The 72,089-nt window shown below is 37.0% G+C and overlaps 1 protein-coding gene across 1 annotated transcript; it reads right to left on the reverse strand.

Moving 5' to 3' along the window:
- Positions 1–22,774: 22,774 nt before the first annotated feature.
- On the reverse strand, positions 22,775–52,724 carry LOC129870885 (nudix hydrolase 16, mitochondrial-like). Its single transcript, XM_055945765.1, has 4 exons — positions 52,371–52,724; positions 45,192–45,306; positions 36,252–36,335; positions 22,775–23,311 (listed from the first exon to the last, which is right to left on the reverse strand). Exons 1-4 carry the CDS (start codon positions 52,439–52,441, stop codon positions 23,045–23,047), a joined length of 537 nt encoding a protein of 178 aa, XP_055801740.1. The 5' UTR covers positions 52,442–52,724; the 3' UTR covers positions 22,775–23,044.
- Positions 52,725–72,089: the final 19,365 nt, after the last annotated feature.

Consider the following 72,089-nt stretch of genomic DNA (forward strand, 5'->3'; position numbering starts at 1 on the left):
AGTATTTTCAATTATACTTCCTAATGATATTATCTTCATGAATTATGTATGGGCTGATAGAAAGTATATGATCATGCATGTTTTCAAGTCAATTACATGATTTTTAAGTCAATTGGTTATGCAATTGAGTTCTACTCTAAGTTCAAGGTATGCATTTAATGCAAGTTATGAAGTAAGGTGACTTAGGGCCCTAGGTGGTGACCTAGGGCCTAACTATATGAATTATGCAAATATGATTGTAATAATGAAAGGACAATTCTCACATTACAAGTATGTTATGAAAATGAGCTACTCTATGATTTCAACCGAATGATCATGGCTATGATATATGTCATTTGTGATTTCTATGCTATGTATATATTCCGTGGGATTTGACTTAGCACTGAGTGGACTTGAGGTGGGGGAAGCCTTATTAGCAGCCTCCTGTCCCATAAACAACGTGCCACCGTAGGTTGCCTTCATGGCCTAGCTATTGCCACATATAGCGTATGTATGACCCTTCTAGCGGGGTAGAGTCTACCTTGGCAAGTAGATTCCCCTTTTCTTCATTGTATGAGGAGACAACGGGATTCCATGTTATAGTTCGCATGATCTTGTTTTTACGACCCAACTCCATAGGCCATGACTGGTGTCCGAGCTGGACACTCGCGTATACCCATATTAACTATAAGTAAACATGCATAATTTATAACTTAAGGAAATAGTGTTCTCTCAAACTGTCACATGTTCACATATTAACACCACCCGTCTCCTGAGAAGTCACAACTTATCAATAGGTAACACAATACATAAGCAAATGAGGTCGTCATAGAATGTGGGGTCGTCCCATTATATATATATACGCAAGCCAACAAGGATGCCACTACGAAAAGGAATATCCCAAAACATAAGTCATATGGACATAACTGAACACCTATACACACAACCCACACGTATGTCTACAGACCTCTAAGAGTGTCAACGGTATCATATGGCAGGACAGGTCCCCCACCGTACCCCTGAATAAATAAGTATATACATCAAAAGATTAGTACCAAAAATCTAGGCTCCTACACAATGGAGCACTTAGGAAATTGTTGAGTAGAAATCCTAAGCTGGCGGATCCCTAAAATACGAGTCTGTACCTGCAGGCATGAAATGCAGCCTCCGGAAGAAAGGGGGTCAGTACGATATATGTACTGATTATATAAAGCATAACATATCATAAATGAGATTACATCAAAAGTAGAGATTCAGGAGACAAGTATGATACTCAAGAAATTACTGTACATGTGCCTTATGAAATAAAATCATGCATGATCATATCATATAACATATCCGGCCCATTATGGACTCGGTGAGTTTGTCATATTCATGTATCATATTCGGCCCATCATGGGGACCAACACCATCATTACATCATCATGTCATCATATATATATATACCGTACCCATCCCTCTAGTGAGGGACTCAGTAAACAATGTAGTAAAGCTGAGCACGATAACGTACCCAGCCCAGAACTCGATAAAAATGTGTTATAATATGCATGAGCAGAGTAGTGCGTAACTATATGCAAATTAAATCATCACCTGAGATTCAATAGAGTAATCAAGTGAACCATCACTTGAAGATCAGGGTAGTAATCGTCTCAGGTACCCTCTAACTATCATTAGGGATCATATCAAATGAAGCCTCAGGAATCATAGAAATGTATCAAGACAATGCTAACTAGCTTATGGAATCAGAGACATTAGAGTCCTTAGGAATAGGAGCTTATACATTCAATTACTACTCAACATATAGAAGGCTCGAGGGTAGTAGCTTAACTACTTTAAGAGTCTTAATCTTCAGAAGTGAATAAGAGTCATTAATCATACTCGAAGCTTATGAATGGAATGAACTTCAAACTCATCTCATATATCACTTAGATCTAAGACATGCCAAAAGGAAAGAGGGATAACTTTACATACCTTTTGTGGATCAACCATACCCATGCTTGCTTCGTTATCCTTTGAATCTATTTAACATGAAAGTAATACTATTATTAATAACCTTCGACTTTCTAGCTTATAAACCTACAATCAATTACCTATAGGAATTACTTACTCATTCACACTTCTCGACTAGTATATTGGTTAATTAAGAAGTTAACAGAAATCGGGCAGCGTTTCTCCTATAACTCGCCTTATCCGAACTTCCAATTAACCTCCGATTAACACAGCCATATAAAAAACAACAACCACCATCCATATACACTAAAACTACCACAACACTATTCAATACAAGGTCTAAACAACCCACTCAAAACCACAACCTTAAAATATGGTTTTCGATCTTTATTTCATAAAATCACAACCACACAGAAAGGAGAACAACATGGCTGCACATGGAAGAAATTATACCCATATTCAACCACATTCCCAGCCTTGCACCATATACAAACCACCTCAAAATACAACACCATAATAACGACAACACTAACCAAACTTTAATTCACTAGAATAGCTTCAAATTAACCCCTATATAATTTTCAACACCCTTCATAGTAACGTGCATAATTTTATATTTCCAATCTATATTGACACATCCATAACATGTTTAAACCCTTACTCAAATGTGTGAAAGGGGAATTAAGTCGTACCTTAACAAATGAGCTTTCGAAACTTGCTGAAAGTTGATGGACTTTTCGTTGGACCTCCTTGCTGCCCCAATAATTAATATATGCTGTTAATCACCTTCACTTAGTCGAGGAATACCTTAGATAATTAATTTACAGATCAAAATTCGAGCCCTTACCTTGCTGCAAGCCTTGGCCGTATCTCTCTCCTTCTTCCTCTCTAAAATTCTCTAAAATTTTCAAAGTTTGAAGATAAGAAATGAAACCCTTAGTCATTGTTTAACTTTATATACCCTACCTTTGGGAGTGACACATGTCATCCCCTAAGGGATGACATGTGTCTAGTCCCTACTCATCCACCTCATCCATACACTAACCCCACTGCTTCCACGTGTCATTGGTAGGGTCCACTTTAGCAGTTGCATCACCTATTCACGCCAAGTAGGTGCATCACCTACTTGAAGTAGGTGCATCACCTACTTGCTCCTTTTTTAGGTTCATAATCTAGTCTTGCCTTGAGAGCCTACGTGATCTTTGCTACTTAAGATTGATATGTACTCAAGTAGCTTAATTATGTAAGACATCCAAACCGGTAGCTTACGTAAGTAGGTTGATTACCACGACTCATTATTTGGCCTCCAACTCCTTTCAAATCCTTCCAAACCTATTTCCAACGCTCACTACTCATATAGGACTTCATAGATAACATGGATCGCATAACAAATTTTTAGAGAAACTAAAAAAATGTTCCGATGTACAAAAGTATGGGGTTTAACATTATTTTCGGTTATGGTTCCTATTCCACATATGTATGATCTCTTATGTATGCCATGATCTTTAAATTTTGCTTTTCAAATGTTTTGGTCATTATGGTTTTCTCATAACTTTACTTATCTCATCTTATCATGTGATTTACTTGACTATTTCATCTCATGATTTACGTTGTATGTCATGCCCTCATACTTAGTACATTCCAATGTATTAATGCATACTTTTAGCCTACATTGTCTCATAATGTAGGACTTGAGGTTGAAGATCATATTTATCTACGTGGCTAGTTAAGCTTTCCTATCTGGTGGTGTGTGTGGTGAGTTCTCATTTATCTGGGACTAGTCATCGAGTTGGTTATTATTTCAAAGACTTTTGTTGTTTTTCATATTAAGGGTGAGCTATGGACATGTCTTAGCCCCCACCCATGCTCATGAGTAGAGGCATCTAGTTGGACAAATGTTTTGAGTTTATGTTGTCATATGACATTCTTAAATTTCTATTCATGGTTTAGACTATCTTATGATGTTTCTACTTTTAACCTTATGTATGCTTATAATACATACAAGAGGCTTGATTGGAGCCCTTTGGGGTTTTGATCGCCATGTTACGACTAGGACCTAGGTTGGGTCGTGACACTTTTTTGTTACTCAACCTTTTCACTTGGTGGTGTAAAATCTCAACTGAAACCTCCTCATAAGTCAAATTCTCTTTAACACTCACATTACCCAAAGGCACAATAACATTGGGATCACTAACACATTTCCTCAACATTGATACATGGAATATCAGATGAACCAAGGCTAGTTCTATTGGCAAATCAAGTTCCTATGCCACCTTACCTATACACTTTAGGATCCTATATGGGCCTACATATCGGGTACTAAGTTTCTCTTTCTTTCCAAAATGCATTACTCCTTTAATAGGAGAAATCTTCAAGTAAACCCAATCTTTTACATCAAATTCAAGATCTCTTCTTTTAACATCTGAATAAGACTTTTGATGACTTTGGGATGCCCTTAGCCTTTCTCAAATAATGTTGATCGAATAATCTTGACCTTCTCCATGGCCTCAAGTAATTACTCCGGTCCTAACAAGGCACCTTCTCCCACTTTAAACCATCCAATGGGTGATCGACATCTTCTTCCATACAAGACTTCAAATGGTGCCCTTCCGATACTTTAGTAGTAACTATTATTGTATGCAAACTCTACTAACAGTAGGTGATCATCCCAGCTTCCTTTGAAATTAGACACATATTCCCTTAACATATCTTCTAAAGTTTGGATTGTCCTTTTGGCTTGTCCGCCGGTTTGAGGGTGAAATGCGATGCTTAGCTTAACTTGGGTACCAAGACCCCATTGAAAGGACTTCCAAAAGTGAGAAGTAAATTGAGGACCACGATCTGAAATAATGGACAAAGGAACAGTATGCAACTTTAGCAATTCCCGAATATAGATTTTGGCATAATCTTTGGCACTATAAGAAGTCTTAATTGGTAGGAAATGAGCTGATTTGGTCATTCTATCCACTACCACCCAAATCGAATCGTGTTGCTTTTGGATATGAGGCAAACCCATTATGAAGTCCATGTTCACATCTTCCCACTTCCAAGTAGGAATTTCAATATCTTGGGCTAGACCACCTGGTCTTTGATGTTCAACCTTCACTTGTTGGCAATTTGGACATTCCACTACAAACTTTACTATGTCCCTTTTCATACCATCCCATCAATAAACTTCCCTCAAATCTCTAGACATTTTGGTGGATCCTCGATGTATCAAATAACTAGAGCTATGGGATTCATTCAATATCGTTTCTCTTAGGCCATCAACATTTGGAACACATAATCGACTTTGATTATCGACCACCAATTTCTTCAGATCAATAAAAGTTGGATCCATGTATTGCTTTGCCTTTACATCAGCTACCAATAATGTTTCTGAACCATTTTGAACAAGAATATTACCCTCATTAGAGTCAGTCAATCTTACGCCCAAACAAGCCAATCGGTGCACATCTTTAACTAACTCATTCTTTTCATCTTCCATATGAGCAAAACTATTCATGGATAACTGACTAAAAGCATTGACAACAATATTTGCTTTACCTAGATGGTACAACATACTCATACCATAGTCCTATAAGAGTTCAAGACACCTTCTTTGCCTAAGGTTCAAATCCCTTTGGCTAAACACATATTGCAGGGTTTTTTGGTTAGTAAATATATCAACATTCACTCCATAAAGATAGTGACGCCAAATTTTTAGGGCAAAGAGAACTGCCGCCAATTCAAGATCATGAGTTGTATTGTTTCGTTCATGCACCTTTAATTGTTTAGAGGCATATGATATAACCTTTCCATATTGTATCAAAACACACCCATTCCAACCCGTGAAGTATCACAATATACAAAACACCCATCTGGACCTTCCGACAATGTCAAAATAGGACCCGATGTAAAACGATCCTTTGATGTTTGGAAACTTCTCTCACACTCATTTGACCATTGAAACTTCACCTTCTTTTGGGTCAATCTAGTTAAAGGAAATGAAATAGATGAAAATACTTCTACAAATCTTCTATAATATTCGGCTAAACCCAAAAAGCTATGAATATCCGAAGGAGATAATGGTCTAGGCCAATTCTTTACTGCCTCCGTCTTCTTTGGATCAACCATGATACCATCACCGGAAATAATGTGACCAAGAAATGCCACAGATTTCAACCAAAATACACATTTACTAAATTTGAAAAATAATTACTTATCCCTCAAGGTTGGTAACACAATTCTCAAGTGACCCATATGCTCTTCTTCATTTTAGGAATAAATCAATATATCATCAATAAAAACCACTACAAACATATCTAGGTACGGTTTGAAAATCCGATTCATTAAGTTCATAAAAATAGCAGGAGCATTAGTCAACCCAAATGACATAACAAAAACTCAAAAAGGCCATATCTAGTTTGAAATGCCATCTTAGGAATTTCACACTCCCTAACCCTCAATTGGTGATAACCAGAATGGAGATCAATTTTAGAGAAGTGACTTGCACCTTGGAGTTGATCAAATAAATTATTTATTCTTGGAATGGGATATTTGTTATGTATGATGACCTTATTCAATTGCCAGTCTTCTATACACATGCGAAGTGACCCATCCTTTTTTCTAACAAACAACATGGGAGCACCCCATGGTGAAATACTTGGCATAATGAAACCTTTATCTAACAAATCCTTCAATTGTTCCTTCAACTCCTTAAATTCTGTCAGGTCATACGATAAGGAGAAATAGAGATGGGTTGAGTGTTAGAAAGGAGATCTATGCCGAAATCGATTTCCCTCTCGGGAGGAATACAGGGCGGGTCATCTGGAAACACATCGGGGAATTTATTCATAATGGGAACCGACTCAATAGAAGAAGCTTCAGAATTTGTATTCCTAACTTGCACTAGATGATAGATACATTCTTTAGAAATTATTTTTCAGGATTTTAGACACGATGTGAATTAACCCCTAAATACCGAATCATTACCCTTCCACTCAAGAACAGGCTCATTATAAAATTGGAATTTTACCATATGGGTTCTACAATGAATTGATGCATAACAAGGATGTAGCCAATTCATACCAAGAATAACATCAAAATCAGTCATGTTAAGTTCAACAAGATCACAAGGTATTATTCTATGTAAGACCAACATGGGGCAATCTCTATAGACTTTCTTAGCTAGAATTAAATCACCAACGAGAGTATAAATCAAAAAAAGGCTCTAGCAAGATCTTAGGACATATATCAAATCTTATGACAAGGTAAGGAGTAACAAAAGATAATATGGCACCCAGATGAAGTAAAGAATAAAAATCAAAGTAAAATACCCACAACACACCCGTAACCACGTTAGGAGAATCCTCAACATCTTGCCAAGCTTGGGTGCATAAAATCTATTTTGGCGTTGTCCACTACTTTGTTGAGCTTGTCCTTCTTGAGTAGCTTTCCCTTGAGAACGCCCTTCTCTTCCCTTGTTAGGGAATTTCGGGTCCTTGTGCCCTATCTTACCACATCCAAAATAAGCACCCGTATAAAACAAACAATTACTCCCATGGTTTCTCCCACATTTGGGACACCTGGGAAAAGTAGACCCACTAACACCACCACCTTAGGCCTTAGGGTTGGGCACTTTGTTTTTATCAAATCTTTGGCCCAAATCTTATGAATAACCTTTTCCTTGATACCTTTGGCCTTGTCAACATTTGGAGCACACAAACGAACTTGGAAACATAGTACCCATCTCCTCCTAGGGAGAAAGCCTCAATGGCTTATTCGACAATTGGCTTCTTCAATTTGACCAAAATTGAATCATTGTCTTATTTGGCCTTAACGTCTACTGCAAGAGATAATTCTAAACCATTATGTATAAGAACGCCAACACCATTGGAATCAATCAAACACACACCTAAACATGCCAATATATGGACCTCTTTAACCAATTCCCTCTTATCTTCCTCAACATGTGCAACACTATCCATAGACAACCGACTAAGAGCATCGACTACAATATTTGCCATACCTAGATGGTACAAAATGATCAAGCCACCTCCTTTACCTAATGATCAAGTACCTTTGACTAAACACATATTTCAAGCTTTTGTGGTCGGTAAACACATCAACATGCACCCTATAAAGATAATGGCGCAAATTTTTTAATGCAAACACAACCGCCACAAGTTCAAGATCATAAGTTGGATAGTTCCTTTCATGCACTTTAAGTTGTCTAAAGGAATAGGCTATAACCTTACCATGTTGCATCAATACACAACCCAAACCAACACGCGAAGCATAAAAATAAACAACAAACCCATTCGAACCTTCGGGCAATATCAAAATAGGAGCCAACATTAGACGATCCTTTAATAGTTGGAAACTTTTCTCACATTCTTCTGACCATTGGAATTTTACCTTCTTTTGTGTCAACTTAGTTAGAGGTGAAGCAATAGATGAGAACCCTTAAATAAACCTTCTGTAATATCCGTCTAAGCCCAAAAAGCTTCTAATGTCCGAAGGAGATAATGGTCTAGGCTAATTCTTAACCGCCTCCATTTTCTGTGAATCTACTTCAATCCCATCACCGGACACCACATGGCCAAGAAATAAAACCTCCCTCAGCCAAAACTCGCACTTACTAAATCTAGAGAATAATTTTTTTTCTCTTAATGTTTGCAACACAATCCTCAAGTGACACATATGATCTTCCTCATTTCGAGAATAAATCAAGATATCATCAATGAACACCATTACAAACATGTCCAATTATGAATTGAAAATATAATTCATCAAATCCATGAATATAGCGGAAGCATTAGTCAAACCAAACGACATTACTATAAATTCAAAGTGGCCATACCTTGTTCAAAAAGCCATTTTGGGAATATCACACTCCCTTACCCTCAATTGATGATAATCGGAATGGAGGTTAATCTTAGAAAAGTAGCTTGCTCCTTGTAATTGATGAAACAAGTCATCTATCCTTGGAATTGGATATTTGTTCTTTATGGTGACCTTATTCAATTTCCAGTAGTCTATACACATTCAAAGTGACCCACCTTTCTTCCTAAATAATAAACGGGAGCACCCCATGGTGAAATACTCAGTCTTATAAAACCCTTATCCAAGAAATCCTTCAATTATTCTTTCAACTCCTTAAGTTCCACCAGAGCCATACGGTAAGGAGGAATAGAAATAGGTTGGGTATCGGGAAGGAGATCTATGCCAAAGTTAATTTCCCTTTTGGGAGGAATACCGAGAAAATCATCGAGAAACATATCAAAATACTCATTAGCTATAGGGACCGACTCAAGAATAGAAGTTTTGGAATCGACGTCCCTAACTCGCACAATATGATAAATGCCCCCCTTGGAAATTATTTTCTAGACCTTAATACATGAGATGAATCATTCCTTAACCACTGAATAATTACCCTTCCATTCAAGAATAGGCTCATTTGGAAAGTGGAACTTAACCACACGAGCCCTACAACATATAAATGCGTAAGTGGCATGTAACCAACCCATACCAAGAATGATGTCAAAATCAGTCATGTCAAGTTCAACAAGATCACATTGAATAACTTTGTGCAAGACCCATATAGGATAGTTTCAATAAGCTCTCTTGGCTAATACCGAATCACCAAAGGGAGTACAAACCGAAAAAGGTTTTATTAACACTTTGGGTCACACATCAAATCTCATAGCAATGTAAGGAGTAAAAAAAGACAAGTTGGCACCCAGATCAAGCAATGCATAAACATCAAGGTTAAAGACTCATAACATACCTGTGACCACATCAGGGGTCACACCAACATCATGCCTAGCGTGAAGAGCATAGAAGCGCTTGTTGCGTTGGCCACCCTTAGATTGAGCTTGGGTGCCTTGTTGCACTTGGCCTCCTAGAGGATTACCTTTTCTACCCTGGTCGGCAACAAGAGGGAACTTGGATTGCTTATGTCCAATCTTGCCACATCCATAATAAGCACCCATTCCCATCAAGCACTTTCCTCCATGATTCTTTCCATACTTTGCACACTTAGGGAAAGAAGAGCTAATAGAATTCGCACCTCCTCCTCCTTGAGATCTAGGGTAAGGCATCCTTTCTTTAGCAAACTTTTTTCCCGAGCTTTGGCCTTGTTGAGAGAGTCCTCTACTACCACCGATCCTAGCATTGGAGAACCCACCTTTATACCGGGCTTTGTTAAAATCCCTCATCCTCATCTCCTTGAGCTTTTATCCTTTAATTTGTTCGGTAAAAGTTATGAGCCGATATATGTCCATCTCCTTAACAAGCATAGCGGTACGACATTCCTTAGCAACCAAGTCGGTTACCCCAGATATGAATTTACTCATTCGGGCACATGGATCGGCAACCAATAAAGGAGCATTCTTGGACAACTTAGTAAACTTGAGGGCATAGTCCCTCATCCCCATATTTCCTTGTCGAAGATTTATGAACTCTAACACTTTAGTCTCACTTAACTAAAGAGGAAAAACGTGATCAAGGAAAGAAAGTTTGAAAGCCTCCTATTCAATAGAACCTTCATCCACCCTCTCCAACCTCCATTGAATGTACCAAACTTAGGCAACACCCTTAAGTTGGTAAGCCGCCAACTCCACTTTTTCATGCGAAGTCACTCCCATAATACTCACTATCTTGTAGACCTCATCAATGAATGCTTGAGGATCCTCATCAACTTTTGAGCTATGAAACTCCAGAGAATTCATTCATGCAAAGTCCCTCACTCTTAAGGTCGAAGTAGGAACATTAGAAGGAGCCGCAATTCTTTGGTTGGTCACTACTTGGGCTAGCATACTAATGGAGGTTCGAAACTCTGCATTGGTTACTTGGTCCGGTAGAGGACCATTGTCTTAAGCAACCAGGGGAGCTTGGGCTTCATTAGCATTATTTCCCCATGGAAATGGTGGTCTTCTTGGAGCCATTTTTTCTGAAAATTGTAAAAAAAGACCGTTAAGGAAAAGAAATCTTATGGTAAACTCTTATATCACGACATGGATCATGAAAGAAGTGAGAATTCCTAAAACATCTCATAACCTCCTATTCATAGATGTGGCGCGCTTCACAACCATGAATAAGACTCTACTCGACGCGGCATGTTGGACTCCCTAGGACATTTAAAAACCTTATGCTCTGATACCAAGTTTGTCACGACCCACCCTAGGGCCTAGTTGTATTATAGCGATCGAAACCCTAAAGGGCTCCAACCAAGCCTTTTGTACATACCATAAGCATACATAAGGTAAAGTAAAAGCGGAAATATCATAAGAGAGTTTAAACCATGAATAGAAATTTGATAATGTCACAAGACAACATAGACTCGAAATATTTGTCCAACTAGATGCCTCTACTCATGAGCATGGGCGGAGGCTAAGACATATCCCTAGCTCACCCTCAATATGAAATACAATAAAAGTCTTTGAAACCAATAATCAACTCAATGACTAGTCCCCAATAAATAAGGACTCACCACACACATCGCCGGATAGGAAAGATTAAATAGCCATGTAGATGAATATGATCTTCAACCTCAAGTCCTATATTATGAGACAATGTAGGCAAAAAGTATGCATTAGTATGTTGGAATTTACTAAGTATAAGGGTATGACATGCAACGTAAATCATGAGATGCAATGGTCAAGTAAAACACATGATAAGATAAGGTAAGTAAAGTCATGAGAAAATCATAATGACCAAAATATTTAAAAAACATAATTTAAAGATCATGGCCTACATAAAAGATCATACATATGTGGGATAGTAACCATAACCGACAATAAGACCATGCGAACTATAACATGGAATTCCATTATCTCCCCATACAATGAAGAAAAGAAAAATCTACTTGTCAAGGTAGACTCTACCCCACCAGGCGGGTCATACATACGCTATATTTGGATCCAATAGCTAGTCCATGGAGGCAACCTATAGTGGCACGTAGTTTATGGAATGTGAGGCTTCTACTAAGGCTTTTGGTAGGGCTCCCACCTCAAGTTCACTCGATGCTAAGTCAAATCTCACAGAATATATACATAGCATAGAAATCATAAATGACATATATGAAAGTCATGATCATAGGTTTGAAATTATAGAGTAGCTCATTTTCATAACATACTTGTAATGTGAGAATTTTCCTTTCATCATTACAATCATATTTGTATAATTCATATAGTTAGGCCCTAGGTCACCACATAGGGCCCTAAGTCACCTTTCTTCATAACTTGCATGCAACTCATACCTTAAACTTATACTAGAATTTAATTGCATAACCAATTGACTTGAAAATCATGTAATTTACTTGACAACACGCATGATCATATATTTTCTATCAGCCCATACATAATTCATAAAGATAATATCAAGGAAGTATAATTGAAAATACTCATATTTTACATTATGAACCCTAGAGATCAAAATAAGAAAATTCATGGGAAGACTCTTCAATTCAATGCAATAATCATTAATTTATATCAAAATAGACTCATAATCAACATTTCAATCATAATTCATGCAATTGGACTAGAGATCATAAAACCCATAAAATATCATACTTTAATTTGATAGAAAACTTAAAAATTGATTGGGCTTCATGGATGAAAGAATCCATGAATCAATACCCACATATATTAAGTGAGGAAACTAAATAATTGGAAGAACTAGAGAGTTTTGATGGAAAGCTTGAATAAATTTACTTGAAGTCTTCAATGGAGTCCTTGAAAGTCTTTTGTAGAGTGAAAAATATTTGAGTAGGTGAATTGTAGAAGAATAAATAAAATTAGAGGTTTAGGTTAATTTATAGAGCTAAATTAGGTCCGAAAAACGTCTAGGTTCATTAGCAAACAATTAGAAAAAAGTCTAAAGTGCCCTTACTAAAAACTAAATTCGGCCTGAAAATCATCGCCAGGTCTGCGACGCAAAGGCAAGCAAGTCCGCGATGCGGCCCCGCGCACTTTACTATTTTGTGCAGTTTATTTAAAAAATCTATCTTTTGATATACGAGTTCTAAAAATTCACCGAGACTATTTTTCGTAGGTTTTGACCCCCTGATCAATATTTCAAACTCGGATTTTCCAAAAATATTATGGATAATGCATTACATGAGGGCCTATTTCCAAGGCATTTTAAAGGCACTTGTGAGCATTTTGAGGGATATTACAGAAAGTTCCATCTGTTAAGGTCTTATGGAGGAATCAAGAAGTTGAAAGCGCTATATGGGAAGTGGAAGAGGACATGAGGGAATGATATCCTTATCTCTTTCCTTCCGATCCATCCTAAGGCACAATGACATCTATATTAAAATCCTATGTTTCGACTTCTCCATGTCATGACATATGCATGCATACCATGAAAATGATTTTAAAATGATGTTGATGTTTAAAAATTACATTATTGCATTCATCATTGGGTTTGTGGTTATACTCTCTCTACTCAAGCTAGTCTTTTCACATTCAAGGACGAATGTTCCCAAGGGGGAGATATTGTAATATTCCTAAAAATGCTCACAAGTGTCTTAGAAATACCTTAAAAATATGCCACTTGCATAACGCATTATTCTTATTGTTTTGGTAAATTTGAGTCTGAAATATCGATTAGGGGGTCAAAACCTATGAAAAAATATTCTCGATGGATTTTTTGGACCCGTATATCGAAAGATAATTTTTTCAAGAAATTGCACAAAGCAGTGAAGTGCGCGGCAAGTCTGCGTCGCCCACTTGCTCCTACTTAGTGTAATATTTCCTCGAGTCAAAATCTAACCAAAATCTCATCCGCTAAAAATTGGCCTATCTGGGAATAGGTCCACATCGCAGACTTTGCTGTGGCTTTTTGTCCGAATTCAGTTTTTAAGTGAGGACACTTTAGACATTTTCCTAATTAGTGGTTAATTTATATGGACATTTTCGAGCCTAATTCAACTCTATAAACTAACCTATACCTCTAATTTCATTTATTCTTCTACATTTTACCTATTTAAATATTTCTCTCTATATAAAAGCTCTCAAGGACTCCATTAATGATCTCCAAGAAATTCACTCAAGCTCTTCATCAAAACTCTCAAGTTCTTTCAAATTCTTTTGTCTTCTCATATAAGGTATGTGGGTAATTAATCCTAGGGTACTTTTACTCAAGGAGTCCAACAAATTCCCTACTTATTCAATCAATTAAAGTATATATTTTATGGGATTTATAATCTTCATTCCAATTGCATGAACTATGATTCTAATTATGATTACATGTCTATTTTAATATAAATTGATGGTTATTGCATTGAATTGAATAGTTTTTCTATCAATTTTCCTATATTGATCTTTAGGGTTCATGATATGAATTATGGGTATGTTCAATTATACTTCCAAATAATATTATCTTGATGAATTATGTATGGGCTGGTAGAAAGCATATGATCATGCATGTTTTTAATCCAATTTCATGATTTTTCAAGTCAATTTATCATGTATTCATGTTTTACCCTAATTTCAAGCATATGCTATGATTATGAATTTGAAGTATGTAAGCAAGCTTAATGAATGAGGGTGACTTACGACTCTAATGATGTTTTATAAAAAAGATCTGTAATGATGGAAGGTCTACACCTACGTTACATGAATCACATGATAATGAGCTATTCCTATGAACATGTTTATAAAGTATGATTATGAAAGGCTTATTATTTATGAAAATTTTGATTTATGATTTATGTCATGATATGTATTCCGTGGAATGTTGACTTAGCACAGAGAGACTTTGAGATGAGGGATCGATCTAAGCCTTAATAGAAACCTCTATTCCCTTAAACTATGTTGCCACCATAGGATTACCAATATGGCCTAGCTAGTGGATTCACATATAGCACATGATTATGATAATGTTGGATGGAGTCTGTCTTGGCAAGTAGCCTCTCCTTTCTCGATGTGAAGATCATCGTATTTCACATAATAGCTCGCATGGTCTTAATTTCGGTTATGGTTATTTCCCACATATATATGGTTCTTATGATGCTTCACAAGATTACTCATATCTTTTACTTTTATATGATACTCTTATAATTCAAGTGCTTGACCTTTCACTGTTTACTTATGATTTTATAAACCCTTTCATCATGTTATGCAAAATTTTCATTGTACAACATGTTTTTAATTATGCATTGCATCACCTACATACTTATTACATTCAAATTTACTAACTCATACTTTATTGTCTACATTATATCACAATATAGGGCGGACACTCCATCATATTCTTGTGGCTAGTCGGTGATCCATTGTGAAGATTCTGTGGTGAGTCCTCATGCTTCCAGGGCAAGTCGAGTCATTCTCTATTTTATTGTCATTCCTAGACTCTTATCATGTGTAAACACTATTCCACTTTATGTCATTACTTTCTTTAGGGTGAGCTAGGAACATGTCCTAGTCCCCGACTTTGTAGTCATGTAGAGGCATGTTGGACATATTGTGTAAGAAGCCTATGTTGTCATGATTCTCTTTAGATATGCTATATTCTTGAAATTTTATGAGTTTCCTCTTATTTTTTATCTTACATATGTTTATGATATGCTAAGAGGCTTGGTTGGGGTTTCTTCGGGAATCCTAATCGTCGTGCCACGGCTCAGCCCTAGTTTAGGTTGCAAAACGTCTAGACTCTATCTCATCTCAATAAAGATGCAGGGAAAGTGGACGAACTTATTCTAATGTTCTGATAAGCCTTACATACCTATAAATTGAAGGAACAATCAAAACTCGAAGGAATTGCTTGAAAACCTTGAACCTTAGCTTTCTTTGTTCTCTCCAATCGCTTATCTCAAAAGTTTTAAGAGTTAATGAGAGGTAAAACCCTATTGGGTAAGTTTATGGTCTAATTCTTTTGGTTTCTAAATGTGTAGGGTTCAATTGGAAAAAGGTGAAAAGGGACCAGAATGCCCTTCACTAAAAATTAAGTCGGGAACTTTCACGAAAGGCCTCCATGTCCCGTGAAGCTCACCATGGGTCATGGTGAGGGTTATGGTGGTGGGTTGATTTTGGTTTGGGAGGGTTTGACTTCATGGAGGTCACTACAGTCCCTGATGGTTACTTTGGACCGTGGATCCCATCATTATCGTCCATCATCTTACAAAGTTTTGGGGGTCAGCTCCATGGAAGGGACTACGGTCTGTGGTGCTCACCACAAGCAGTGTTCCCTCTCGTGAACTCCTCTCCTAACTCCTTCCTTAAATACGATCCCCTCCACAGACTGTAAAGAGGAGTATGTCCCATGGTGGGTCTCGTGATCCCTACCTAAAATAATCTTCAAATCATTTAGGGTTAGTTTCAAGTTAGGGACTTTAGGGGTGTTACACCATGTTTATACATCACTTTATCCCCAATATATGATCCTAGTTAAGCCTCTTCGAGCCCTATCTTATTCTTTGGCATCCCTATTTGATGATTACTCCCCTTATTTATTTTTGATAAACCAAAAAGTTGATCCAAAAAACTCCTAAGTTCATGATATGAAAAAGTAAAGTAATTGGGGGGGGGGTTGAATAAAAGAGAAAATGCTAAAGTGATGCCCCAAGGTAGTAGTTGTTGGTGTGAAAAAGCTTAAGGTGTTACCTGTAGGGAGATAGGAAAACAATTATGCAATAATCAAACACTCATTTTTCCCTTGGGAACATTAGTCACTACTCTTAACCAAAGATAGTTCCTACCCACCCCCTGTCATGACCCAAGCCTAGGTCCTAGACGTGACATGGCGAATGAGGAACCTGAAAGTACCTCAAACAAGCCTCTTAGCATTCGTTTAGTCTTTCATAGGTAATGATGATAAATAAATAAGAGAAAATCATAATAGTAAATCTTCAACTTATATATGTCCAACAATACCTCTAATTTTTAGATTTAACAGGGCTAAGACAAGTCTCTAGCTCACCCTCAATCATAATAGAAGAAATGCCATAGTAAAATATTTTAACATATCATAAGCTAGAAAGATAAAGGAGTATTGTTCCCAGAACATGGGAACTCACCAAAAGTAGTCTTCACTGGAATCTCAACTAGCCACGTGGAGGAGAATGAGGAGGAGCAATGGTCCCTACATGGTGATATCATGTAGGTAAAAAAATATGTGTTAGTACTTTGAATGTACTAAGTATGTAAGGATGCATGACCATTGAGGAAACATTAATGTAATATGGAACATAATGTAATGCACGCATAATAAATTATATTGATATTCTTTAAAATATTCATTTTATGGGAAAATAACCATAATCGACATTTAAGACCATGCAAGCTATTACATAGAATCCAACATAACCCCCTACGTTGGCCAGGGAGACTACTTGTCAGGTAGAACTCCGTCAACTTTATTCATTTCTTTAACTTTAATTTTAAGAAATTTCATGGATCCATTAGCCTAAGCCTACAAGGGCTCCTATGTTGGCACATAGTTAATGAGACAAGGGGTTGCTACTAGGATTCCCTTACCGAATCCCACCTCAATGACCCGTTCGGTGCTAAGTCAACCCCACGGAATAGTTTAATACTTCAAAATAGTCATAGCATATAGCTTGAGAATTCAAACAGCATATTCGGTAGAATAGCTCATTAAAATATTTGGTAATTCAAATATGCAAGAATTGTCCTTATTGCATAAAGAATCCATCATTTATAGCATTTCATCATTCTTTTATTTCATAAGACTCCCTTTTGATCATAGATATTGCTTTCATAAACATTCATTTGGAGTCAAAGCTTTCAAGTCAAACTTTATTGAAAACATAGTAAAACTAGGTGGGTTTAAAATAACTTCAACTTGCAAACATGTATGTAAATAAATATACATAAATACTTTAAAATCCATTAATTAAAAAGCATGATTTAACCAACCCACCATGAATTTCAAGAACCTTTAAAGAGATAAATAGATAAATTACTTGCAATCCATCAATTCATACATATGAAATCATGTTGCATCAAAATAAACCAATAATCATTAGTTTAACCATGATTCATGCTATTAAGAATAAATAAGAATTTTCCATAAGAAAAATATTACTTGAAATCAAGAGATTTAATTGAAAGAATTTTTGGACTACATGGGTGGAAGAACCCATGGATAAACACCCACATAACTTATAGTAAAGCTTAAAGAAAATAAACATAATTTATCATATAATCAAAATACTTTAGGCATGAGAGTGGAAGGAATACTCTCATTGAAGCCTTACATACCTGGAATCCGAAGCGTTACTTAGAATCGAAGGACTTAATGAATACACTTGAATCCTAGCCTTTTCTCCTTGTCGGAGCATTTTGTATACTATCCGGAGTATATCAATCACCAAAATTATATTTCTACACTACTAAGAACTAAAACTATATTTTGAGAATGAGTAAAGAAGTGTATAGAGAGAAGAGTTGTTTGAGAAAGCTTGATGAACAAAATAATAAATTAAGGTGGGTATTTATAGGTGTGAAAGAGGGACCTAACAATAATTAAAATAATTATAAAGAAAAAACTGAAAATTTAATGGAAAATTGTGATGTCATGGGTGATGTCAAATGGAGGACTATTGATTTCATGAATGATGTCAAATGTATCTAGATCTTTCCATGGTTGGTGGGATGAGTTCTCTTTAACAGAATACTCTTTTTCGGCGCTGTATTTGAATAATATAAATTCCTTATTAGGATTTTATGTCTTCATAAGAATTGTAGATATGAAAGTCTAGTTTCATGTCGTTTAAGAATCAACCAATTTGGAGAATCCTACAGTGAGATGTGATTTTTCTTCTATAAACACTCTATTCTATCACAGCATCTTTTATTATAATAATTAATTTATTTGATCTATTTAACCTCCGAAACTTAAAATATAATCTTCAAAAAGTTGTAGGTAATGATATTGTGGTTATTCAGAAATTTGAATCACCTAATTTGGACCATCTTATGAAAAGTTATACCCAAAATACAGAAGTTGTATCATTTTTTTTATTTTGTTTTATTTTATTTTTTTTGGCGAGAATTGAAACATCGTATACAACGTTTTTAGGGGATGTTACACCCCCTAGCCTACATTACAACCCGTAAAAGTTCTATTTGATCTTGAATTTGCATATTCTTATATTATTAAAACGTTATAATAAGGGCAAACCTAGTTCATCTTGTGTGGTATATGAGTAATTTTGGGAGAGTGAGCAAAATTTTATTCTTACACACATCTCATGATATATTGCTTACACATGAGTGATAATGGGTGACTCATTTGTGGTGAGGGTGCATGTTTAAATGAAGGATAGATGATCTATATGATGTCTTGAATGAGTAATATATTTGAATTTGCAAAAAGTTCAGAGTCGTTTCTTGCGGTTATGAGGTCTCAATGTATTCATGTGTGTGTTGATGTGAATATTGTGACATGCTTGTTTTGAAAGTTGCAAGCCATGTAGATTGTTGTAGTCGAAGCATGAATGCATTTGTGTCGAGTTGTGAGTTGAAGTCTTTATTGTGTGAATGTATGATGAACAAAGCTTTAAGTATTGGGTGGTTATCTCACGCATATTAATATGCCTAAATGTCAATTAGACCCATATTAGTCATGTTTGAGAATAAAATCTCTTATATTTGCATGTTTAGGTTGTAATCGTGTTCCTATACTAACCAATGTGATTAGATGTTTTGTAGGGTAAAATCGCTTGTGAATGGAGCTTAACTAAAGATGGAATGCTTGAAAGATGAAATTGAGGAAAAGTGATGATCGGAAAGGTTGAAGAAACTCAATAGAAAACAAAATTATCAAAGTAAAGCACCGCTTCTCGTTGGCTCTGTGCTATGGAGCTAGGGAAAGAAATTTTTCCACGCTTGGTAAATTAGTTCACGACCAGTCCGTGCTGGACCTGGGAGCGATGCTTTTTCACCCATTTTCTTGTATAAATAGGACACTTTTTATGATATTTTAATTATTCTAACCTTTGGCACAATAGCACACGACTTGGGCGAACGAAATACATTAATATTTAGAGTTCTTTTCTATTCTTTTCATCTTTTAATTCTTTAATGTATTTTTGAAGAATCAAACCTAGTGAATCACATTATGAGTAGCTAATTCTATATTTTTAGGGTTGCGACTATAAATGATTGTTAAGAATTGAAACTTTATATGAAGTTTGATTTTCACTATAGGTTATTCTTGTATTCTTATTTTTATTATTTTAATATTTGATCGCCATTAAAATACTCATATTGTCTTTTCTTGAACTCGGGAGAGTAATGGAGAAGATAGAACGGAACATAAGAAGCAAGAACATTCTTTGTCAAAACAACAGTTGATTTGTATCTAGGATGGGGATATAACTAGCTTATCTTGCTTGACTAAGAAACGAGAAGATAACGTAATGCTCCGTAGTTGGTTAAATCTATCACCACTCAAAGATGTAGTTAGATTGTTAGTTTTGGTAGACGATCAAAGGTTAGAAAGACCATAAACATATTATTAACCACGTAAGTCAGTCACTCGATAACCAAGAGGAATCTAAGGTGGAAAAATACTTTGAATGAATTCATATTAAAGTCGTAGCCTTGGAATTTCCTTAATTATTGATCAAAACTCCAAGTTGAATTCAAATTTTTGCTATTTAATTTTCTTAGTTGTGAATTGAAATTGTTGAGTTAAAATCACCATTCAAAATCTCTTTGCACAGTTGCATTTAATTATAGTTAAAAGTGAAATTAGATTTTACTAGTCAGAAAGTCTTTTGAATTCGATAATCCGGCTCGTAAAAGTCACTATATTACTTGTTTGACTATGTCCACTTGCGTGTGCGAATTTGGCGCAATAATTTATCGCACATGTCTACATAATTATGATTTTTAATCCATGTGGCATTTTATATTAATGCACACAGTCTATTTACGAGTTGTACTTTGCGCAACACAAATTTATACTTCTTCAAACATATTTTAGAAAAATACTCAAAACTTTGTTTTAAAATTTTGGATTGATGAATGGTTTGATGAGTTGGAAACTACACTAAATGACATTTGATTAGATAGGCAATTTACCACCTAACACTTTACATCTGAAGAGATATACTTGTTTAAAATTAGACCTTATGTGAGCTCATTTGGAATAATTGTCTGTAGCATAACTTTCAACCGGACTTTGTGCCAGAATTATTTATGTTGTTTATTTTAAAAATACACGAATCTAACTAATACAACTTAAGAAAAATAAAGACATAACGGACTGTATGTCCGAATACGACCCATATGAGGCTTCCACATCCTAATTCAGTAGCTATGTTTTTCATTGATTAAAGGTTGTAACATATGTACGACATGCAGACCATATGTAAAACATGCAATTCGTATGTTGATTTCACATCTTTACAACTGAAGCTTCAACTCCCATCTCCACATGTGGCCCACATTCCTGTCGTATCTCAACCCAAAATTTTCAAATTTGGCAACACCAATCTTTTAGTAACATCAATACACACTTGAATTTTTGCTTTTACACTCAGGCACATCCAAATTCCCGCGTAAGTGAGTTCAATTCTAGTCCGAAGGTACTGGATGTTACAGGTAGCTGATATTGTATACAACATCTGAAATTGAAAGAAATTATAAGATTTTTTCTGAGCAAACATCATCCAAAGAGGCCTTTCTACATGCTATGAAAACAGGACTCTGCATTAAATATAGGAATATTGGCATAGCAATGCCATTCAATTCACTAATTTAGATCCATCACAAATAAATATATAAAAAATTGAGGATTCATACAACCTAACAAACTGCATCACTTCATAAAAATGTTGTAACAAATAGCACATAAGAAAAATAATAAGCATCATCATCTTCATCAATTTCTCTTATAATTCCCTTGATTTGCTCTCTTCAGAATTATCTATAGCCTCCTTAACATCCACCATTTCCTTTAAGATATCTCTTTCAATCTTAAGAGCATCCAATGACGTACTAAAAATGTTGATTTTAACCATAGCCAAATCCAATTGAGACTTTAGATTTTTACTACCACCAATGCTCAATCCGAGAATAATTCATTGTTCCACTGGCAATAACTACAAGAAGTATTCTATCCAACACAATCAACAGAACTCCGGACAATCAAACACTAAAAATCAAAGAGAAAAATTGAAATTTAAAATAAAAATCAAACAAAAACGCCCATTCAATAATAGCACTTACTTCATGTTTATGACACTTGCAAAATCTCCTTCTGGGGTTGAAAGGAATTTTGAAGTAAAGAGGTTGGCACTTTTACAGCAATGACACTTCATCTTTGATGAATAACTATTTTCTGACATTATATACCTCTTTTGGATCAAAAGTAACCTTATTATGAAACTTAAAAGAAATTAGACGAGAGTAACCCTATGATTTAAAGACCCTAACTGGAAGAGAACCCAGAGTTTTAGAGAGAATTTGGATATTAGTATAATGGGGGATTTTAACTGGGGGGAGTTTGAGTGAGATCATGGGTGGATTTTGATTGAAATAGGTAAGCAAAATAAGTTATGTGTATTTTTGTTCTACAACTTCGTCCAAACAGACGTCATTTAAAGTATAACAGTAGGAGATCTATCAGGCGGATAGTAAAAAAGGAGAGTTTATTTAAAGTATTTCCAATAGTATATTTGACCCTTTGTAATGAAAATTGTATGTCCTTGATGGAGCTAAGTGTTTTTCAGGATCGTAACATAAACACTCTTCTTTCATTTTAATTTTTGTCCCATTAAGCAGAAGGAGACCATATTGTTTGACCAGTTACATCAGCTCCTTTGCATTACATTACTAAGACGACAAATGACTGTGTAATTACAATACTACCAAGTAAAGCAACATTGTAACAAGCCAAATGAGACATGGAGATTTCTTGTTTCTTCTTCTCCAATTCACCGTCAACTCTAATCATCAAGGAATCAATGAGAAATCATTAAATGCGGTTCAATATGTAAAACAACTATTTGCAACTTCTCTTACTTCCTACTCCTAAATGAAATTGAAGCTAATACACACCATGACACCATCCAGCTCTAAGGATTGGCGTCTTGCAACTGGGAAGTTCAGAAACATGAACCTCAATGTTGGTCAGAGGAACAAACGGAAAAAAACTAGTCCTCGCAATTCATTGTTCTTGTCATGCCACTGTCATGCCACTTCAAAAATCCTTCCTCGAGAGCCTGTCGCATCCATGGGTGCCGGCAACATTGAATTGCTTCTGGAACTGTCAGCCAACTTCTTCTTCTAAGGCTCTGTTCAGGCCAGAACTCAAGTTCTTCATTCACCAACAAAGCAAACATGGCAGCTCTACACAAACCTTCTGGACTGAACTCGTCCTGAAGTGTCTTGCTTTTAAAGAGGTAGTGTCCCAGAAAGTGCTTCAAAATACAATTGCATAAAATCTTATAAATACAAAAAAAAAATGAAATAAAACAAATAAAAGCATTTGCATGAAAAAGAAAAGAGGAGAAAGAATTTGGTGAAATTGGTGGGTAAACAAAAAAGAAGGCTCCTTATTAGGATAGGAGTTATGAACTCGGTCTAAAGGAAAGTTTCCTAATTCTTGGTACTCCTATTATATGTACAAACAAAGATGCATAATATTCATAATATGAAGAGATAAATATCAAAAACACATTAAAACTATCATATTTTTTTAGAGGTTCATACCTAAACTATTGGAGTGAGTTTTATACACAAAGTAATACTTAAGAGTTTGAAAAACACACATCAGTGGTGTGTGCATTACACTCTCTCTTTTATTTGAAAAAATCTTGCTACATAGCATTGCACATGAATAAATTATTTTACCTTTGACAAAATAAAATAAACTTTTAATATTAGTTAAAAGTTAAAGATCAAAATATTACTAATCAAAAAATTATTTTTTAAAAAATAAAGTTTAAAATATTTTTTTCACCCAACTCTACCACCTCCCTCCTACCCCATCCACCACCACCACACCCGACAATCCCCCTCCTTTTTATTTTTTTTAATTTTTTTATAAAATATTTTTGAAAAATTCTGACTTCACCTTCTCCCCACTTTCTAAAAAAAATTGATCTTAATTTTATTTATAAAAAAAATAAAATTCTACCCACCCCATTTAACCCTCCACTCCTAATTTATTTTTATTTTTTTTATACATTTTTCTCATTTTGTGTTAGATATGTACATATAATTTTAGAAAAAAAAATTCTACTTGCATACCAAATACCATATATATATATATATATATATATATTGGGTGAGTGGGATGAAATTATTTCTTTTAAAAAAATTAAAACAATATCTAAATTATTATATGAAAGAGGAGGGGGATGAAGTAAGAATTTCTTTTAAAAATTTTACAAAAAAAAAAATTAAAAAATAAAGTAAAAATTGGGGGGGGGGGGGGGAGGTATAAGTGAGAGGGAAGTGGAGTGGGGTAAGAAATATTTTATATTTTATTTTATAATATTTTTTTTTGAATAGTAATATTTTAATATTTAACTAATACTAATACTAATAATTTTTTAAATTTTTGTCAAAGTGGAATGTTTTGTCCATGTGGAGTATGATGTGACAATTTTTTTTAAAATAAAAAAGAGTGTAGTACACACACCATGATGAGAGAGTAATAAAACAAGAAAGGTGTGTTTTTCAAACTAATAAATGATAGTTTAGGTATGAAACTCACACTCTCAATAGTTTAGGTATGAAACTCAAAAAAGAGGATAATTCATTGACACTTATCTTTAATCTTAATGAATGTCTTTCTTTCTAAAAACCGATGATGCAGCCCACCTTTTGCACATCTTGACTAATTCTACTTGCTACCTCTCACCAGTGTAGGTACCGGATGAACCTAGAATTAACTTTTATGTTTCCACCAATCCCAGGTTTGCGACTTCAAACTTTCTTCTATATTCAAGTCATGAAGGGAAAAGAAGAAGAAGAAAATGAAAAAGAGAGAACATTGCTCCACCTAACATCATATTTCACATGAGAAAGGAAATGGGATATTTTATTATCACAGCAGGCTCAGCCTCACTTCATGTTATAAAAGATCTCTCATAAAAAATTAACCCAAAATTTTCAACTATCAAAGGAAATAGTAATGAACTTAAAAGCAAAACTTAGGGTAAATTAAGACACTTAACTGCAGTAACTAAGAGAATCGCAATGATAGTGTAACAGGACTAATCATTTAATGGAATAGCCTTCAAATCTAGTAATTTGGAAAGAATTTCGTTTTAACATGCAACTAATATATGGCATTATATTGATGCCGTCCATCTAGTTCTACTCTTTTGTTACAGGTTATTTCATGTAGTTACTTTGGCAGAGAGAAACAATAGAAGTTTACTGTCTTATCAAGAAAACTTATAGACATTTATTAGAAGCTAGAAAGCATTTAAATTTTTTAGATAGAAGAGGTAAAGAATGACTGGTGAACACAGCAATTAGTGTGGAGGCTAAAGTAGAGGATTTGTAATTCAAACTGAAATAGCAAGATAAAATTGAATCAGAGGACTTATTTTATTGAACTTCAAGCTGATTTAATAAATACAGTTGCATTACAACTGAAATTGAAAATGGACTGCTAAAAGACTGCTAACATGCCTAGAAAATAAGAACTATAACTAGTTATTAGGATAAGGGAAAAAAAGGTCTGATATACCCCTTAACTTTATCATTTATAGCTGATATACCCCTCGTTATGAAAGTGACATATATATAATCCTACTGTTACACAAATAGCTCACATATATCATTTTCTTCTAACGGAAGTGAAAAAATTAATTTTTAAAAGTTTTTTATTAAAAAAAAATATACATATAAGGGTATATTTGATCCTTCTCACACATAATTTATTTTTGACTTTTTTGATTCAACGGCTAATTTAAATTTATTATTTTTATAGTCAAATTTATTTTTCTCACAACTTTTATTGTAAAATCTATTATACATGCCCCAAATTTGTTTTATAGAAACAAAAACTAAATTACAATATCCCAGCAAAAAAAATTAGTTTTAATTTTTTTGCTCTTTTTTTCATTCACGCTTTTTTTATTTCTCTTATATTTACACAGAGAATGAAAAAATAAAAATAAAATAAGAATTAGAAACTCAAATAATGATAATCAAAAAAGTCAAAAAAAAATTCATGCGTAAAAAAGATTATATATAACCCTAAACTTTGCTAAAAAAATTCAAACGTATGGGTATATATATATTTTATATTATTTTATTACTTTCTCAAAAAAAAAATATTCCCCATGCATGAATTTAAAAAAAATATATATCAAAAAAATAATTTTTTTCACTTAAAATGAAAACGATATATGTGAGCTATTTTTGTAACGGTGAGGAGTATATATGAGCAACTTTTGTAACGGTAGGGGTATATGTGAATCATTTGTGCAACGATAGGGGTATATATAAGTCACTTTCATAACGAAGGTATATCAGCTGTAAATGACAAAGTTGAGGGGTATATCAGGTCCTTTTCCCTTAGGATAAAGGAAAATGTATCCTGTATAATATTGATACCAAAGAAGAAAGGCACAGTAAATATAAAGGACCTTTATTTTTATTTTTTGACAAGTTAAAAATTAAGGACTTTAGACCTACAAGTCTTTTGAGGAGCATCTCCAGATTTTTGCATTTTTTCTCTCTCAGACTACAGAAGGCATTGGAAGATACGATCTCAATGTCCCAAAATGCTTTTATGGCAAGTAGACAAAAATTGGATGCAACATTGTTTACAATTGAGGCAGTTCACTCCAGGATATAAGGGTGGAGACCCAAAATCTACATGCCTGTTAACGCTGGAAAATTAATATGACCATATAATTCAGTTCCATGTAGAAAGGATGTGGTTTGAGAAAATTAAAGAGATAATAAATCTATTGGTGTTAACAGATGAAAAACATACGACAAAAAGAACAAAAGGAGAGTTATTTTATTAAGCTGAAAGAAGAGATGTTTAAATAAAGGAATCCTAACAGATCTGCAGTAAATAATGCAGTAATTCAAAACAGAAACCTTCCTAATAACTAGGAATTAAGTCTACCAACAACTACATGCCTAAAGACTAGAAAACTTTAAACTGAAAACTAAAACAGAAAATATCTATCTTCTGGAAAGAAAAAACACATCAGCAGCCATGTCATCATGCCAACTCAACATTAATTAACAGCTCATGAGGCAAATTTCAACACTCCTCCTTCCAAGTTCCTTTCCCAAGTACTCAAATTTGCTTGCCGGAAGAAATTTTGTAAAAATATCAGCCAGCTGCTCTTTTGTTCTGCAATATACCATATTCACTAGACCATCCTTTTGAAATGCTTGGTCTTTCTATGAAATAGTGGGTTGTGAGAAATGGCAATGGCAGCTTGGTTGTCCACAAATATCTGAGTGCTTTCCTTCATCTCCAAGCCAAGATCACAAAAGATTTTCTTTAACCACCGCAGTTGTAGCAGCAATGAATTCTGCCTTTGAAGTTGATTGAGCAACAATCTCTTGTTTTTTCAAACACCAAGAAAAGCATCCAGCGCCAAAAATAAAACAGTACCCTAAAGTACTTTTCATATCTTCAGCAAAACCTCCCGAATCACTGTCAGAAAATCCTTGAAATTTGAAATTCTGGCTCTTGCTAAATTTGAATCCGTACTCCATTGTGCCTTTAACATATATGGGTACTCTTTTTGTAGCTTTCATATGCAATTCACTAGGAGAATTCAAAAATCGGGATAGTACACTTACAACATACAATATATCTAGCCTTCTTGTGGTAAGATACATCAAATATCCTATCAAGCTTCAGTACCTTCCTTCATGTACTCGTTCAGCACCATCATCCTTCATTAGCTTTTCCTTTTGATTCATAGGCGTGCTCATACTTTTGCAATTGTCCATTCTAAATTTCCTCAGTATTTCTTTTGCATACTTCTTCTGAAAAATGAATATTTGATCTTGGATTTGTTTAATCTCCATTCCAAGAAAGAAATCCATCTCTCCCAGATCCGTCATTTCAATGACTTTCACCATCTCCTTTTTTTAACTCTTCTATGAGCATAACATTACTTCCTGTTACTAAAAGATCATGAACATATAGAGAAATTATAATAAAGTCAGAGTTAACATGCTTTATGTAAAGGGTTGATTCACTTGGGCTTTTTTGAAATCCTAAGTCAGAAAGATGATCATCGATTATACTGCACCAAGCCCTTGGAGCTTGCTTTAATCCATAGAGGGCCTTTTTCAGCAAGTAGACCGTCTTCCTGTCCTTCCACAACAAACCCTTCAGGCTGCTCAACATAGATTTCTTCTTGCAAGAAACCATTCAAAAAAGCTGATTTAACATTCAATTGGTAGATTTTCCGTCCGTTTTGTGCTGCAACTGCCAGAAGAAGCCTAATTGTGTCAAGTCTTGTGACTAATGCAAATGTTTTAGAAAAATCTACACTGATAATCTGACCATAACCATTCACCACAAGCCTGGCTTTATGTTTGCTCACTGAACCATCTGTGTTTAGCTTAATTCTGTAAATCCATTTAACACCAATAATCTTTTTGTCTTGAGGTCTTTCAACCAGCTCCCATGTGTCATTTTTCTTGATCATGGTTAGCTCCTCCTGCATTGCAACTATCCATTTCTTGTCTCTTTCAGCTTTTGCATATTCAGCAGGTTCAAATACGACTACATTGCATCTTTGATAGATATATGAAAGTGATCTGGTTCCTCGAACAGGAAGATGATCAACTTGTTCATCAAAAATGTGCAACTCATAAGCTTCCCTTATTTTTCTCCATCTCAATCCCATCACTTTTGTTCAGCAAATTCCACATCTCTGCTTACCAAAAATTTTCTAGTCTGTTGTTCTGTAAGAGCTTTTCAGGGAAAACTATAGAGAATGAAAATTTCAAGTTCTGCCTTCTTGTCAAGTTTATCCCTTTTCGGCTGAGGTATGTGAGAAAAACATAAATAACCAAAAATCTTGAGGCTCTTCAGTAAAGGTTTGTTTCCATTCCGAGCTTCAAAAGATGTTTGACCATTCACTGCCTTTGTAGACAGCCTATTCAACAAAAAAACAGCAGTATTGGCTGCCTCTACCCAAAACTTTTTGGGAAGCTCTTTCTCGTGCAACATAGACCTTGACATTTCAATGATAGTCCTATTCTTCCTTTCACTTTCGCCGTTTTGTTGTGGAGTAGATGGAGTAGTAAGTTGATGCTTTATTCCAGTAACTTCACAATAGTTTTTGAACTGATCTGAAGTGTACTCAGTCCCATTGTCTTATTTGAGCACTTGTATTTTGCATCCGCTTTGATTTTCTACCAAGGCTTTAAATTTCCAAAATACTTCAGCAACCTTCTATTTGAATCTTAAGAAGTATATCCAACACATCCTTGTTAGATCATCAATAAAAATTATGCAATACTTGCTTCCTTTCAATGATGGAGTTCTTTGGGGACCTCCAAGATCTGTATGAATTAGCTACAATTTTTGAGTTGCTCTCCAAGTTGATTTTGTGAATGGCAATCTTGTTTGCTTACCAAATTGACATACCTTGCAACTTGGGAGATCCTCTTCAAGTGGAGGTAAACCTTTTGCTAGCCCTTTTTGCTGCATGTAAAAAGAGCCCTGTGGTGGAAGTAACCCAACCATGTGTGTCAAATCTCTGCAACAGTAGACTGACTTGGAAAAGCTATTTGTTCTTCCTCCATTGGAGTCAAAGAAAAGCTTTTACCCTGCATTTTACTTCTAAATAGCTTCTGACCACTTGGATCAATGATCAGACACGCCTTATCTTCCAAAAAATAATTTGAATCCATTTTCGAGCAGTTGTCCAACACTTAATAAATTCTGATCAAGTTCAGGAACAAACAAAACGTCAGAAACAAGTTTTGTACCTGTATAACTCTCAATAATTACAGTCTCCTTTCCTTTTGCTGGGAGGTATTCTCCATTTCCAATCCTGACTCTTGATGTTGTTGTTCTGTCAAGCTTTTTGAAAAGCTTTTCATCACTAGTCATGTGGTTTGGACAACCACTATCAATAAGCCAATTGACACTTGAAATACTAGATGCAAAACATGATGCAACAAAAAGTGTTCTTCCTCTTGTTGATTTGCAACTTGAGTTTCTCCTTCTTGTTGCTGTCCTTTCTACTTGCAGATGATCTCAGCATGCCCAAGTTTTTGACATTTCCGGCATCTCATACCCGGCTTTCTCCACCATTTGAAGTGAGGATGATTCTTCCTTCCACAATAATAACACGAAGGGAATTTGTTTCCTCTGTTGCTGCCTGAGTTGTGGCTACTTCCATTACCAGCTGAAACTTGATTATTTTCGGCATAATTTTTCATCCCTTTTGTTTTCTTGTATTTGCTTCCAACATAGTTTTGCAACTTGGCCAGTAGTGCACCTTCTACTGACCCTTCCTGTCTCATTAACCTTCTTTCCTCTTGTATCTGCAATGCATTAAGTAGTTCTGCGAAAGTGATCTTTGACAGATCCTTAGTATTTTCTAAGGAAGCAATGGTTGGTTATGTAACAAGAATTTTCTCAACTCTGCTATCTGGAAGCTTATTGCCCAACATTCTTACCTTGTTCACTATGCTAAGAAGCCTATCTGAGTATTCTCTGACAGTTTCAGAATTCTTCATTCTTTGTATTTCAAATTCTCTGATGAGATTGATAACTTTCATAATACCTTTGATTCGCTCATCTCCTTGGTATTCTTCTTTGAGAAAATCCCAAATTTCTTTTGTCGATTCCAGAGTCATGATTCTGGAAAAAATTGTCGGTGAAAGTGCAGCATATAAGCAAGATTTCGCCTTGAATTTTTTGGTCTTCCTTTCCTTGTGAAGCTTGATCTGAGCCATTGTTGGATCGCCAAGTAAAGGAGGAACTTCGTAATCCTCCTCTACTGCTACTCAGAGATCACATGCCTCCATGTGAGTTTGCATCTTGATAGCCCATATCTGGTAGTTCTCTCCATCAAACACTAGTGGAGAAATAGCATAAGAACCAGAAAAAATTTCTGTTTCCCATATGTTCTGATGGCTTTTCAGGGAAGCAGGTAGGGAACTTTGTTGATGGTTCACTCAGACTACACTCACAAGTCACTAACAACTCCCTTAAGAAGAAGGGCTCTGATACCAATATGTTGGTGTTAACAGATGAAAAACATACAACAAAAAGGAGAAAAGGAGAAAAGGAGATTTATTTTATTAAGCTGGAAGAAGAGATGTTTAAATAAAAGAAATCCTAATAGATTTGCTGCAGTAAATAATGCAGTAATTCAAAACAGAAACTTCCTAATAACTAGGAACTAAGTCTACCAACAGCTACATGCCCAAAGACAAGGAAACTATCAACTGAAAACTAAAAGAGAAAATATCTATCTCCTGGAAAGAAAAAACACATCAGCACCCATGTCATCATGCCAACTCAACATCAATTAACAGCGCATGAGGCAGATTTCAACAAAATCCAATAGGAAAGTAATCATTGACAAATATAAAGTTCAAAGGAGAGAATGAAGGACAGACAACATAAAGCAACCATGTTGAGTAGCATTAATGAGGAGCATAATGAAGAGGTGAGAGGATTTCAACAAAAATGTGAAAGTTCAATATAAGAAATAGAAACAAAATTAGCTTCTGAAACTGAAAGCACAGTTGGTATGGGGATACTCCCTTATGTATATCATTCCCATCCATCTTTAACAACTTTAACTAGAAGATAGTTGTAGTTTCCCAGGTTTACAAAGTCAGGGAGAGGTGATCTTTCTTATAGGACTAGAGTTCAGGTGACACTTGCAAAATTGGATGATGAAAGAACTAGCTGAAGAGATGGATAACCTGTACAAGAAAAAGATGCACATATAGAGCCTCCTGAAAAAGGAAAGGTCAGAACTAAGGGATTTTCACAATCAAGTCCTTCAACATAGGCTATTGCTGAGGGGGGAAAGGAACTTCCTCGCGAGTCAGTTTGGATACCTAGAGACCTAGGGAAGTGTCTTTCTTTGTAAGCAGCATAGGAAGTCATTCTAATAGCTGAGAATAACGAAGAGAAAGCCAACTTTCATTAGCTGGTGGTTTACGTGAAGAAAACAAGGGAGTATGTTTGTGACTCAACCATATACTTTTTAATCGCCCAATTGCATACAAGCTGTGGTGATATGGAATGCCCTAGGGATTGAATCGATGATGTTGCACATTTAGCGCTCATTCCGACACTATAGATGTAAAGGAATAGGAAAGCATCTGAAAGAACTGAAAACTCTTTTATAGATACTAGTCTCTCTGTATGCGTGTTGCGCGTGTATCCCATATCAATATAATACATATAATTTTAATTATTTACATAAATATTATTAGCAATATGTTTGGGTTAAAAAAATAAAATTAAAAAGTATAAGATCTTCAAAATAATGAATGTCAATCATATTTAATTTAAATATAGAAAATATGTTCCACAAAAGTAGAGCACTTTATTGATTTGTACGCACACGGCTTGTAGTAGTATTTCACCCAATCTATATATGATCTTTATACTTTTTTAATAAATTTAAGAATGCTTGTTTAAATGTCACAACCTTCACAATTCTAAGAAAAAGAAATTATATTTTCAACATGAGGAATATTACAATTACAGTATGGAATGATAAATCTAAACTTTCCCGGTTGTAGCTACAACAAAACAACAACAACAATCCAGAACTATGCTATAAGATGTTATATATCTGACCCAGAGGATAATAATCTAATTATACAGTAACTAAAGAAACTGGGAAAACATGTAAAAAGTGAACACTTGGAGTTATTTTTCAAGTATTGGAAATTGAATAATAATTTATAATATTTTATTTTTTTTGATAAAGAGGTATTTCATTCACAAAAGGGCATCAAGAAGTTGCATAGTTACAACTTACAATGAAAGAAAACTTGACAAAAGAAACTGAGATATAGAAAAAGGAAGTTCCGTTACAGTTGGTCAATCTAAGACAGGGGAACCAATAAACTCCACAATTTATTCGGTGCTAGATACATTAGCCAATTTAGTCCAGCAAAGAAGTAAGACTAGGCATCTGATTCTGAGAGAGTGATTTGGAGCTGAGGTTGCATCAAAACACCTCCCATTCCTCTCATTCCAAATACTCCAAAAGATAGCAGCAGGGATCATTAGCCAGATCCTTTTGATGGTTTCATCAACTCTCCACATGCTCCAGTTCGTATGTGCCTCTTTTATGGTATGTGGCATGACTAATTTCAACCCAAAAATGCAAAAGAACATGTTCAAAAGATTAGTAGCCACCTTGCAGTGCAAAAACAGATGATTCACAGTTTCCAACTTGTCCAATCATAGGTAGCATCCGTTCACTAACTGGAGACCTTTCCTTTTGTGGTTGTCTTGTGCCAACCTAGCTTCATGGACAGCAATCCAGTTAAAGTAAATAATCTTAGAAGGCAACTTTGTCTTCCAAATCAATTTCCAGGGAAAATTGTCAACTACTTGGTTTTGTGTACCAATCTTCCTGTAGCATTCTATCACTGTGAAAGTGCCCTTCCTCCCCCAACACATAGTATCTGCCATGGTCACATCAATATTATATCTGTACACATTTGATAGCAATTCCATCAGTTGGTCCATCTCCCAATCTCGAACTGCCCTTCTGAATAGAATATCCCAATTGTTTCCATTCTATTATGAGCTATGGTGGAATTCCTATTCACAGCAATCTCATACGGAACTTCTCCATGGGGGTAGTACCATTGAGCCATTTGTCCTTCCAGAATCTAATGTGAGCTCCATTACCAGGTATATAATAGGTGCACCGGAAGAAATCACTCCCTAACATGGTAATGAATTTCCAAGGGCCCACTCCATAAGGAGCATTAGAGATTTTTGTGCTCCAGTGATCACTTTCACCATGCTTATCCTTAACCACCTCCTTCCATAGGCTTGGTTCACCCAACCTCTAATCTGCCAGACCTCCTTTGCATTTAGGCAGTGTGACTTTAACCCATTCAATCAAGTGATATTTGTGAGTGTTGTTCCTCTCCTAGAGAAGTCCCTCCTGATTTTTTCTAGTTGCTTAAGTACCTTACTAGGAATAGGAAGCAAAGACATGTAATAAGTTGGCAGGCTATCAAGAACGATATTGATAAGAGTCAGTCTTCCACCCATAGATAGATACTGCAATTGCCAGAAAGCTAGTCTCTTTTCAAATTTCTCAATAATACCATTCCACACCTCACCATTCTTGTACTCCACACCCAAAGGTAGGCCTAGGTAAGAGGTAGGAAGAACCCCAATGCTGCAATCTAAAATACTTGCAAGTTCCTCTATGTTTGGTACATTATTGACAGGGTAAATAATACTTTTTAGCACATTGGCATGTAGTCCTGATAAAGCTTCAAACAGAGAGAGTGTTAGGATTAGGTACCTAACTTGTGACTCTACTGCCTCACAAAATATCAGTAAGTTATCAGCATACAATAGATGTGAAATGGTGACTGAGTTCTCAGCAACTGGCCCTACTTTGAACCCCTGAATCCACTGTAAATCACTGGCCTTCTCCATCATCTTGCTTAAACCCTCCATTGCTAATATGAACAAGAAAGGGGATAGAGGGTCCCCTTGCCTGATTCCCTCTCTGCGGAGAGAAGAATCCAACTGGTTCCCTGTTCACCAACACTAAGTATTAAACAGTTTTAATTCTGAATCTTATCATCTGATCCATTTTTCACCAACCCCATTTTCCTCAAATTAGAGAATAGATAAGACCAATTTAGCTTGTCAAAAACTTTTTCTATATATTTAATCCTCCAATCTAGAGCTTCATTAGCTATGAGTGCTGCATCAGTGATCTGTCTTTGCTTAATGAAAGCATTCTGAAAGTTGGAGACTAGCTTGCCAACAACTTTCTTCAATCTTTCTGCTAGTAGCTTGGCCACAATCTTATATACACTTCCAATAAGACTGATTGGCCAGTAGTCTCTAAGTTCAATTGAACCTTTCTTTTTTGGAATCAACGCAATGAAAGTGGCATTGCATGAGCTAACCATTTGACATTCCTGATGGAAATGATTGAGAGTCCCCATTACCTATGCCTTAATGAAATCCCAGGATCTCTGCGAAAATGCCATGGTGAACCCATCAGGACCAGGAGCCTTGTCTGTTGCACAAGACAATTATACAGCTTGGACTTCCTCTTCCTCAAAGGCTCTCTCAAGTGATAGCTTGTTTGTCTTCCTCTGATAATCTAGATAATCCTTCAAAGTTAGATGTGGGCCTCCACTCCTCATCCTCACAGTAAAGATTCTGATAGAGGAGTAAATCTCTTCTTTTATCTCGACTTTGTCCTCTATGTACCCACCATCCTCTCTAAGCTAATCAATGTGGTTGAATCTTCTATGGGAATTGGCTATAGATTGAAAGTATTTTGTGTTCCTATCCCCATGTTTCAACCATTTGCATATGGATTTTTGTTTCCAGGAAATTTCTTCAAAATATCTTCAGCTATAGCAAATGCCTCCCATTCAACTTTCAGATTCAATAATCTTTGTTTCTCATCCAGAGTAAGGACTCTCCTTTCACTGGAGTGATCTAGAACTGCCAGTTCCTCTAGTACTTTGGTTCTTGTATCCAGCTTGCCAAAAACTTCTTTATTCCACTTGAATATTTATTAGCAGTGAAAAAATAACTACCACATCTAACACCTTTCTAAGAATAGATGCATCCCTTAAAATGTATGACACCTTTTACTTATTATAGCTTTTTGTTTTTATGTATTTATTATTAATTATTAGTAGTAGTAAAAATAGGTTAATTAGAAGGGCATTTTAGTAGTTCTTTTACTTGTATACTTTTGTGACACTTCAAATCCAACTACTTTAGATGACTGGATGTCGTAGAAAATCACAGTTTGTATAGAATTATCTACTTTCTTTTATACACCTGATATGTGGTGCAGGTTCCCATAATATCAACAAAAAAAATTACATTTTATGTAGAAATATAGGAACCAGGCTCTCTACCTCCAAGATAGGAGTAAGGTCTGCATACACTCTACTCTCCCCAGAAGTGGGATCACACTACGTACGTTGTAAAAAGAAGACATGAAGGCCATTTTGATAAATGAATTTAAAAGAACTAAATTCCAGAAAAGGGTCCAAAACATGCTCGAGTGGTACAAAATGAAACAAACACCAAGTAATCACATAAGCCACAGAAACATACATCAAGTTCCAGTAGGAAAGTTTAACTTGTGTATCAAATATAAAAGTAAAACAAAGCAGATACTTCAAGAGACTTACCACTATATCCCCTCGAACTCCAGCTTCCTCTATGGCTTCACGGATAGCTGCCTCCTGGACTGTCTCATCATTTTCCCAACCACCCTATTTATACAAATGTGCCAGAGATATCAATAAGCAGCACCCATTAGGTACTCATCCTTGTGATCAAATGAACCAAAAGAGTTAAGTCAAACTTATTCAGCAATATCACCTGGCATCAGAAAGCCCAAAAGTAGACACCAGGAAGAACGGTTAAAATAATAGTAGTAGTATGACAACCAACATGTCATGTGTGACACATGCTTAAAAACAATAATTAAGAAAAACAAAAGTATGCACTCAATGTTGATCTTTGATCGACTGAAGTACTAATATGCTAAGTAGCATGAACTCTTCACTTCCACTGCCGCACCGGTGTCGACATGACATGGGTGTGGGTGTGAGATCCATACCCGATCTAATCAACCAATTTTTGGGTACTTTGGCCAAAATCAACGGAGAAATTCTAGACAGATTCAATGATTTCTATAATCAAAACATAATCAAAGGTGAAATTAAAGAAGATAGAATAGCTGGTATATAGAAATTTCTATGTCACTCCTTTTCCTTTAGTCTCCTGAGATTCTCCTCTTGATTAATATTTTCTCCTCAAGTTTCCACATAATATCTCCTAATTTATGTTTTATAACTATATTTTAAGATATTTGAATTGTTTTTAGTCGAATCCCCGCACTCATATCCATAACTAGATCTGTATCCTCGAATCTTAAAGCTTATGGGGGTGTTCGGATTGGCTTTTTTTAAGTAGCCTATAAGCTAAAAGTTATAAGTTGGGAACACCCAACTTTTGGTTTTTGGCTTTTTGTTTTGTACTTTTTCAGCCTTAAAAAACACTTTTTGTGTTTCCCAAACATGACCAAAAATAAAAAAATAGCTTAGAAGCCAAAAGTCACTTAAAATAAGTCAATCCAAACACCCGCTGTATCATGAAGGATCCAAAAGCTAGAATATGTACTAGTATCACACATCGGCACCCGAGTCTGAGCAACTTAGCTAATCTGTCATAAAATTTCATATGGAGACATATGAAACATAAGGGAAATACAACTTTTAGTGAGAGATGCTCTCCCCTCTCTCTACTTTTTCTAGTTGCCAGAATTCGATTTCCTCTTCTCTCTTCTAGACAATAGCTTGTTTTTTTCCTCTCTTCAGTTTTCTCTCTCATAGTTTTCTGGTGATCACTTATTTGGTGGGTTCATTATCTAAATTTTGTATTTTTCTCTCCTCAATTTTAATGGATAATAGATCTTTGCTTGTGATTGCTTATAAATCTTTCGAGGTCATTGAAAATGTTACAAAGAAAAACTCTTGGTACACATAAGCGGTAAATGGAGGAAAATAAAAAACATCAAGTAGAAAGGAACAAGGTCTTACAACACGATCACTATATCTTTGATTTTTGTTTATCTCTCCTCGCTAGAGCCAAGTGGATGATACGTGGCCTGGTATACCTGATTATTTAGTCAACAAGACGTACGTAAATGGACATAGCTGAATGGATTGAAAGAAGACTAGGAATCGTTAGTCGAAATTTTATTAATGATTCCCTCCTTTGGATATGTCAAGTCTTGTGTATTTCTTTCAACAGACGGGCCAACAACTGTAGCAGTTGGGGAAGAAGGGGAAATAGAGTTGATGTCCAGATTTTCCAGCATTTCAACGTACATGGGAGGTACCTATGCATTGTCACGCCACTTGAAAAGGGAAGATCTATCATTGTGGTGGAATCCACTCTCAACAATAGATGTACTGATATTTCTTTGCCGGAAAAATAGATATTATGCAATAACAGTTAAATTTGTTAAAATGGGATTAAAGGAAATTGTATTATGGTCCATCATACCTCTTTATTTTTTCGGCTAAATTGATAATGCAAGAATGAAAGAGAGTAATAATTATACGAAGATCACGACGAAAACAGGAGTAAAGATAAGGACAAGTAAGAATAACAAGAAATAAGTAGATCTTGAATTCTTTCTATTCTCAGATCTTTTCAATGGTGTTAGCTTACAAGTGAATATGAGATACCTCTTTCTCCCATGCAAGGGTTAACTTAAGGGGAAAAAAACTAATGATGCAAGTATGAAAAGGCTACTCTGCTCTCTGAAAAAGGCTACTCTTTTTTGTTTTTATTTTGATCAAGTAAAAAATTGCATTGATACTAACAAGGCCAACTTGGTTGTATACGAGAGATATACCAAAAAAAGAGAAACCTACAAGTATGACTCTCTCCAAAAGACACTCAATCCTCAATACAAACAGGAACTACATGAGTGCACCAAAAGAAAATAAGGGATTGGAGACTACTCCTCAATTCAGCAAAGCTTAGCTCCACCCCTTCAAGAGCTCTACTATTTCTCCTTCCAAATGACCCACATTAAAGCAAGAGGAGTAACATTCCAAGCCTTGTGCCGCCTCCTTCTAACTCCACTCTTCTAATTAAACACCAACTCCTTCACTGATCTTGGTTTTGCCCAAGAAACGTCAAACCCTCTAAAGATATCCCACCATAACCTCATGGTTATCTTGCAATGTAGTAAAATATGATCCACGTCCTCACCTGCAGTCTTCACGGGAGCGTGAAGTAGAAAAAAATGACAAGGCCCTGCTTCGATTAGCTTCACTTTGGTGAAGCGCAATTTCTAAGGGAAGACCAAAATAAACCTTCCACCACAACAACATATATATATAAGCAAATTTCAATTTAGATACTTACAAGTAGATAGCACAAAATCCTCCATAGTACAAGTAAAACCAACAATAAAACATAAACTTTAGCAATTCTTCCTTCATGTGATCTGAGACAACTTTGACAAACGAAAACGTTTGGATTACCACCGATGAGATGATATTTGTGACGATAAATCCCCCTTTTTTAAATCTTGTTACAAAAAAGACATTAAATATAGGTCTTGTCATTATCGCTAATTTTCTGTGCATACATTCAAGCCAGGTTTTTCTTTTGATCTTGTGACGCCATTTACAATCTTTAAGAGCAAAAAAATTAAAATTCAGCTATTTTAATTATTTTTTAAAATCCACTAAAAATGGACTATTTGGATAGAACTAAAATTCAGCTACTTGAATAAAAATTAACACAAAGATAAAGAAGGAAAAAGAACCCTAGCACAACAAAGAAGATAAAACAACTAAATAGAACATACCTAAACAAAAAAACAGAGCAAACAAAAGAAGAAGAAAGAAAGAAGAAAAACAGAGGCCAAAGATCGCTGGAGAAGGAGGAAAAAAGAACCTCGCAGGCCTGAGCGTCGATGGGGAAGCAGAAGAAGAAATAAGAAGAAGCTTACCTGAAAGTCACCACTAGAGAAGACTGAAAACCCTAGGTCAGAAATTAAAATTAAAAGCCGTTGTCACTGACTTCTTTTTATTCAAAATTAAACCTTTTAAAAGGTTTAAAAAACAAAGTGACGCTTCACACTATGCACCGCTTCAGCCATTGAAATGCACGCTTCTCTTCAACTGCTTCGCTTCAGCACCTTGCACAGCTGCCCTGCCGCTTCAGGGCCGTTCACTGCATAACGCGATGAAGCAGTCACTTTCATGAACACTGCTCACCTGCCTCCTTACATAGGACACACCAACCTATGCAAACAACCTTTAACTTCCTAAGATTCTCTGATGTCAAAATCACCCTTCTTGTAGCCAACCACGACAAAAAGCACACCTTCGTTGGTACCTTGGGTATCCAGACTGAATCATACAGAAAACTATCCTCCTTCCTAGCCAGAAGATTCTTATAGAAGGACTTCAGAGAGAACACTTTGCATTTTCCCAACTCCCAACTCAAAGCATCGGGTCTGCTGACTGGCTCGCATTGGTTGTGAAGTAAAGAGAGTTATCTCTTAAACTCTGTAACCTCGCAATCTTGGAAATTCCTACTAAACCTCAAATTCCAAAAGGTCCCTTCCCCTTGTGTCCTCTAACTTGCTGAACAGGTAATTCCCTTTGGCAAGAGACCCTATACAAAGTCGAGAAATCATCCTTTAGCACCAAACCTCCACACCATTTATGACTCCAAAAACTAACTCTACTCACATCCCCAACCTTAAAAGCAATGTTGTCATTAAAGGCTTCTCACTCCTCACCTTCCACACACCACACCCAAAGGCATAGTAATCACATTTGTTCTCCATCCCGTTTCCATGACTCCATATTTATCTCACCTCTGTCCATAAAGTTTATCACTCCACCCAAATCTCCACAACCAATTACCCAAAAGGACTCTTAACAGTATTCAAGTGGTGTCATATGTCTGAAGTCTAGCGTTGGGCTCGAGGTTGATTGATGTCAGGCCGAAAATCATTACGAGCGTACACCGACTAGGCAAAGAACTAGGATCGAGAGGAGGAGATCTCGCGAAGGTGGTGTCGTCGATCTCACAATCATGGAATGATCCTTTCTATATTGAGATGTCAACGGCCCAAGATATGACGGCGACAATGACTCTGTGATGTTGATGTGTCAAGATGGGAGACTCTATGGCGGGCTCGATTTTGGCTGAGCCAATGCTTCCACATGTCAGATCCCAACGGATCCTTTGCCAAGCCCGAAATTTCACCATATACAGATAGTCCCCCACCTTACACCTATTTTCCAATACATGATGAAATATATTTAGGAAGTGGAAGAGTTATTAGTTTTGGAAGGAGAACAATCGAAAAGACTTATATCATTTTGAAAAATAAGTAATATGACTATCATTAATTGTCCTTGAAGTCCGTCGATGTCTCTTTGAGCCTACTGTCAAGGCACGTGACGCATGTTGGTTGGACATTACCCTAAGATTCATTGTGGCAATAATACTCTCTTCTTTATTTACACTAACATTTATCATTACATACTAAAGAAGCAAACTCAAAAGTGTTCTTTTTCAGCCATTTTTCTCTGCTTCTCAGCAAATTAATTTTGCTATGTCACATTCAACCACCTTTTCTAAATCTCTATCTAGTAGCTTGTTGATTCCTTCCCCTAATGACGATCATTCTGAGGGGACAAGCCAGACCCTGACTCACCAAAGAGGAAAGGCTCCCATCGACGAGACCTCTTATGAATTTGATGAGAAATCTTTGTTGCTAACATCATTCCTTGAACTCTTGTCTATTCAGTGACAATCAAGGCGACCGCTACGATAAGTTAGTGGAAACTTTTAGGGGCCTTTTGGTAGAGTGTATTATGAGAAATAGTCCTTGTATTATAGCTGATTTTATTTAGTACTATGTTTGGTAGGGATTTAGAGCCTATGTATAACTAATACGTGTATTGTATTAGTTATACACCCTATTTGGTATTATAGGACGTCTAACGAATACCTTCCATTTGGTGGTATTAGTAATACATGAGATTTAATACCATGAAATTAATATATGTAAAGACAAAAATACCCCTCAAATTCTTTTAATCATTTCATTTATTTTCTTGATTTTATGTTTTATATTTGTACTAGTAAATTTATTTAAATAAATTAGCTTACACATTTTATAATTTAGAGACAGTTGTTTGTTGTTAAATAAATCCAATACAAATCAATACAATATTTGAAATGTGAGTTGTTTAACACTTACTAATTGAAAAGGCAAATATATGACCACATGATGTTTGTGATCTTAATTGAATGCATTATTTGTTGATATATATGTGATTTTCTGATTATTTGTATTTTGAACAATTTATGAAATTGCATACATATTAAAACTACAACTTGCAATTTTTATGTGTAAATGTAGATGATTCATTCGATTTTACTATTGTTTACCGTCTTTTCGATTTTAAAAGTAGAAGTTCTATCTTTTTTAAATTAAAATTGACGTTTTGTGAGTGATCAATTTATTAAAATGACAATTATTTACCTACAAATAATTCAAGCGAGAAAATAGCAAACATGGCAACAGAATTGTTGTTCTCATAGCTAGTAAGAAGGCTACAAAAAAATAATATTGTCCGCCAGTTATCTACCTTGACCCAATTAATGAAATAGAAAATCCCATAACAATTCAAGGGTATAATTGGAAAGAAGCTTTTTGTAGAGTTTTAAACTAAACACAAGATTAGGTGGAAGCAATGAGCCAAACACTTGATATAAAATAATCCTTGCATTACCAATTCTTGCATTACTAATCCTTGCGTTACTAATCGTTGTACCAAATGATCCCTTAAGTCACTAATACAAGAAAGCGACCTCCCTTGTGTAAAGTTAAAGTCCGATTGCGGTTGGAGTGACGACATGGACATCATGGCCATTGATGGGGAGACCCAGATCACTCATCACATAGAAGGCTTTTCCTTGATCTATACATAGAAGGCTTTTCCTTGATCTATACATACCTGTTCACCATTGACTTTGGCCTCCCAGTACCAAAGGTTGTTGAGGAGTTTTGCTGGCGCTATCGGGTTTCCCTAGCTTAACTAGCTCTGCAAGCTTGGACATTATTGGCATATATTCGATATTTGGCTGAGCAGGCCAAATTGGAATTCAACATGGACCATCTGCTACATCTTTACTCCGCATGGTTGTTCAAAGGGGAGTCGTCCACTTGATCGCTCGGAGCTCTTGTGGCCTAATAACCAGTAAGGAGGACGAGCAAGACCGGGGATGGTGTGACCTGTTCATAATGATCCGCACTAACCAAGTACATCGGTTGGCCCTAAGCAATTCTCAAAAAAGTGGAGGCGCACCCGTAAGTATTCTGAGGAAAAAAAAATTCTCATATTTACTTCAACATTCCCCGGCTCAACTTTTCACCTTATTTTAACATGTTCCACAACAGACATGGTCGTTCGTGTCCCAAGACCTGAAATCTCTGATTGGGTGAAGGCCATTCTGCGAACTTCCAACAAAGATGCTAGGACGTGGTGAGCTATTTCTTTTGACCGGTGAAGAGGAAAGAACCATGGTAACTAGCTGCAAGACTTCGTTACTTCTTGCTCCCATTTTTGTTTTATTTTACTTTCTCATCCCCGGGCACCTGCTTCTATTACAAGGTCTGACCGAGGAAGAGGTCTGTTGTCAAGATCCCCCTTCGTCTAAAGTTTATTGCGGTTGGGGTTCCAATGGGTCGGACGACCACATCTTCTCACTCCATTTCTCATAGCTCTTCAGAAAAGAGGATAGCCCAAGATTCCACATGCCTGCGGCAAAAGGAACCATTTCTTGGGTCCTTCGTAGTCATCGGATAGCTGAGACCCGAAAGATGCAACACTCAAAGTGGTTATTGTGGAGGATGCGGAAGGAGATGCTGGCATGAGAAGAGGTGAAGACCTCTTTGAAATCGGTCCTCAAGAAGTTGCCAAGGGTTTAGCAAAGCCATAGGAAAAGGAGGTAGAATGAGTCTGATCGGCAGCTCTAAGGTACCCAAAGAGGCAGCATACACCCGGATTTTGGATTCTGAAGTTGAACCTTCAGACCCTACTCCACCTCGAGTCTGGATAGGTACTTTTGGAGGCCCTAATTTGTTAAGCAACCTCCCCATGACATCCCCGACTTTTGGGAGCCGAACGAGACCGTGCCTAGTGGCCTAAAAAATTCATTCTCTCAACTGATTGCAACTATCCACCAGGTAACGTGACATTTCCTCGGTTCCTCCTTCCTTATAGAAAATGGATTAATACTCCCATCTTTTGAGCGGAGTCATAAGGTTGTTACCATTGTTATGGAAAAAGCTCAGGAGCAATTGGCAACATTTATGACACTAGCCGACGATGCTGAAAATGCTCGGGTTGAGTTCTGTTAACTTTGATTGGTGACATCAAAACTTCGAGTAGATAACAACACACTACAGGCTTTGAGGACTTCCTTAGACCTGCGCGCTGAGGAGAAAATTAGTAAAATATCAATGCTTTAGTGTTGCCTCTTTAGGAAATGCTCATTTGATGACCTCAAAATGCGCTGAGCACTTCGCCTCGCTTAATGTGCGCTTTAGTGTTGCCTCTTTAGGAAATGCTCATTTGATGACGACACTAAAGCGCACATTAAGCGAGGCGAAGTGCTCAGCGCATTTTGAGGGCTTAAGCGCGCTTTAAGCATGCCTTTGATAACATTGGGCGATGGTGATTGGTATGCTACTTATTTCAGAGATATGCAGCGACAAAAAAAAAATCTGGCCAACAGTACCAATTAGAGGACAATATGGAAGATCATCAATTTGGTTACTAAGCGGGCTTGATTACTCATAGTGTAAGAGATTTTTTTCGTATAACTAACTCAGGACAAAGTAGAAGTCCTAAGTTAGTTAGACTTTATATTTCTGTCAAGTTCAAATTATTTTCATTATGTAAAGATTGTTTGATTTTTGTACTATTCAATAAAATAAGTCACTAGGTAGCGTACCTAGTGACATATTAATCTTGAAAACAAAAATAGCAATCTAAAAATATAGCTATGATGTTTAAGAATTTCATAACCAGCAAACTAAGTTTAGGAAACAAATTCAAATTTGGCCAAGAATGATAAAACAGATTCATGAAGTTTGGGTCTTTGACCAAGCTCAACAGCTCCCAATAATTTCAAGAAGCCATGGATAATATGAGTAGCCATGTTATCTGTCACGCAGCCCATTTTTCTATCTGTCTTAAATATGAGGGGGTCGAGTATTTTATCCATTTTTGTCTAATCCGTTTTCAACCCGCCAATATCTGATCCAATCGGCAAGTTTGCCGGGACTAGGTGGAATAATCAACATGTGCTTCAATCTTACCATTTCACACCGTAATAGTTCAAAAAGAAAGGATAAAAGATTTTTTTAAAAATAAATAAAATAAAACTAGATCCATTGCAAGATTAAACCACAAAGCATCAGTTAACTCTGGCCAAAAAAAGCACTTCAAATATTACCAATACAATAGGATAATGCTTAACACTCAAATGCTCTAACAATTTCTCACCTTTGGGAACAGAAGACCAGGCCCACTTGTCGAGTTTATCATCAATACTTCAACTATCTTCTCAGATGTCTCACCACTGTTTTCTTCCATATTTCTGAATCTAAATGGAATACACCTGCAAATAAAGAGATTATGAGAAAAATATTTTAAAATGAAAACCCAGAATGTATTAAAGAAGTAGCTGCACATAACTTTGTAATCAGTAGAAGATGTAGCAACAACAATAAAATGATGTAAGCTTAGATGCGAAAAGAATTAGGCCTTTACCTAATAAGTAACAGGTGAGGAATAAAAGAAATCAAAACCATCAAATTTGATTTAACCATTGATCTCAAAGCAAAACCTACAAGTTCCTTAATCATTGTGACCCATCTTTGCCGTCCACTTGATTTTTATGCTGTTCAATATTTTGGCTTTTCAACATTGCCCCAGTTCAACCATTCCTTTTTAAGATTATTTTCTCCAGCTCTATCCACTCCTTCACTCACTGTCCATAATGATTGTTCAACCAGAATCCTCTGTTAAAGCTCCAGGTCGCTCTTCGTAGGGCGGATAGATCCATATGATTCTTCTTCTTTTCAAGATTGTGTATCCAAAATGAAGCCCTTCTTTGTTGTTCATCAATGTTAAAGAATTGTTCACAAGGAATATTGAATGCGCCTCTATCAAAATAAAAATTCCTCATTTTAAAGGGGATGAGGTAACATAAAACACATGGAAAGAGGTCTTGCAAGACCTGCAACCTAGAAAAATTCAAAGATATATATGGGACATTGGAATCAATTGGAATCAAGTTTTAGTCATGTTAAAACGTTTATTCTAGTCCATTACTTTTTCGGAGTCTTGCAGTAAGAAAATATAGAGAACTTCTAATGTTTTTTCAATTTTATTTTTAACTTATCCTATAAAAGATTGGACTAAGATAGAGCTTAAATAGTACATGGACAGTGAAGATTAGACCCCAACTTGCTTGGGATTGAGGTTAGTTATTGTTGTTGTTGAAAAAACAAATTAGACAGAGGCGCATTTAACGTTCCTTGTGAATAAACTCGTTAACATTGAAGAACGATTTCATTTTAGATATACCAAGTGAGGGTTAAGGCAGAAACTTTACATCATCCAGCAGATTAGTATTTTATTTCTAATCAAGAGCTGAACACCAAACTATATAAGCAGGAGATTAACACCAAATTATACTAACGTCAATTTCCATTGTTGCAATCTATATTCCATTGAACAGCAATATGTGAACTAAAACAGTTACTTTAAACATCCCTATTTTGTACCATGACAGTTGTGTTTGAATTCCTATATCTTGTACCATGACAGTTGTGTTTGAATTCCTATATCTACAGGGTAAACAATCACTCTCAAACACATTCCCTACATTGATGTATTGAGAAAATCAATGGCCTTGACCATAAAAGAAATTTGAAGTTGTAACCCCCTTCTACTCGTAAAAGATTTTTGGCTGATTTGATACTTTCCATGACAGCTTGTAGAGCATCTTCGGTATTCACTTCCGATTGAAACAACTACAAGTTCAGCTTTGAACTTACAAAGACATTTAAAAGCCAAAATGTAATAGATTTTAGCTAGTACTTTTTCTTTAAAGCTAAAAGTCAGAATTTGTTTCTACTAATTCAGCACATACTTGTTGGAGAATTTTGCTACATAAAAACCATCTGCTACAATTACTTTAGTATAACAGGTTCTTATGGGATTCATACCTTACAAAGAGTGATAGTACCCTTTCCCCAAAAGACCAACTATCCCTTTTAAGGAAGAACCGGAAAGCCTACTGTTACCAACACAGCATAAAAAGCTCATCAACTGCTCTCTGATTCTGATCCTTTAAGCCTACTCATAGTTTAATAAGATAACTTAACAAGCCGAGTTGCAGTTAAATGTGAAATGATATAGTTATGTAATAACCCGAATCTTCCAACACATATACGACTAAGTTAACATCGACGAAAGTATTTAAAAACTCGAGAAAGTAAGGTGCTAGTTGAGCTTAAAAAATGTATAAAAATGCTAAGTTAAAGTAAAGATGTCAAGATTAGAAAAATGGAATAACATAAGTGACCTGCTTGATTGACTTAATTAAACTAGCAGGTCACAAATCATCTACTTAAGGTATACTAACCAAGTTAAAAGGACCAAGTAGGTGCATCACCTACTTAGGCTAATTGACCAATTTGTGGCCCATATTACGTGAAATAAAAGGAAAAGGAAAAAAAAAGAGAAGAATGGGCAGCCAATGCCCAATAAGTCAAAGCCCACTTAACATATGCATTGAAATCCCACAAATAGTATCTAGGAAGGTTAGAGTGGATGCAGACATTATCACTACCTCGTGGAGGTAGAGAGGAAAATCCCACAAATGGGGTCAGGGGAGGTTAGAGTATATGCAGACCTTATCACTACCTCGTGGAAGTAGAGAGATTGTTTCCGAAGAATCCTCGGCTCGAGTGCAGTAAATTCATGTACAAAGAAGTAGAAAACAATATAGAAAACATAACAACTAACAAAGGAAGCAGTACAAAGCCTACAAGAAAGAAACAAGAACAGCAAAATGGTGCGATAATCAAAACATAGTAGAAAACAAACGATAATAAATATTAAAAGCAAGAACTATAATAATAAGGCTAGTACAACAACAAACACCAACAAGCCTAAACCCTCAAAAAGCAAGACGACCTACTAACCTTCTACCCTAATACGTGTCCTCCACACCCTTCTATCCAAGGTCAAGTCCTCGATAACCTGAAGTTGCATCATGTCTAGTCTAATCACCTTTCCTCAATACTTCTTTGTCCTACCGCTACCTCTCCTCATACCTACTATAACCAACCTCTCGCACCTCCTCATTTAGGTGTCTGTGCATCTCCTCTTCACATGTCCAAACCATCTCAATCTTAGTTCCCTCATCTTGTTCCATTGAGACCACTCCCAACTTATCCTGAATATCCTCATTCCTAATTTTATCCCTCCTTATATATTACCACCTCAACATCCTCATTTCCACGACATGCATGTTCTGAACATAGGAGTTCTTGATTGGTCAGCACTCCGCCCCATACAACAAAAGTATACATTGAAAGACCAAGTAGTTGCATCACCTACTTGGCATTTTTGGTCTAAACTGGAGCAAAGAGAGGCGGTAAAAGGGCCCTTTTTAAAGCCTATGCTTCGCTGACTTTTTCGTTCTTGGTTTGATATATACAAGGTGCTTTCAAGTTCTCTCTTCTATCCTCCAAACAGTCGCCCCAAATCCCTTAGGGTTCTTGATAGTTTCCTCTCTTATCCAACCAAGGTAAGTGGGAAGCCCCTCTCCCAAGCTAGTTGTCGTTGTTAAAGGATTTTCTCTTCCTCTTTAATTCATATCTGAACGGAAGTTCAAGTTAAGAAAATAAAAATCTCCACCAAGTAAGGAAAGTTTCTACCCATTTTTGCCCCTCCATAAGTATAAGTTTGGGTGGAGAATTCTCTCTGTGTTTTCGTCAAGAACTCACGAGATGGTGATTGGAAGTTGTGAGTTCAATATTTTCTTATTATGTTGAAGGACTTTGGGACTGTTTTAGGGGCTGTTTTACATGTGATAATGTTGGGGACAGTTTGGACAATCAAGGGAAGGGCGTGTGAAATTGTATTGAAGTAGAGGACGGTGTGGTGATACACCAAGAGTTTGAGGGTTATACAAGCTCACTACCCCTCAAGTGTTTAGCTACTATTTTGCAAGGCCCACATTGTGATTAGCTGCTAATATTAGCTTCATTATATACTTATATTATAGATTAATGCCTTAAAGGAAAGGCCGAATCGTTAGTCATATTGGTCGGAAGATAACGTATGTAATGCTAAAATCTCTTTCGTCGTTAAGGCACGAATCCTTGGCACATGTTTCTCATATACGAATTAATATGATACACATTGAGAGTGTCCACATTCTGGATACACAATCTGTCCATATGAGCCCAAAATGCTTCAATTGCCTATTTGATCATATACTTCATTTGCTCACATGTTCCTTTTCATTGGATATCACTTCCATTGTGTTAGGCTATAATGTTACCTCAAAGAGTCCTTACTTGTTCAATTATACAGTTTATATATCTTCACTTGGAACATGCACTTGTCCCTATTTTGAATTTTCCCCAATTGAATTAATTAAGTTATGTATCTTAAATTAACCAAATGCTAAGTAAGATCACTTGCTCACTTGTTATACATTCATTTGTTACATGCCCCCATGGCCTCACTTGTCACATATCTCCATGGGCCATGGCTCATTTGTGTATATGTTCCATGCCCAATGAGGTTCATTTGCTACTTGACTATAAGGGGGGCAGACATGTGCTAATATGATACTATTGACCCAACGAAGGGGAAGACGGGTATATTCATGTGCGATCTTTAATATATAATTATATATGTGATTCCGTGCTCCAGATCTAGTTGGGCTACCTTTCATGTGTAATGCCCAATGTGGCAGACCCCCTATATGGTTCAGCCCTTCATTTGCTATGCCCGATGTGGCATACCCTCCTTTATGGACAACCTTTCATGTGTTATGCCAGATGTGGCAGACCCTCATGTGTGGAACTTACACAAAAAATTTCATGTGATTATATCGTTGTTGAGGTTCACTTGTTCATTTGTCCATTTGAAACTACAGAAAGTATAAGATTCGAAAAGGAGAAATGTATCACTTGAAATGATTGTCACAAGTAACAAACAACATTACGATGCCACAAATTGCCCTTGAGGCTTATTTATACATTTGTTCACAATAAATGATATAAAGCATAGCCCAAGTGTATAATGTATCACTTGACCACATGATAACAAACAATCATAGGACACTTGAAAAATGATTACAAGTGTTAATGTGTGACTTACAGTTTCATAAGATACTTCTCAGCACCTCAATTGAGCACATTATTGATTCTTTCTCACGTGCTATCTATTTGTTACTTGTTCAGTTGTCTGCTTTACATACCAATACATGTTGTGTACGTACTGACGTCCCTATGGCTGGGGGCACTACATTTCTATAAATGCAGGACAGCTGCACAGAACAACAGGCATCCTTATTAGGCATCTATTGTATAGTCAGCTGAGCAATTGGTGGGCTCCACTCTTATCTGGAGCTAGCATACATCTAGTACTCTTTTGGTTGTACTTATAGTTATAGTTTGGGTATGTTGGGGCCTTGTCCCGACCATTTGATAGTTGTACAGGACTACAGTCATATGTATTCATAGTTTCATTTGTCATTTGTATCTGTTCGGCCAGTGGCCGGTGTTGTATATACAGTTTCTTGTCAGTTATTCCATTTGCACAGTGATTCACCTGCTCATCATAGGTCATTTGTAGAGCATATGTTCGTATGGTACTTGTCCACCTCACCCAGGCTTGGGGGGTGGCAAGTTATTACTCTGATTCTGCTTCATTCAGCATTATGAATAAGAAAAACTTAAGTACGGCAGTCAAGAAGGTCAATTCTTGAGGCCATGAACAACAGGCATATACCAATATGTCGATGCTGTCGTAAGTATTGACACCCAATTCAACATATTATACCCCACCCCCCTTTCCTCCCCTGGCTACTTTCTGTAGGATTCAATTAAACTTACCTTTTGATATAGTTAAATTAATATTATCTTCAGTCTGACAATAATAATGACAGACCAATCTTTTGGTGTCACACCTAGTGCTCTCTTGTAAGAGATGAAAGATCGACTTGTAAAAACTTTTGTTAGGTCAAATATGTTCAAGTCATAAATGTTGACTTCTATGAGCTAGCTTATTTTAATACAGTGCAAGAGTTAAAATGTAACACTCTACATAGCTATTCAGGGTCCATTGCTCATTGACAAAGAAATGGGCGAGGAGGCAATCTCTCAACTAGACAAATCAATTAGTCCTTTTCCTGCCATATTCACCAGCCCAAACTGCCATTGCATGATGTTTTCAGTGGAATAACCATAATACCAAGCTGATGGTGATTGGACATGTGAAAAGTAATTAGTGTTATCAAAGACGCTTTGAAATGGTGATGGAAACAAAAGAAATGATTATCAAGTAAGTCCCATACTGAATCCAAATACATGAAGCAGGATATGAGTTCACCTCAAAAGAGATGTTAAAAGGAAAGAGTTTCGAGACTTGGGGATCGAAAAAGGTAATGTTAATGGGGAGGATAAGGAATAGGTTTCTTCTAATTGTCATAGTAAGAAGGGAACTCATGAGAAGACACTATGAATAAAAGGATTATTTGATCCCTCTGAAACTTCTCCAATGTCAGACCAACTCCAATCTTATCTTATTCCCACCATAATGATGTTGAGATGGACTTTAAGATAAACTGAGACCAAACTGGCTCCGCTACTACTACTCTAACTTTCCATGAGTCATTTTTTCTTCTTTTCATCTCCTCAATATTTGCTTGTTTTTCACAGTACCTCAGACTATTCAAAACATCATATACAATTTTGTTTACACTTTTTTGGTCTGAAAAGGACAACAAAAGGATCTAATCAGATGCTGGCATGGGAAGGGCCTAAGCAGGCCAAAAAAGAATGGCATTACAGGAGGAAAGTAACTCGAGGTTTTGGAAGGAAATGTTAACTCAATTTTGGAGATCCAAGTCAGTTGTATACTTTTTTTGATTTTTTTATGTAGGTTGCAGTATGCAAATAAGGCTAAAACCTAGATTCATCAGCTTCTAACAGGTTTAAATGGAATTAAACTTTTTCTTTTGATGTAACATTAACAAAACACCTTAGAGCCTTGATAAAATATATTTGATCAAAGAAATTACAGATTTTTATACAATTCCTCCTCTCTCTTGTTTTTCACGGTTAGAGATTGCATCCTTCAATCCCTATAACAGCCGAACATTTTAGGAAGGAGATTCACGTACAACCAGATTTAAACCCATTGATCCACGCATCATACAACTCAAAAGCACTGTCACTGAAATAAAAGAAGAAGAAGAAAAGAGGAAACTTGAAGCCAAACTCCCACATTCTTCAACATTTATCAAGCAAACACCAACACAAATCAAACAAGTACACTAAAAGAGGAAATTTTATTTTAAACCAAACTTGCACATTCAGCAAACTTAGCGTAAACCAAATAAAAGCAAAAAATACAAGAAGAAGAAAATACCCGGCGATAAGGCGATAACCATCCTCATATCGCTGCTGATGCCGACCAGTCCGAGCCACCAATTCAGACATTTATGTTCCGCGAAAAAATAGCTACACAGAATAAAATCACTACACTAATCTCTCAATCTTCTCTGCTAAATCCAATGTAACAAAAAGCCTTTAACCATTCTTGAACTTTCCCTTTTCTTGTAAATTCTTCCCTCTAATACCTTGTGCATTGTACTCAATTTAACCTGTTTCTCCTTCATAAAAAAGCCCAATATTGCTCCATTTCCGTTGTTTCTTTGTGAAAAATTGGAGAGAAAAAAAAACAAAGGTAATGAGAGAGAAGGAGCAAAAGGGTGTTAAGAGCAGCGCATGAAACGGAGCAACATGGGGGTGTGCGCTATGTAAGAGTCAGTCAATTAACTTGGAAGAAATGACATAACTGCCCTCATATCTATTAAGGTACCTCCTATTCTATAGGGCTATATTTGTCGTTTTAAAATAGAAGCAAAGGACTGTACCTAGGCTTCATCGCCCACAGCTTAATCACCCTCTTTGTTTTCCGATTGGATTATTTTTGGTCTTTTCTGGTCAAAATAATTTTTATATATTTTAGAGTGTTTAGATGAGGTAAGAAAATATTATGAAATATTATATTATTATGGATGTCTACTAAAATATTATGAAATATTATATTATTATGCATTATTTTTCTACCGCTACTATTATCACCCTCCATCTTTTTTGCCAAAAAAAATAAATATCAACACTCATATTTTATACTCTCTCTCTTCCTCTCCTCCCCTTTTCTTCCCACAAAACTTCACTAAAACATGATAGGGGAGATCTAAAATAAGTTTTTAAAAAATACAAATTTAAAGTGAAAATAAAAAAATATATAAATAGAAAGAAAGATGGTGAATTCACACTTAGATATTGTCCAAGGCTCCATTTTTTAAACCCAATTCATTATTTTGATTATTAGACACAAACACAAATTATTTGATTCTAATAATTTATCATTTTTTATGCTAAAAATTTATACTTTTTAATCAAATAATTTTTTCCGATTGAGAGAGTTTAGAGGTATGGGACAACGTTGTCGTCGTGGTGGGGAGGGGGGATATTTGTGCAAAAGAAATTTTAGAGCGTGGTGGAGAAGATTATTACATCCCGAGTCTACATCCTAGGAGTAGTTGGCACTCAAAAACGATTGTTGGTCGCAAGCGAACCCTTGGTCTGGCTGACTACTTTGCAAAAGTAACTCAATAGCAGAAGCTTTAAAAGTAGTGAGCATTTAAGTACTAAAAAGTAAACTCATAAATTTGTCTGAAACATCTGGATATAATAAGCGATAAACAATGTTTTAAAAACATCAACTGAAAGACTAATTGACTCAAATTCTATTCTTTCTCCATGAAGCATCTAATCTCTAAAGATAGGTACCGGAACAGGCTCATGACTATCTCAAATCAACTATTAATACTCAATGAAATAAACTTTAAAGGAGTAAAGGCTGACGTGTGATCTCAATAGGACACCTGTTGATGATCCTGAATACCTACTCATGCATCATAAAATAATGCATCATCGAAATACCTCAATACATAGAATGTACGATATGTAATAAAGTTCAATGAAAATACTAAACTGAACTGAATGTTCATGCTGAATAGAAACGTTGAAGGTAACTTGACATAGATGTAATCTATTCATGTGAAGTAAAACATGTAAATTTCCAAAACTAGGACAATGCAAATATAAACAAATAATCTGAAAATAATTACTTTACTTTCTTGGGGAATTTCTCTAACCGACAATCATCACTATGAGCCTCGTGATAATAAAATATCTAGACCACATTGCCAGAGCCATCCTATACCTTGCTAGAGCATAGAAAACAAACTTTACTTATGAATCCATCGAAAATTTCATCTTTTGGGACTGAGTGAGAGTCGCTCGAATTAACGGTATGATCCTATCTACGCTGGCGGTGTAGGTTATGAGGTTGGAGTTATCTTAACTCGTACCCAAATTGATGTTCAACAATACTCCCAAAACATGCATTATGCTTTGTAATATTAATGTTATTTGTAGTGAGTCAATGCTCAACAATGCTTCTTGAAGCTATACTAAACTCTTCTTTTGTCTTACTGAAACTTCTTTTAAAACTATTTATGCTCTCCTTAAAATGGCTATGCTTTTCTCAATACTAGTAATGCAATTGGAAACGTCAATTCTCTTAAACTCTTTCTTGATAAACATGCGAAGTACTAGACTTGACTTAAGTTCTGAAAATCATGCATTATAGATTAGTAAATGCAAAATACTTTACTTACTAAAATTCTAGAAAGCATGCATAATGAATACAATGCAACAACTTTAACTCCTCAACTAAGTAGGGTTCATGTGAGAAATAGTCATGAACTTTAATTCAAGGAAATTAGAATTTACATGAAGAAACATATTTTCAATGATAATACTCAAAATCAATAAAACAAATGTAATTTCAATACAAGAATTTAAAGAAACTTAGGTTAGAACCCTAGTCTAATCCTCTACTGATTGAATTTAGATGTAAGGCGTGAGGACGAACTTAGTCCAACGCTCTGAGTAACCTTACATATATGAAAAAATTAGATTCTTGAAGAACACGCTTGAAACCCTAGATTTTCTCCTCTTGAAACCTCGCACTAAGTCTTGGAAATAATCATAAGAAGGAAAAGGTTGAATGATACTGATAAGGGACTTATTTTGGTCACAAAACGTCAAGGCTTCGACTTGGAAAGGGTGGAAAAAGACTAAAATACCCTTCATTAAAAACTGACTGGGTTGTCTACGGATCGTAGGACCTTATATAGGATGTAGAAGACCGGCAGTGAAATTGAGTGAAGTACTAGGGTCTCTGAAGTTTGGGAGACCCTTCTACAGATTGTAGACACTGATCTTAGAAAGGCACTAAAGGAGTCCTTCTAAAGCTCCGTAGAACCTTCTATGAGTCTTGCAATGGGGGTAGTAAAAGATGAAATAGGGAAGGGTCTCAAAACTTTGGTTTGCAGGACCTTCTATGATCCTTAGATCCTTCTGTGGATTGTAGGGTTCCTCATTCTGCACTCAGAACTTTGTTTATGGGTTAGGTCTACGATATGTATGAGCTTCTATAGTTTGTAGACTTGGTCTGTGGACCTTGACCTCGTGGAACAATGTATAAGGCTCGACTCCAAGAGCCCACCCATGGTCCGTGGAAGCCTCCACGGGTCATAGGTGGCATCCATAAAAGCCATTTTTGGTAAAACTTTAACTTTTTTGTGGAATTTTTGGACTGATCTAAGTTAGAATATTTTAGGGTATTACAATATCTCTCTCTTGGGATCATTTATGCTCGAATGATATCTCCCCCTTGGGATCATTCATCTTCGAATAATAGCCAAGCTATGATTTACGCAAGTCATGAATGCCATGCAAGAATTAGAACATTCAAACACATGAATAGACACTGAATTCGAGATGGGGAAAGGATTATTACCTTCAACATCAGCACTATGAAGAACGACTAGATGAGGGTATATAGATTTCATGTCTTCATGGCTTCCTATGTAGCCTCTTCAACAAACTGATTCCTTTACAAAACGTTGACTGATGCAACCTCTTTGGTCCTCAACTTGCGAACCTAACGATCAAGAATCTGAATTGAAATCTCCTCATAAGACAATCTATCTTTCACACCAATACTTTTTGTAGGAACAATGAACGAAGGGTCTCATAATCACTTCTTGAGGATAGAAATATGAAATACTAAATGAATAGTCTTTAACTTTGATGGTAGCTCTATCTCATAAGCTATATTGCCAACTCTCTTTGTAATCTAATAGGGACCAATGTAATGGGGACTGGGCTTCCCCTTCTTCCCAAATCTCATAACCTTAGGTATTATTGGACTACCTTTCCACTCAATAACTAGCTCATTTAAAAATTGGAACTTAACAATTCGAGTTCTACAATTGACTCATATATAACAAGTATAAAGTCAGTCCATACCTTAAATGACATCAAAATCTACCATATCCAACTCAACTAAGTCGACATTAGTGTTACACCTCACATTCTTGAACTCGAAAGGTTCCTAAAGCTACTTAGAAGCTATCATGTGAGCCGCCTAAGTTACGACACTATTAAATAATTCTAAGAAGGGAGAATGTGACACCCCATAGTAGGGAAGATTGGAGATAAGGTCAAGAGAAGTCGGAGGAAGTTGGAGGCCAAGCGATGAGTCATAGGACTTGATTTGCTTACGTACGCCTCTAACTTAGAAGTTTTACTTACCTAAAGCTATTTTCTTACACACCAAGCTCCCATAGCATGAATGACATAGGCTCTTAAACTAGGACGAGATTACGAACCCACGAGGAAGAGAAAAAAATTTCGTGGGGCAGCCAATAGGAGGGTGACACATGGCAGCCCTAAGCAAGCAGGTGACCCACCTACTTGGGGTCAAGTAGGTGACCCACCTACTTGGGGGAGGTGGACCCCGCTGCCACGTGGCAGCACCCCATTGGCCGCATGGTTGAGGTGGCCTAATAATGGCCTGACACGTGTCACCCTTAGGGGCTGACACGTGTCACCTCATATATATATATGAATATGTATTACTTCAGTTATTAAGTTATCCAAAACAGCAGCTGCACTTAGAAAACAAACGTGAGAAGAGAGAAAAGAGAGGCAACCTTGGTTCTTGAAGATTAAAGGTGAATTTCTCAACTTTCTTCCGTGAATTAATTATATACGGTGCATATTAAGTACGTGGATACGTATATATGTGTTTTAAGACGTTGATGGAACCAAAACTCCAGTGTTGCAACTGAAATTTGGAAGGAAAAAAGGGGAAAAAACATGAAAAGGGGTAAAGGAGAGGGCTACGGATTTGACCCTTGTTGGGTAAGCTTCTGGGTTTCGTTCCGTGAATTAATTATTTGAAGTGTCACTAAGTTGTATATTAGTGTTTTATAACCTAAAAATTCAATTTGGGGCAGCGAGGAAGTACCACAAGCAGCCCGCTCAATTTCAGCACGTTGAAGAAGTTCCGAGGCACAATTTCGACTAGTTTTAACCAATTTCGGGAAAGGTAAGTTCTTCTCCTCTAATTTGAAGTTTATGATGTTAAAGTAGAGTGTCTTATACACCTTAGTATCTGCTGGAAGTTGGTGAAAAGACTTCAAAAGTTCGACATTCGAAATAAGCGAAATTGGAATCGCTATAGTTAATTGTAATCGAATAATGCCTCGTGCTTGTGGTATGTGAATGTTGGTCGTGTGATGAGTTGTTAGGGTGATGGAATGTGTGTTGATAAGGGCATGTGTGGCTTCAATTTTCATCCACATGACCCTCCGCTTTGCAATTAAAGAATTCGCGAAAGAAAGATTAAAAACTCTAGTTTTGGTATCTTAGTTTTGAGTGAATTGTTGAGGGTTTATATTGTGTAATGTTTTCGTAATATGTATATTTTTGGGCTGATGGTTGTATTGTTGGTTAGATGCATGTTCTAAGGACATGGTTGTGTATTCGGATAGGGCACGTTATAGGGGAGGTGCTGTCCGATTTTCGTTAACTTCTTAACTGGTTAAGGAACTAGTCGAGGGTGCAAGCGAGGGGACGAGCTCAATGAATACTCGTAGGTAGTCTAAGTTGCTGAAAAGTCTAAGGTTGTTAATACTTGCCTTACTTCCATGTTAAATAGGTTTTGAGGACAACGACGTGGACACGATTTCGGGAAATCCATAAGAGGTAGGTAAAGCCTATTCTTTCTCTTCTTTTGGCATGTCGTAGAGGTAAGTAAACAATGATGTGATCTCTGAAGTAATTCCATTTCTAAGTGTCTTTTATTCACTTCTGGGTAATGAACTTTTATAACAGTTAAGCTACTTTCCTTGAGCCTTACCTATACTAAGGATTTAATGAATATACGGGCTCCTAGTTGTAAGGACTATATAAAAACATGTATTCTGGAGTCCTTAAGCAGTTAGCATTATCTTAGTACGTGTATAAGGACCCCGAAACACTAACTAGTATAGCCCCTAATGACATTTAAGGGGCATTTAAGGTGATTACATTACAATCCTGATTCTCAGACAATAGCTTAATTTTCTTCTACGGTTGAGTCTTCGATAATGATTTAAATTGCATATAGTTGCTCATTAATCTACTTGTGTATACTGTGACCCATCTTTCCCTGAGTCCCGGGCCAGGATATGTTCTCGTGCGCAACTCACTACATTATTCCTCGAGTCCCTCACTAGAGGGCCGGGATATGTGTATATATATATGATGATGTGTGGTAGTAAAATGGTGATGGCATTGGGCTGTGATGATATTACAGAGGTATCCACCAGACCCCTGATAGGGCCGGCTATACGATATAATTTGAACATGCATACTTTGATACTTCACAGGGTACAGGTATAAGTTTCATATGATATGTTATCCCCTGCTTCGTTGTTTCAGATATGTGTTCAATTGTGCTATATTATGTTTTACATACTCAGTACATATGTCGTACTGACCCCCTTCTCTGGGGGGCTGCGTTCATGCCCGCAGGTACAGGTACACAGTTTGGGGATCCGCCAGCATAGGAGTCCCACTCAGCAGTCCAAAAGTGCTCCATTGTGCTGGAGCCTGATTTTGGTACTAAAAGTGGTGTATATATTCGTTTGGTTACGGGTACGGTGGGGGCCCTGTCCTGCCTTATGTTATTGTTTTCTTACTCTTAGAGGTCTGTGGATACGTATGTGGGTTGTGCCTGTATATGAGTGGTGTATGAGATGTATATAGGTTGTATATAAGTTGTATATGAATGGGATCTGAGTTATATATATATATATACAGCTGTACTGATATGACCTGTGATTTAGGGCATTCCCTGTATTGTGGCAGCTTTGTCGGCTTGCGTATATGTGTGTTATGGAATGACCCTATGTATAGTACTACAGCCTTGTCGGCTTGTATGTTTTCGTATATATTGATGCATTTTGGGTATAAATAGGAGACAGGTTATGTATAGGTGGCGGGGGTACGCGTGTGTGTTCGATTCGGCCACCTGTCACGGCCTATGGGGTTGGGTCGTGACAGAAGTGGTATCAGAACAGTTCTTCCTTGGAGTGTCTACAGACCGGGTCTAGTAAAGGCTTGTTTATCGGTGTGTTGTGCACCACATCTATAAACAGGAGGCTACAGAATATTTAGGATGTTACTTTCTTTCTTATCATAGATCGTGCGATAGAGTTATGTTTAGGATGATCCTTCACTAACCTACTTTTATGTTTGTAGTGATGCCTCCACGGAAAGCAACCACTGCCCAGAAGGGCAAGTCAGCAGCTGGGGAAACTAGTCAGACCCCAAGAATTACCAGGGCCCGTGCCTAGTCTATGCCGAGGATTGTACTTCAGTCGGCAAGTTCTACTATGTCGCCACCCCCAAAGAAGTTTAGGGCAGCAGCAGCTACAGATCCCGAACCTCCAGTACAGGAGCCTCCAATCCCACAGCATGGGGCGGAAGACAGAGCTATGAGAGATGCAGTACAGTTGCTGACTGGACTGATGGCAGGATAGGCTTGGAGGCATGGCCCAGATGATGCAAATAGATAGGATAGCTTGAGGGTTCGTGACTTCCTAGCCTGCAATCCCCCAGAATTTCATGGATCGAGACCTGCAGAGGACCCGCAGGAGTTCATTAGACAGATGCAGCGTACACTGGGAATCATTAGGGCCTCGGAGATTGAGTCGGTGGAATTAGCCTCCTATCGGCTGTGTGATGTGGCTGCTAACTGGCATGAGTCTTGGGAGTTATCGAGGGGAGAGGGTGCTCCTCCAGCTGAATGGGATGAATTTGCAGAAGCCCTTCTTAGCCACTTCCTACCTCCAGAAATGAAACGAGCTAGGGTTGATAAATTTTTACAGTTAAAGCAGAACGGCAGGAGTATTCGCGACTATAGCCTCGAGTTTGACTCATTGGCGAGGTATGCCCCCACAGTTATGGCAGATATGGCAGATAGGGTGCATCGGTACATCATGGGCTTAGACCTTTATTTGGTTGATAACTGTATGGCCATGGCTTCTCAGCCAGGCGTGGACATTGCCCGGGTACAAGCATATGCCCAAGGGGTAGAAGAGCGACATAGGAGGCGTCAGCCTGATAGATGGTTTGATAGAAGTCAGCCTAAAAGGGCTAGGTCAGCTGGTTATCCAGGAGAATTTCGCAGCGGGCGATTCCAGCAATCTGGTGGGTATCCCTCCCAGCCAGCTCAGAGTGTACCTCCACAGTTTCCAGGTGGAAGAGTTGAGAGCACCAGATATTTGGGGCCTAGTCAAAGTTCCAGAGCATCAGGTACACAGATGGACCAGAGTTCTCGACAGTCAAGACCACTAGTACCACAGTGTCCCCGTTGTAATAGACTTCATTTTGGGGAATGTCGCCGAAGTATAGGTGCATGTTTTTCTTGTGGCCGCCAAGGCCATATTGTGAGGGAATGTCCGTTTAAAAGTACTCCTGGTGGTATAGCTCAGCCAACTGGGTCGGTTGCGGGTTCTTCTTCTTTTGTGTCTATGCGCCCGATGGGGCAGGGTATGCAGATACCGGCAGGCCGTGGTAGAGGTTGTGGTGGAGTTTCTAGTTCTGGCGGCCCTTCTAATCGTATATATGCTTTGGCTAGTAGACAAGATCAGGAAGCGTCGCCAAACGTAGTTATAGGTACATTATCAATCTTTGCACGGGACGTATATGCGTTGATGGATCCCGGCTCTACTTTATCATATATATCTCCTTTTGTTGCTAATAGAATTGGGATTAAGCCTGAATTAATAGAAGCATTTGAGGTGGCTACACCAGTAGGAGACTCTCTTGTGGTGAAACAAGTATATAGAAATTGCCCGGTTAATGTATATAGTCATCGTACCTTGGCTGATTTGATAGAATTGGATATGGTGGAATTTGATGTTATTATGGGTATGGATTGGTTAGCTTCATGTCGTGCCAATGTAGACTGTAGAAATAAAGTAGTTTGGTTCCAGTTTCCGGGTGAATCAATTGTTGAGTGGACAGGAAACACGGCGTTGCCGAAGGGTAAGTTTATTTCATACCTTAAAGCAAGGAAAATGATCAGGAAGGGGTGTATTTATCATTTAGTCCGCGTGCATGATCTGGAAGCAGAGGTGCCAACTCTTCAGTCAGTACCCGTGGTTAATGAATATCCGGATGTGTTTCTAGATGAACTTCCAGGTCTTCCTCCCGAATGGGAAATAGAGTTCACGATAGACATGCCACCAGATACTCAGCCTATTTCTATTCCCCCATATAGAATGGCACCCGCGAAATTAAAGGAGCTAAAGGAGCAACTGAAGGACTTGCTGGAAAAAAGCTTCATTAGGCCTAGTACGTCCCCATGGGGAGCGCCGGTTTTATTTGTTAAAAAGAAAGATGGATCGCTGCGAATGTGCATTGACTATAGGCAGCTAAACAAGGTAACAATTAAGAACAGATATCCCCTCCCCAGGATTGATGATTTGTTTGACCAGTTGCAGGGTGCTAAATGCTTTTCGAAGATAGACCTGCGGTCAGGCTACCATCAGGTACGGGTAAGAGAAGCAGATATCCCAAAGACCGCATTCAGAACCCGATACGGACATTATGAGTTCAGAGTGATGTCTTTTGGGTTTACAAATGCTCCAGCGGTGTTTATGGACTTGATGAACCGAGTGTTCAAACCATTTCTAGATTTGTTCGTGATTGTATTTATTGATGATATTTTGATCTATTCACGATCAGAAAAGGAACATGCAGATCATTTGCGGGCAGTACTAGGAATACTCCAACACCAAAAATTATACGCTAAATTTTCTAAATGTGAATTTTGGTTAACTTCAGTGGCTTTTCTGGGGCATATTATTGGGATTGATGGTATTCGCGTAGATACGCAGAAGATTGAGGCCGTGAAGGCATGGCCAAGACCTACAACTCCTACGGAGGTACGTAGCTTTTTGGGATTAGCAGGATATTACAGGAGGTTCGTAGAACGGTTTGCTTCCATTTCGGCGCCTCTAACAAGACTGACTTAAAAGGCGGCTAAGTTCCAGTAGACTGATGCTTGTGAACGGAGCTTTCAGTTGTTAAAAGAAAAATTGACTACGGCTCCTGTTCTAACCCTTCCAAAAGGACCCAATGGCCTTGTTATTTATTGTGATGCTTCTGGTATTGGACTTGGATGTGTATTGATGCAACAGGGTAAAGTTATAGCTTATGCCTCCCGGCAGCTCAGAAAACATGAAAAGAATTATCCAACTCATGACTTGGAATTAGCAGCGGTGATTCATGCCTTGAAAATATGGAGGCACTATTTATATGGTGTGCATGTGGATATTTATATAGATCACAAAAGCCTCCAGTATATCTTCAAACAAAAGAAATTGAACTTACGGCAGAGAAAGTGGTTGGAATTGCTGAAAGATTATGATGTCGACATCTTATACCACCCTGGGAAAGCGAATGTGGTGGCGGATGCGCTCAGCCGTAAATCAATGGGTAGCTTAGCAGAGGTACGACCGGGACAGAAGGAAATAATCCGTGAGATCTGCCAGCTTGCCAGTCTTGGAGTCCGCTTAGTTGATTCGGGTGATGACGGGGTTTCTGTTCGAGGAATTGCTGAATCGTAAAGCGATGTCAATACCAGGACCCTGTTCTAACGAAGTATAGAGATAAAATTCTCCGAAAGAAAAAGACTCCATTTGACCTTACAGCCGGTGGGATATTACGATACCAAGGCAGAGTCTGTGTACCGGAGGTTGCAGGACTACAACAGCAAGTACTGGGAGAGGCACATTACACTCGCTATTCTATTCATCCAGGGTCAACCAAGATGTATCACGACCTCAGATGTCTGTATTGGTGGGATGGTATGAAAAGGGATATAGCAGAGTTTGTAGCCCAATGCCCAAACTGCCAACAAGTTAAAGTTGAACATTAGAAACCGGGTGGGCTACTACAGGAGATGGAGATTCCAACTTGGAAATGGGAAGCGATTAATATGGACTTCATTATAGGTTTGCCTCAAACTCTTCGAAAGCAGGATTCCATATGGGTTATCGTGGATAGGCTGACAAAATCAGCCCACTTCCTTCCAGTCCGGACCACTTACTCAGCCGAGGACTATGCAAAGTTGTACATTAAGGAAATAGTACAACTTTATGGAGTTCCCACATCCATTATTTCAAACAGAGGAGCTCAGTTCACAGCCTACTTTTGGAAGTCATTCCAGGAAGGCTTGGGGACACAGGTAAGCCTTAGTACAACATTTCATCCTCAAACTGATGGGCAAGCGGAGCGTACGATTCAAACGTTAGAGGATATGTTGCGGGCCTGCATAATTGACTTCAAAGGTAGTTGGGATGATCATGTACCCCTTCTTGAGTTTGCCTACAATAACAGTTATCACTCTAGCATCCAGATTGCGCCGTATGAGGCTTTATAAGGCAGGAAGTGCAGGTCGCTTATCGGTTGGTTTGAGGTTGGTGAAACACAACTAATAGGCCCAGACATGGTCCCACAGGCGGTAGATAAAGTAAGGCTTATTCGGGAAAGATTATTAGCAGCCCAGAGTCGACAAAAATCATATGCAGATAATCGACGTCGACCCTTGGAATTTCAAGTAGGTAATTGGGTGTTCTTAAAAGTATCGCCCATAAAAGGGGTAATGAGGTTCGGCAAGAAAGGGAAGCTGAGTCCGAGATACATTGGCCCTTACCTAATTCTTTGCCGAATAGGTAAAGTGGCGTACGAACTAAACTTACCAGCAGATCTAGAAGCTGTACATCCAGTCTTTCACGTGTCAATGCTTCGTAAATGTGTGGGTGATCCATCCCGGGTACATCCCGTAGACGATATCCAGGTCACAGAGGAGTTAGCCTATAAAGAGCAACCTATCACCATCCTGGATCAGCAAATCAGAAGACTGCGGACTAAGGACGTAGCTTCTGTCAAGGTGTTGTGGCGAAATAGGAATCGGGAAGAAATGACCTGGGAAGCTGAGGAGGACATGAAAAACAAATATCCGTACCTATTTTCGACATCTACAGGTAACCCCAACTCTTAGAACTGGTATATTAATTATTTAGATAAAAATGTATGTTATCATAGTAGAAGAAAACCTCCTTATAATCGGCATAAAGTCTTAAGAGAAGTTTTATTCAACATTCGGGGACGAATGTTCTAAAGGGGGGAAGGATGTTACACCCCACATTCTTGAACTCAAAAGGTTCCTAAAGCTACTTAGAAGCTATCATGTGAGCCGCCTAAGTTACGACACTATTAAATAATTCTAAGAAGGGAGAATGTGACACCCCATAGTAGGGAAGATTGGAGATAAGGTCAAGAGAAGTCGGAGGAAATTGGAGGCCAAGCGATGAGTCGTAGGACTTGATTTGCTTACGTACGCCTCTAACTTAGAAGTTTTACTTACCTAAAGCTATTTGAGTACACACCAAGCTCCCATAGCATGAATGACATAGAGGCTCTTAAACTAGGACGAGATTACGAACCCACGAGGAAGAGAAAAATATTTCGTGGGGCAGCCAATAGGAGGGTGACACGTGGAAGCCCTAAGCAAGCAGGTGACCCACCTACTTGGGGTCAAGTAGGTGACCCACCTGCTTTGGGGAGGTGGACCCTGCTGCCACGTGGTAGCACCCCATTGGCCGCATGGTTGAGGTGGCCCAATGATGGCCTGACACGTGTCACCCTTAGGGGCTGACACGTGTCACCTCATATATATATATATGAATATGTATTACTTCAGTTATTAAGTTATCCAAAACAGCAGCTGCACTTAGAAAACAAACGTGAGAAGAGAGAAAAGAGAGGCAACCTTGGTTCTTGAAGATTAAAGGTGAATTTGTCAACTTTCTTCCGTGAATTAATTATATACGGTGCATATTAAGTACGTGGATACGTATATATGTGTTTTAAGACGTTGATGGAACCAAAACTCCAGTGTTGCAACTGAAATTTGGAAGGAAAAAAGGGGAAAAAACGTGAAAAGGGGTAAAGGAGAGGGCTACGGATTTGACCCTTGTTGGGTAAGCTTCTGGGTTTCGTTCCGTGAATTAATTATTTGAAGTGTCACTAAGTTGTATATTAGTGTTTTATAACCTAAAAATTCAATTTGGGGCAGCGAGGAAGTACCACAAGCAGCCCGCTCAATTTCAGCACGTTGAAGAAGTTCCGAGGCATAATTTTGACTAGTTTTAACCAATTTCGGGAAAGGTAAGTTCTTCTCCTCTAATTTGAAGTTTATGATGTTAAATTAGAGTGTATTATACACCTTAGTATCTGCTGGAAGTTGGGTAAAAGACTTCAAAAGTTCGACGTTCGAAATAAGCGAAATTGGAATCGCTATAGTTAATTGTAATCGAATAATGCCTCGTGCTTGTGGTATGTGAATGCTGGTCGTGTGATGAGTTGTTAGGGTGCTAGAATGTGTGTTTATAAGGGCATGGGTGGCTTCTGTTTTCAGCCACACGACCCTCCGCTTTGCAATTAAAGAATTCGCGAAAGAAAGATTAAAAACTCTAGTTTTGGTATCTTAGTTTTGAGTGAATTGTTGAGGGTTTATATTGTGTAATGTTGTCGTAATATGTATATTTTTGGGCTACTGGTTGTATTGTTGGTTAGATGCAGGTTCTAAGGACATGGTTGTGTATTCGGATAGGGCACGTTATAGGGGAGGTGCTGTCCGATTTTCGTTAACTTCTTAACTGGTTAAGGAACTAGTCGAGGGTGCGAGCGAGGGGACGAGCTCGATGAATACTCGTAGGTAGTCTAAGTTGCTGAAAAGTCTAAGGTTGTTAATACTTGCCTTACTTCCATGTTAAATAGGTTTTGAGGACAACGACGTGGACACGATTACGGGAAATCCATAAGAGGTAGGTAAAGCCTATTCTTTCTCTTCTTTTGGCATGTCGTAGAGGTAAGTAAACAATGATGTGATCTCTGAAGTAATTCCATTTCTAAGTGTCTTTTATTCACTTCTGGGTAATGAACTTTTATAACAGTTAAACTACTTTCCTTGAGCCTTACCTATACTAAGGATTTAATGAATATACGGGCTCCTAGTTGTAAGGACTATATAAAAACATGTATTCTGGAGTCCTTAAGCAGTTAGCATTATCTTAGTACGTGTATAAGGACCCCGAAACACTAACTAGTATAGCCCCTAATGGCATTTAAGGGGCATTTAAGGTGATTACATTACAATCGTGATTCTCAGACAATAGCTTAATTTTCTTCTATGGTTGAGTCTTCGATAATGATTTAAATTGCATATAGTTGCTCATTAATCTACTCGTGTATACTGTGACCCATCTTTCCCTAAGTCCCGGGCCAGGATATGTTCTCGTGCGCAACTCACTACATTATTCCTCGAGTCCCTCACTAGAGGGCCGAGATACGTGTATATATATATGATGATGTGTGGTAGTAAAGTGGTGATGGCATTGGGTTGTGATGATATTAAAGAGGTATCCACCGGACCCCTGATAGGGCCGGCTATACGATATAATTTGAACATGCATACTTTGATACTTCACAGGGTACATGTATAGGTTTCATATGATATGTTATCCCCTGCTTCGTTGTTTCAGATATGTGTTCAATTGTGCTATATTATGTTTTACATACTCAGTACATATGTCGTACTGACCCCCTTCTCTGGGGGGATGCGTTCATGCCCGCAGGTACAGGTACACAGTTTGGGGATCCGCCAGCATAGGAGTCCTACTCAACAGTCCAGAAGTGCTCCATTGTGCTGGAGCCTGATTTTGGTACTAAACGTGGTGTATATATTCATTTGGTTACGTGTACGGTGGGGGCCCTGTCCTGCCTTATGTTACTATTTTTCTTACTCTTAGAGGTCTGTGGATACATATGTGGGTTATGCCTGTATATGAGTGGTGTATGAGCCGTATATAGGTTGTATATAAGTTGTATATGAGTGGGATCTGAGTTATATATATGTATGTACAGCTGTACTGATATGACCTGTGATTTAGGGCGTTCCCTGTATTGTGGCAGCCTTGTCGGCTTGCGTATATGTGTGTTATGGAATGACCCTATATATAGTACTAAAGCTTTGTCGGCTTGTATGTTTTCGTACATATTGATGCATTTTGGGTATAAATAGGAGAAAGGTTATGTATAGGTGGCGGGGGTACGCGTGTGTGTCCGGTTTGGCCACCCATCACGGCCTACGGGGTTGAGTCATGACAATTAGTGTCTTTATTATAGATGGAAATTGTACAATCTCTATAGAGTCTCATAGAAAGAATGGACTCATCAACAGGAGTAAAAACATTGAATGGCACTAGAAAATGTTCAGGACAGACCCAAACTTCACGGCTATATAAGGAATCAAAAAGGAAAAATTTTCACCAGGATCAAGTAAGGCATAAACATCAAGAGAAAAGACTTTAAGCATACCAGTGCCAACGTCTGGCGATTTCTCCTAATTTTGGTGACTATCCATGGCATACAGACCGTTTGAATTCTGTATGTCCCTGAAGTAGTACCCATTTGGGCAACCCTGTAGGATGGTGCTGCTAAAGAAGACTGGGCCTTATTACCCCTATTACCTTACTTTTCTATCACACAGTCTCTCATATAATGATCCATGTAACCACACTTGTTTCAACCATTAGTTCCATCATGGCACTCCCGTATATGGAGCTTACCACACTTACCATAAGGTGGCTTTCGAGAAGAACCTTGGTCACTTTCTTGTGACTAAGAACCCTAAGCTTTGAAGTTCTAACAATTCTGGTACCTCTGATCATTTTTGTTATTCAGCACCGGTGCACTTGTTGGCGATGGTGTGTGACTAGAAGACCTTTTCTGAAAGAATGACCTTTTGTTGTTACCACTCTTATAGTGATTAGGCATATATCCTACTGACATTTTTTCCTTATTATAATGCTCCTCCCTATCCTTCTTCTCATACTCTTCAACCTGTTATGCATAAACCATAAGTTCAGAGATATCATCAGATTCCATATTATAGATCGCATGTTTTTATATGTTGGCTGAAGGTCCTATTACACACCAAGGTATATGAAAAAGGTAAAAGTTCTCATGATGATGTTTCGATGCATTGAGCACATGATTATGATGTTCAAATTTTCTCAAGCTTTTACTCATTTTTTAAGTTATTGGTCATGCACCCCATGTTCATATTGATTATATCTTATTTTCATTGATCATGCATACTTCTCACATAATTAGTGAATTTCATTGACTAACGCATACTTTTGCATACATTATATCTTTATGTAGGGTCGGACGATCACACCATCCTATTCATGGCTAGAGTTGAGCTTACTTACTCCTATTGTTAGTGAGTCCTCATGATTGGTGGATAAGACATTATGTTTTTATTTCTTCTTATGACTTTGTCATATTTTATATTGGGTGAGCTAGGATCTTGTCTTATTCCCTCATCAAGACTAGTAGAGGTATGTTGGATGTAATGTAGTGTATGTTGTCTTTACGTTTTGAGTTTGGGACTTATTCTCTTCTATTGAGACTATTATTGTTGAGACTTTATTTCCACTTTATTTTTTAAGTCTTATTGCTTTATTTATCTTATATATGATCATGCATATACTAAGAGGCTTGTGTCATGACCCAAGCCTAGGTCCTAGACGTGACACAACGAATGAGACACCCGGAGGTACTTCTCCCAAGTCTTTTAGCATTCATTAAGCATTTCATTGGTAATGATAAACAAATCAAGCAGAAACATAAGGTATATAGGGACTAAGAGAATTCACATTAATAAGAGTTAAAGACAACATAACATCATTTACTATGTCCAATAATACCTTCTATATTAAGACTTGGCTGGGGCTAAGACATGTCCCCAGCTCACCCTCAAGATTTAATCAAAATACCAAACTTAATTTAAACATCTAAGCATAACATAGGCTAGGTAAGATAAGAGTGTCATTCTCAGAACATGGGAACTCACCAAAGTAGTTTCCTTCAATGCTCAACTTATCCATGAGGAAGAGAGTGTGGAGTGACGCTGATCCATACCTGGTGATATCATGTAGGCAAAAATATGCGTTAGTACTTTGAATGTACTAAGTATATGAGTTTTCTATAAAATGAAGAACATAAGAGAGATACATGTATAGGCAATATGCATAAATGAATGCATGTATAAGAAATCATCATATGAATCCTTAAAACATTCATTTTGCGGGTAGCGACCTTAGCCAACATTTAAGATCATGCGAGTTATTACATGGAATCCAACATAACCCTTACATTAGCATGAGGAGACTACTTGCCGGGTAGAACTCTGTTAACTTTAATCATTTGTGTAACTTTGACTTTAAGGGCTATTAGTGGATCCACTAGCCTACAAGGGCTCCTATGTTAGCGCATAGTTAATGCAACATGAGAATTTTCTTAAGGACCCCTTAGGTTAGTCCCCATATGCATGCTAAATTCGGTGCTAGGTCAATACCATGGGATAATATTTAAATATCATAATAACATAAGCATTGTATAACTTTAGACATCAAATCATCATCGGTCGAATAGCTCATTAAAACATTTCATTTGATTCAATTATATGAGAATTGTCCTTTCATATTGAATACTTTCTTTGTCTAAATGCGATTTTATCATCATTCAATTATTTCACAAGACTTCTTTAAACATAGGCATTTGCTTCATAAACTTTTATTTGGAGTCAAATCTTTCAATTCAACTTCATTTCAACATAAGAAGACTAGGTGGGTTCATTTCGTATAACTTTTAAATACATTTAATGCATGAGACTAATGAAAATGCATCATATGAAACATCTTTAAACAACCCACCATATACACTTTAAAGCTACCTTTAAAGCCCTCATATAGAACCTTAACAAAATCATTCATTTTATAAAATGTTGAGTCAATATATATCAATTTAAGAAAATAAATTTCAAATATACCATAATATATGTATTTGGAATCATCATGTAAAAGCCCATAAGAATTCACCATTTATAATTAAGAATAAAAAAATGAGAAAATATTTGGGCTCCATGGGTGGAAGAACCCATGGATGAAAACCCACATACCTTGCTTGAATTTACTAAGAATTGAAAAACCTTGAAGAATTTGGAAACCCTAACTTGAATTTGGAGAGAAGCATTGAGGGACCTTGTGAGTTCTTTGCCTTGGAAGTTTTGAGAGAATGAGTTGAAAAGGAGGGGATCTTGAAGAGAAGAGTGTGTTTAGACTGAACTTGGCCATAAAAGTGTCTAGGTTCATTAAACCAAACTTTGGAAAAGACATAATTGCCATTCATTAAATCTGGAAAATTAGCCCCTACGGGGGCCTTCTACGGGTCATCATCGTAACGATGAATCATGAAAATGACCCTATTGCAAGATTGAGAAAAGAACCTAAAACATAGTCCTTGAAGTTTAGGAATAACTCGTGTATACGACCCATCTTCAAGGAAATGACCCATTCCTTAGGCTCATCCTGCAGGTCCCCAAAACCTGCAAAATTCAAGTCTCTAAAGTTTATGAATGACTCATGTATACGACCCATCCTCAAGGAAATGACCCATTCTGCAAGTTTATAGACTTGGCCCTGATAGGTCCTTGAAACATGGCCTTTGAACTTAGCTTACGAGGGATTTCTATGACCTGTCTTCTCAAGGATGACTCATCTTCGAAGGTTATAGAACCTTTCCTAAGGGAAACTCTAATTTTCTTCTCGAAGGGTCTCTCTATGACCCAACCTTATGAGTCGTAAAAGTCCCTACGAGCCATAGAGGGACTCATTCACATGGATGGGTTCAAAAATTTAAGACTTTTCTCCTTGGTTACAACTCTCCTACTTATGGGGTCTTACAATATCTCCTCCTTGGAAACATTCATCCTTAAATGAGAATAACTTATCATAGGAAGGACACGGGAAGAGGACTAACAACCCAACATGAAAAAATGACACATCAAAATGTATAAAACATGAGATATTTAAACTTAGCATAAAATAGGACTTCAAAATTTAACTTCATAAACATGCATGCATTATGAGGACGTAAGAAAACTAAAATATAAGAGCCTTAAACATTAAGTATGAGTAACTTCGTACCTTAGACTTGAGTAGAATGAAAAAGATGTAGGGGAATTTGTTGGTCCAAAATACATAACCAAGAATTCAAAGTGACCATATTGAGTTCTAAAAGCCATATTCGGAAAGTCACATTCCCTTACTCAGAATTGATGATAACCCGATCAAAGATTAATCTTTCAAAAGTAGCTTGCTCATTGAAGTTGATCAACAAGTCATTAATCCTTGGAATGGGATATTTATTCTTAATTATGACCTTTTTCAATTGCCGATAATTAATACACATACGGAGAAAGCCATCCTTCTTTCTGACAAATAAAACAAGAGCACCTCATGGAGAGATACTCGATCTAATGAAACCCTTATCTAGAAAATCCTTCACTTAAATTTTTAACTCTTTCAATTCTTCTAGGGCCATTCGGTAAGAAGAAATAGAGATAGATTATGTATCAGGGAGGAGATTAATACCAATGTCTATTTCCCTTTTGGGGAGGAATTCTTGACAGTTCATCGGGAGAAAACTTTAGAAAACTCATTAACAATTGAAACTGACTCAAGAGTAG

This window comes from Solanum dulcamara, chromosome 10 (genome assembly GCF_947179165.1).
Source record: "Solanum dulcamara chromosome 10, daSolDulc1.2, whole genome shotgun sequence".
In the NCBI taxonomy this organism is placed as follows: Eukaryota; Viridiplantae; Streptophyta; class Magnoliopsida; order Solanales; family Solanaceae; genus Solanum; species Solanum dulcamara.

Excerpts from the sequence above, each read along its gene's own strand:
- LOC129870885 (XM_055945765.1), bottom strand. The coding sequence starts at position 52,441 with ATGTCTGAATTGGTGGCTCGGACTGGTCGGCATCAGCAGCGATATGAG. Across the intron at positions 45,307-52,370 it reads GGTTATCGCCTTATCGCCGG|GTGTATTCCATTTAGATTCA; the intron begins GTATTTTCTTCT and ends CTTTATTTGCAG. Across the intron at positions 23,312-36,251 it reads GAGTTCGAGGGGATATAGTG|CACTTTCTGGGACACTACCT; the intron begins GTAAGTCTCTTG and ends TGTATTTTGAAG.